Source organism: Zea mays, chromosome 4, assembly GCF_902167145.1.
Source record: "Zea mays cultivar B73 chromosome 4, Zm-B73-REFERENCE-NAM-5.0, whole genome shotgun sequence".
Classification (NCBI taxonomy): domain Eukaryota; kingdom Viridiplantae; phylum Streptophyta; class Magnoliopsida; order Poales; family Poaceae; genus Zea; species Zea mays.
Window position 1 is genome coordinate 158,741,369 of NC_050099.1, and position 71,598 is coordinate 158,812,966.

General features: G+C 48.5%; 2 protein-coding genes across 3 annotated transcripts; one reads left to right on the forward strand and one right to left on the reverse strand.

The window, feature by feature from the left end:
- Window positions 1–36,425: 36,425 nt before the first annotated feature.
- LOC541968 (GP protein) lies at window positions 36,426–40,345 on the forward strand. The gene is given in 6 exon segments (NM_001111621.2): window positions 36,426–36,695; window positions 36,972–37,048; window positions 39,182–39,243; window positions 39,388–39,506; window positions 39,842–40,009; window positions 40,100–40,345. Coding segments are annotated over 6 exon segments (507 nt in total). The 5' UTR covers window positions 36,426–36,647; the 3' UTR covers window positions 40,133–40,345.
- Window positions 40,346–45,412: 5,067 nt separating this feature from the next.
- LOC103653879 (histone H3.v1) lies at window positions 45,413–50,059 on the reverse strand. Of its 2 annotated transcripts, none has more exons than XM_008680687.3 (10): window positions 49,575–50,059; window positions 49,070–49,141; window positions 48,475–48,839; window positions 48,264–48,372; window positions 48,120–48,194; window positions 47,908–48,034; window positions 47,425–47,825; window positions 47,248–47,318; window positions 46,082–46,168; window positions 45,413–45,824 (listed from the first exon to the last, which is right to left on the reverse strand). In XM_008680687.3, exons 2-10 carry the CDS (start codon window positions 49,097–49,099, stop codon window positions 45,710–45,712), a joined length of 1,380 nt encoding a protein of 459 aa, XP_008678909.1. In that variant the 5' UTR covers window positions 49,100–49,141; window positions 49,575–50,059; the 3' UTR covers window positions 45,413–45,709. The 2 variants fall into 2 exon arrangements, with proteins under 2 accessions (XP_008678909.1, XP_008678910.1); XM_008680688.3 differs by having other exon boundaries at window positions 45,415–45,824; window positions 46,082–46,147; window positions 49,575–50,056.
- Between the last annotated feature and the right edge of the window lie 21,539 nt (window positions 50,060–71,598).

Consider the following 71,598-nt stretch of genomic DNA (forward strand, 5'->3'; position numbering starts at 1 on the left):
CATGTATCAGACGTACCCAGAGTCATCCCTCGCTCTGCGTGTTCTAAGACGGCTGTCGAACCCTTCGGGGGGCCAGCCTTCGAACCCCTGATCAGTAGTGGGCGCGGAGCCCGAGTGGCCTGAGGCGGCTGTCGAACTCTTCCGAGGGGCCAGCCTTCGAACCTCTGACCAGTGTAACACCCTGAATTTGGGGGTAGAATTTTTTCTTCTTTTCTCACACCAAATTCAGGCGTTACTCTTTCCTTTTCCCTTTTCTTCTCGCTAAGCCTTGATCTTTTCCAAAAGTTATAGCAAGAATTAGCTCGACATCTTGTGTAAGCAAAACCTAGAACTATTTTTGGTTGTTGCATCATGCCGGATTATGCACTCTTTTGTTTGTGGTTGAGTGAATTGAAGAGTTAGGCATATAAGAAAATATGGAAATTAGAAAAAGAAAAGCCTTTTCTTTTTCTCCCCCCCCCTTTCTCCCATTTGGCTCAGCCGCCCCCCTCCCCTCCCGCCGTGGGCCGCCCAGCCGGCCCAGCCGCGCCCCCTCCCCCCTTTCGGCCCAGCCGGCCCTCTCCCCCCCCTTTTTTCTTTTTCCAAAATTCCCTCCCCGCGGGCCCCGCCCGTCATTCTCTCTCTCTCTCTCCCTAACCCTAGCGCCGCCGCCGCCCTCCCCTGCCCTAGCGCCGCCGCCGCCGCTCCCTCCCCCCCCCCCCCCGTGGTGAGGCCCCCCCTCCTCCCCTCTCCTTTCCCCCCCTCTCTCCCTCCTTCTTCCTCGCCCGCCCGGCTTGGCCGTCCCCGACGAGCCCCGCCTCCATGTCCGGCGAGCCCGCCCCGCCGCGCCGACCTCCCCCGCCTCGCCCCCGGCGAGCCCGCGCCCGCTCCCGCCTCCGTCCCGACCCCGCGTTCGGCCGCCCCGCCCCACCCCCCGCTCGGCGCCCCGGCGAGCCGCCCTGCCGCGCCGACCTCCGCCGCGCCCGGCCCCGGCTCGGCCGCCCCGCGCCGCCCCTTCCCCACCCCGTTCCGTCCGCCCGGCGCCCCGGCGAGCCCGCCCCCGCCCGCGCCCCGGCTGTCCTGGCTCGGCCGCCCCCGGCCCGCCCCCGCCGCCCCGCCCCCGGCGAGCCCACGCTCGCCCTCCTCCGGCGAGGCCGCCCCCGCGCCGTCTCGCTCCAGCGAGCCCGCCCCGCCCCTTCCCCACGCTCGGCCAACCCGCCCCGGCTCGGCTGCCCGCCCCGTGCCCCGGCTCGGCCGCCCCCGTCGTGCCCCGGCTCGGCCGCCCGCCCCCGCGCCCGGCCGTGTCCTCGCCCGGCCGCGTCCTCGCTCGCCTTTGCTCGCTTGCCCCGGCGTGCTTGCCCACTCGCCCCGCCGTGCCTTGCTCGCGTCGTGACGGCCCCGGCATGGCCTCGAGTTCGGCCCAGCGTGCCTATGGCGCGTGGCCTTGAGCTCGGCTAGCGCGCGGCCCCGACGTGCGCACGGCTAGTTCGTGGCGTGTGTGTGCGGCCTCGCACGCGTGCTCGCGTAGTGCGCGTGCCTTGGCGCGATCCGTCGTGCCCCCGTCTGCTCCCCCCCCCCCCCGTGTCCTATGCTCGCTAATCACGTGTTTTTATTAATAAGATAGGAGTCTCAATTTGGAAATTGGTTACGTTAGTTAATTTGTATAGCTAATCGTCTATCTCATTCAATGTTAATCTACTAAAAGTGGTCACGTTTACACTAGTGCATGTACCTAATTCTTTTGTTATAACGTTTAGTTATTCATTTACCCGTAGTGCGTCTCGGGCATAAGCTTTAACTCTCGCGAGACCTTTCCCCATTTCTTTCTAACCAAGGTAAATTCATTATCGTATGTGATATTCTATGCATATTTACTTTATTTGTTCCCTTGTATGGTGTACTGTTTGTTTCCTAATTTGAATGGATGGATGTATGTATGTTTGCAATCGCATAGAGAACGATCCGGTTGAAGAGCCCGAGGAGCCCGCAGGAGAAGCCCCTGAGCAGTAGTCGGTTGGTGGAGGCAAGTGTCCTTTGACCTATCTCTGTCCTATTCATTCTTTAATTCACCTCCCGCATTACACATTTATACCTAAGGATTGACTAGCTTTGTTATCCATGTCCTTGTTTACCTACTCGGGTTGGATTATTATTGTTTAGCTTTATGCTATTGCTCAACTCTAATCAATGAACATGATGAGATTATCCATGATACGCTGTTTTCCCTTCTCTTATTATGATGTTGTACTTGTGGCCTTTAAGGGGGCTCGAGCGGTTTCTCGAGTGCCTCTCCGTAAGGACCTGTTCTATGGATGACCGCCCGGGAAAACAGTGCAACCATGAGGGTGGAATGGGATGCCCTTAGCTGAATAATTAGAGGATCCGGGGTGTAGTTCGCTTCGCCGTCGTGCCATCAATGGGGCTCGGTGTATGCGGCTCGCTCTGCCAAGGTTGATTTGTCCCTTGGGGAGGAGTGCGGTACATTTAGGAAACCTAACGGGCGGCTACAGCCCTGGGGAATCTTTGTAAAGGCTACGTAGTGAGACCCTGCCTATTCACCTTGGTAGTGTTTAAGGGTTTGATTGGCCCGAGGCAAGAGGGAATCACGGCTTATGGGTAAAGTGCACAACCTCTGCAGAGTGTTTGAAAACTGATATATCAGCCGTGCTCGCGGTTATGAGCGGCCAAGGGAGCTCCAGTGATTAGTGATACTTGATCAGAGACACTTTGGTTTACCGGTGGCAATGAGATTGATGGTTCTGGTTATGACTATGGTACTGGTAAGTGGTATTCTTTCCGTTTGGAAAGAGTACATCGGGCTAATAACTTGGGTTAATGCTAAACCTGGCTTTCTATTAGTAAAATAATAATCTAACCAACTAAAAGCAACTACTTAACTTATCCCACATAAAGCTAGTCCACTACAGCCAAACAGGATACTTGCTGAGTATGTTGATGTGTACTCACCCTTGCTCTACACACCAAACCCCCCCCCATCCCCAGGTTGTCAGCATTGCAACCACTGCTCAGGCGAAGATGAAGCTGTGGAAGGAGACTTCCAGGAGTTCCAAGACTACAACGAGTTCTAGGCGTGGGTTAGCGGCAACCCCCAGTCGGCTACCTGTGAAGGCCGCGTTTATCTACGTTTCTTTTCCGCACTTTGATTTATTGTAAAGACTATGTGGATGTCTCAGACTTATGATGTAATCGACATAGGTGGTATCAAAGCCATGCTGACTGTAGGACCGCTAACCTAGAATAGAATGGTCGTTCTAAGGACTATAGACCTCTGTCCCTGCCTTGACTTTGATATCCCTTCAAAAGTTGGTCATACCGACCAAACCTATGTTCTACTATATATTATACCTTGCTAAAAATTGTGTTTTATTCTAATCCTTCATTTATTTAGGGTTCATTACTTGCTGGTCATATTGATTCTGTTCTCACTCTTTTGCTTGCGGTGTCTTTTGTAGATGGCTCGACTTAGACACACTGCACGAAAGTCCGTCATCCCCTTCTTACCCTCCTGCCTTGTTGAGCGTCCGCTTCGCCGTCCCGTGGCCGGACAGTCCAGCCACTTGGAGAGACTGCACCACCGCCTGCATGAGGAGCAAGAACGTCGACGACAGGAGCAGCATGGTTCTTCCTTCTCGCTCTAGCAGGAGATAGAGTCCGTGAGGAGCTGCTCCCCTGTGCTTCCCTTGGAGGCGCCCCCTGCACCACCACTGGGCGCCCCAGCCTCTGGAGTAGCTGCTGGAGGAGACCCAGATGACGGAGGTGGCGACGACAGCTCGAGCCACGACACCGACCTCTCTGCTGACCAGGAGCCGGAAGGATGGGTTGCTCGACCCATCACTCGCGACGCTGCTCGCGGGTGTCACTTCCATGATGCGCTCGTGTAAAGCCCAAAATTTGCATCAGAAGAAAATAAATAATAAATAGTAGAAGAAGAAAAAAACATGAATACATAACAAGGAGAAGAATAAAAAAATAATAATAACACTGTAAACGATATAAGTTATATTCACATTAGTATGAATTTAGACACTTGGGAATTTGAAGCTTGGTTTGAAAACTAGGATTTGAAAATAGAAAACATAAAAAAAGGAAAAGCCTTTATCTGGGCCAAATCCACTGTGTCGGCCCACTCCCCGTGTTCCACCGCGCATGCTAGCTCGGCAGCGCTGCCGTGTGGGTCACCCGCGTCAACTGCTCACCTCTGGCGCACGCATTAGGCTACTGTCTAGTGGGTCCATACTATCAGCACCCTTCGTCTCCAACGCAACAAACCACAATACCTCAACGTAGCCAACTCCTAGGAACTCGGGGTTTGTTAGGATTTCACCTTTGCCGTTGGGGATTGGATCTCTCCCCATGGCTATATATGCCCGGCACCTCTCGTCCCATCAACTCCACTAGAGTCCTATCTACGTTAGCGTTGCCTACTAATTAGCGCGCAACGGAGTATCGTGCGGCTCTGTCAGACGATGTGATCACCTAGGTGAACGCCTCCGCCGTAGCAACCATGGACGAACGGATCTCGACGTGTCAGACCACCGGCGGCCATCTGGATCTCCGGTACGTTAACCCTCCCGTAAGTCTTATACCCACGTAACCCGCGCCTAGCTGCTACGGTAGTTGTGCCTGTTCGTCGTGGGCCTTTTTCACCGGGGTGCTCCTCGCCGTGGAAGGGCTACCGGCGCCTGTCAGCCATGAAGAGAGAGAAAGGGGGGATAGAAGGGCGCGAGAGGAAGAAGAATAGCTTGGGCCGTTGGATTGTATTCAACGGTCACGATTAGATCTCAGAGTAATTATGTTTGCGCCGTTGGATCTACATCTAACGGTTATAGAGGGATCAAGGGAATAGCCTTCACGTGTTTAATACTGTCCGTAAGATCTTGATCGGGCGACTCACGATAGGAATAGGATGGCGCTAAATCTAGACCGCAGGATCGGAATCGGATGGATCCGGCTTCATACCGATTCATAACCACGTTGCTCTAATCCTAGCCGCTGATGTTTGATCGTGTGGTCCATGGTGGATGATACCCCTTCACCGTTGTAAATTCACAAAAGAGACCCTGTAGTTTTAAGGAATCAACCCGCTGTCCATCCTGCTGTCAGCCTGTGTCTCGTGTTTCTTGCGCCATTGCCCCTGTGTTTCTGCTTAATTGGCGCCCAGTCCAGACAGTGAGAAAAACTTATAAAATAATTTAGAAAATGGATTTTTAATGTGAAAACAATTCCTAGAACTTGGGTAATTCATAGAAAATTCATAATAATTCCAAATAAATCCATTCCAATTTCTATAGTTTTGTAATATTATTGTTCATCATCTAGTACCACTGATTTGACATGAAAGCCACTTTAAAATTTATTGCCTAAGTAATCTTATATCAAATACATAAAACCTTAGGAAATTCGTATCTCCTTCGTTTTAATTCCGATTTGATCCGTTCAAGTTACGTTAGTCTCGTGTAAATATTTAATACACAGTAACAATACTTATTATATCATGTCTCATTCTTTTCTAATTAAATCTTTATTTAATTTATGTGGGTTGGTCTTGTTAATCTACTTATTATTATAATCTACTAGAAAATGATCTATGGTCAATTTATAACTTCGATTAAAGTTGAGATAATTATTTAAAGAATAACCTTTCATATGATTTATACTAACCAATTTATAATATAGTTTAGTATTTTAATCACATAAATCCTTTATAAAATCATAACTCCTTAACCGTAACTCCGATATTGGTAGTTCTCGATCCTACGATCTCGTAGCAACGCGTAGATCATTATTATACAGTTTATCCTTATGTTTGGTGTAATGTTAATTTTGCCTATACATGTTTGTCTGTATTGCTACGTTTAGCAGTGAGGAGACGTGTCATCTGAAGATCATCCTGGTACCTGGAATCTCAAGTCCCAGGCAAGTTGTGCCCTTGATCACTTCTTTTTACCCACTCATGTTCTAATTAATCATAATGATCTGCATAGGTTAATTTTGATGGGACCCAATAGGTTACCCTAGTTTGTCTATCTTTATACCTTGTTTACCACTGAACTTTTTGGGTAGTACTTGCTAGTGCTTTATGTCGTTTTGGGTATGAAGATACATTATTCATGATCACCCTTTTATTATCTATTTATTATTACTATTCATGATAAGATCATTATGTTAATTCAAACATGGAGCGACCACCCGGGAAAACAGTGCTACCACAAGGGTTTAATGGGACGCCCTTGGCTGATTAATTAGGAAAGCTAGTGGAAGACTACCTTACCCGAAAGGGGCAAGGGCAGTAGGGGAGTGGTCAGTGTAGGGAGGTCCTTGGTTGATTTTGCTGCGATGGCGGTCAGGCAAGAACCCTGCATTGGAGCTTCCTATAAACTGTAGCGGGTTTTCTGAAGCTAGTGGAACTTTGTAAAGGCCTCGTAGTGTTACCCTGCCTCACCTCCTCGGTAGAGGTGTATGGGAAGTCGCGATCCCTTGGCAGATGGGTAACATGACTTGTGGGTAAAGATGCGCAACCTCTGCAGAGTGTAAAACTGGTATACTAGCCGTGCTCACGGTCATGAGCAGCTCGGACCCTCACATGATTAATTTATGGAACTAAATTCAATTTGTCATATGCATTGCAACGCAGGTGATGTTGTTACTTTCGTTCTATTACTTAATTGGGTTTGGTATTTACTTATACTTAGTAATTGCTAATAAAATTTTGACCACCTTTAAAAGCAATGCTCAGCTTCAACCATCCTCTTTGGTAAGCCTTACACTTCACGTGAGCTCCCACCTTTGGCGAGTTCATGCACATTATTCCCCACAACTTGTTGAGCTATGAACGTATGTGAGCTCACTCTTGCTGTCTCACACCCCCACAGGTCAAGAACAGGTACCGCCGGATGAGGCGCATGGAGGATGCTGTGACGAGTTCGCGAGAGGTCTAGGTCGTCATCTCCCAGTCAACTTTGGGTTGCTGGACCGTTGTCTCCTTATAATGTAATTATTTATTTTATATAGAACTCCTGTTATATAGTAAAGGTGTGACATTCGATCATGTGCCATGATTCATCATATGTGTGAGACTTGGTCCCAGCACACCTGGTGATTATGTTTGCGCCCGGGTCTTGGTGCCCCGAAACCCGGGTGTGACAGAAGTGGTATCAGAGGAATGTTGACTGTAGGACGAAACCTAGATAGAACTGGACAACCATTATCTACTTACCTTACTCTGATTCTTTTCTAAACTTATCTTAATCTACTCTCATCTATTTCCGCTTTACTCTGATTACTCTTACCTTTTTCTTCTAAATACAAATGTGGATTTCACACTTTGAAATTCTGTGCCTAAAGTGACCTTTAGGAATAGGAGACCTAATCTTAGGAACAAAAGCAAAACTATTTTTGTAGATATTGGAATGCTTGAATGTTTGTTCTTATGATACTTGTCTGATTTGATTCTTTGATTGAGTGTGATGAGTTGTGGAGTAACGTCCACAATTACATCTGCATATACATATAGGAAAAATGCTTATAAAATAACTAGATAAACTAGATTATCCCTCATTAAAGTATCTAGCCTAACAATATCCATCTCATCTTCAAAGATTATATCCTACACTCATAGATCCATCTCATCTCAAAAGATTCTAACATACCCTAATAATATTTATTGTACCCTAATAGGTCTATCTAACCTAAACTAGTTTAATCTAGTCTTATTCAGTCTAATCTAGATCCTATCTAATCTTATATGATCTAATCTAGAGTGAGTTACTTAATGCTGGTATAAAGGATAAGGCCATATTCCAAATTCACTTAAGCCTAAATTGGTGACCTAGATCAACTCGGCCATACCCAACAACTTGACCTACATAACAGATCTATCTTGGCCTCTTGTCCCAAACCCGGATGGAGACACCAAAGAGCAAGAAGGAGGAGATCAACCTCGACATGGAAGAATAGGAGTTAAAGCAGATCTCGAGATGATTCAAGATTTACCACCTTGGATGGAGTCTTCCCTTACCAAGTTCTTACCATCAGCTAACCTCACTCTGACCATCTCTCCTCTTACCTAACTGTGTGTCTAAACATAGAAGATACCCATGCATTTCTAATTACTTGATAAATAGTATTAAAAAGAGAGGGAGAGACTCTTAATTTTTTTTATTAGAAACTACAATCTCAATTACAAACCAATCTTGGTATAATCCCTTTCTTACTAATCTCGACGACGAGATTATTTTTAAGGGGGTAGGAATTGTAAAGCCCAAAATTTGCATCAGAAGAAAATAAATAATAAATAGTAGAAGAAGAAAAAAACATGAATACATAACAAGGAGAAGAATAAAAAAATAATAATAACATTGTAAACGATATAAGTTATATTCACATTAGTATGAATTTAGACACTTGGGAATTTGAAGCTTGGTTTGAAAACTAGGATTTGAAAATAGAAAACATAAAAAAAAGGAAAAGCCTTTATCTGGGCCAAATCCACTGTGTCGGCCCACTCTCCGTGTTCCACCGCGCATGCTAGCTCGGCAGCGCTGCCGTGTGGGTCACCCGCGTCAACTGCTCACCTCTGGCGCATGCATTAGGCTACTGTCTAGTGGGTCCATACTATCAGCACCCTTCGTCTCCAACGCAACAAACCGCAATACCTCAACGTAGCCAACTCCTAGGAATCCGGGGTTTGTTAGGATTTCACCTTTGCCGTTGGGGATTGGATCTCTCCCCATGGCTATATATGCCCGGCACCTCTCGTCCCATCAACTCCACTAGAGTCCTATCTACGTTAGCGTTGCCTACTAATTAGCGCGCAACGGAGTATCGTGCGGCTCTGTCGGACGACGTGATCACCTAGGTGAACGCCTCCGCCGTAGCAACCATGGACGAACGGATCTCGACGTGTCAGACCACCGGCGGCCATCTGGATCTCCGATACGTTAACCCTCCCGTAAGTCTTATACCCACGTAACCCGCGCCTAGCTGCTACGGTAGTTGTGCCTGTTCGTCGTGGGCCTTTTTCACCGGGGTGCTCCTCGCCGTGGAAGGGCTACCGGCGCCGGTCAGCCTTGAAGAGAGAGAAAGGGGGGATAGAAGGGCGCGAGAGGAAGAAGAATAGCTTGGGCCGTTGGATTGTATTCAACGGTCACGATTAGATCTCAGAGTAATTATGTTTGCGCCGTTGGATCTACATCTAACGGTTATAGAGGGATCAAGGGAATAGCCTTCGCGTGTTTAATACTGTTCGTAAGATCTTGATCGGGTAGGGGTGAAAACGGGACGGATACAGACGGATATTAGGTCATCTCGTATCCTACCCTAATACAATTTTATCGGATACATGATCGAATACGGATAGTGAAAATCCGGGACGGATACAGGACGTGATCGGGTAATAACCATGGCGGATAAGAAACGGATATCGAATATTACCCGGATAGATAACGGATATTAGTCGGATAATCCACCCTGATGATATTAGTTGTCCAACCGTGAAACAAACGAATAAAATAAGGAATACATAATTATGTATATGATAGCTCAAATATAGAAAAAATACCAACAAAACTGACACCATACAATTCAAAGTTACTAATCACAAATTTATTATAGAACCAAAACACGATTTAAAAAAAACAACAATATATCCCCTTTTACGTATAATCCACAAGTATATAACAAATATTAAATAGTTCACACAATTTCATAATAGAACCAACAACACAATTTAAAAAATCAGCAATATATCCCTCTTTTAGACATTAATCACAAGTCCCTCTTTTAAGCATAGCCATGTGTGGTGGACTGGCTGCTGCGGCTCTCCTAGGGCTTCACGATCATGGTCTCATGGACAAATGCAGTGATGCACTCACGTATGGGCCCGTGGCCACGAGCCCACGTCCCCACAAGTTGACGAGATCAGTGGATCACAATTAGTAGATACACTCGGTCACTTTGGCCTCTAGGCCTTGCGGCAGCCAGGCACCCACGTCACGCCCAGACATGTTAATGGGCTGACTGGTGTTGGGCCTGTAACTGCGATAGCCCGGCACTGTAGTCGGGTACCCGCTAACCGGGTACCCGTATCCGACCCGGACTTCTCGGGTATTTTCCGGGTAGTAGTCATCCCGTATCCTACCCGTATCCGGCTAATGTCTAACCGGGTACTATCCGTATCCGACCCGTATACAAAAATACCCGTATCCGGTACCCGAAAAATCGGGTATTTCTAGTATCCGTATCCGGTACCCGCCGGGTAATCCTGTCATGTTTTCACCCCTATGATCGGGCGACTCACGATAGGAATAGGATGGCGCTAAATCTAGACCGCAGGATCGGAATCGGATGGATCCGGCTTCATACCGATTCATAACCACGTTGCTCTAATCCTAGCCGCTGATGTTTGATCGTGTGGTCCATGGTGGATGATACCCCTTCACCGTTGTAAATTCACAAAAGAGACCCTGTAGTTTTAAGGAATCAACCCGCTGTCCATCCTGCTGTCAGCCTGTGTCTCGTGTTTCTTGCGCCATTGCCCCTGTGTTTCTGCTTAATTGGCGCCCAGTCCAGACAGTGAGAAAAACTTATAAAATAATTTAGAAAATGGATTTTTAATGTGAAAACAATTCCTAGAACTTGGGTAATTCATAGAAAATTCATAATAATTCCAAATAAATCCATTCCAATTTTTATAGTTTTGTAATATTATTGTTCATCATCTAGTACCACTGATTTGACATGAAAGCCACTTTAAAATTTATTGCCTAAGTAATCTTATATCAAATACATAAAACCTTAGGAAATTCGTATCTCCTTCGTTTTAATTCCGATTTGATCCGTTCATGTTACGTTAGTCTCGTGTAAATATTTAATACACAGTAACAATACTTATTATATCATGTCTCATTCTTTTCTAATTAAATCTTTATTTAATTTATGTGGGTTGGTCTTGTTAATCTACTTATTATTATAATCTACTAGAAAATGATCTATGGTCAATTTATAACTTCGATTAAAGTTGAGATAATTATTTAAAGAATAACCTTTCATATGATTTATACTAACCAATTTATAATATAGTTTAGTATTTTAATCACATAAATCCTTTATAAAATCATAACTCCTTAACCGTAACTCCGATATTGGTAGTTCTCGATCCTACGATCTCGTAGCAACGCGTAGATCATTATTATACAGTTTATCCTTATGTTTGGTGTAATGTTAATTTTGCCTATACATGTCTGTCTGTATTGCTACGTTTAGCAGTGAGGAGACGTGTCATCTGAAGATCATCCTGGTACCTGGAATCTCAAGTCCCAGGCAAGTTGTGCCCTTGATCACTTCTTTTTACCCACTCATGTTCTAATTAATCATAATGATCTGCATAGGTTAATTTTGATGGGACCCAATAGGTTATCCTAGTTTGTCTATCTTTATACCTTGTTTACCACTGAACTTTTTGGGTAGTACTTGCTAGTGCTTTATGTCGTTTTGGGTATGAAGATACATTATTCATGATCACCCTTTTATTATCTATTTATTATTATTGTTCATGATAAGATCATTATGTTAATTCGAACATGGAGCGACCATCCGGGAAAACAGTGCTACCACAAGGGTTTAATGGGACGCCCTTGGCTGATTAATTAGGAAAGCTAGTGGAAGACTACCTTACCCGAAAGGGGCAAGGGCAGTAGGGGAGTGGTCAGTGTAGGGAGGTCCTTGGTTGATTTTGCTGCGATGGCGGTCAGGCAAGAACCCTGCATTGGAGCTTCCTATAAACTGTAGCGGGTTTTCTGAAGCTAGTGGAACTTTGTAAAGGCCTCGTAGTGTTACCCTGCCTCGCCTCCTCGGTAGAGGTGTATGGGAAGTCGCGATCCCTTGGCAGATGGGTAACATGACTTGTGGGTAAAGATGCGCAACCTCTGCAGAGTGTAAAACTGGTATACTAGCCATGCTCACGGTCATGAGCAGCTCGGACCCTCACATGATTAATTTATGGAACTAAATTCAATTTGTCATATGCATTGCATCGCAGGTGATGTTGTTACTTTTGTTCTATTACTTAATTGGGTTTGGTATTTACTTATACTTAGTAATTGCTAATAAAATTTTGACCACCTTTAAAAGCAATGCTCAGCTTCAACCATCCTCTTTGGTAAGCCTTACACTTCACGTGAGCTCCCACCTTTGGCGAGTTCATGCACATTATTCCCCACAACTTGTTGAGCTATGAACGTATGTGAGCTCACTCTTGCTGTCTCACACCCCCCACAGGTCAAGAACAGGTACCGCAGGATGAGGCGCATGGAGGATGCTGTGACGAGTTCGCGAGAGGTCTAGGTCGTCGTCTCCCAGTCAACTTTGGGTTGCTGGACCATTGTCTCCTTATAATGTAATTATTTATTTTGTATAGAACTCCTGTTATATAGTAAAGATGTGACATTCGATCATGTGCCATGATTCATCATATGTGTGAGACTTGGTCACAGCACACCTGGTGATTATGTTTGCGCCCGGGTCTTGGTGCCCCGAAACCGAGGTGTGACAGCTCAACACCCTGCTACGTCGGGCACTTAACCGACGTACTTGGTCCATCGAGTATCGCTGTGTGGTCTACCAGCACAGTCGCGGGGTCTACCCGGACCGCTGGGAGGCGACCTGCTTGGTGCGCCGTCCAGAGAACAGTCTCCAGGGTGCAGAGGCCTGCTCAGAGCACTGATCTATCTCTGAGCGGGACTCAGCTGAGGCAGCCATGCAAGATGCTGCACGGCGTGCGCTTTCGCACTACTGCTCGGTTCTCGGTGGGGTAGCTGACGGTCTCAACCTGAAATATTACCCCTGCCGTCCATCTGGCAGCACCGGAGGCGTGATTGTCTCACCTGTCGGTGAGGACAATCCTAGGTTGAGCAGCATAGTCAACCTAGCCGCCGTGCTAAACACGGAGCTGGACCATGCGCTAGACGAGCTGAGTAGGGCTCGTGCTGAGGTCGCCCTGCTGCGGGCTGAGCGTGCGGAACGTCGTCACCTAGATGACGGTTCCCCGCTCCCGTCGGGACTCAACACCCGTACCGCTCACCTCGGCGTGGACGCCAGCCTTATGGCAATCCCGACTGCAAGACCAAGATAAATCTAGAACCATAGATCGTTAGAGTTGGATCTTGTAATTAATACAAAATATATACGTAGAAGCTACAGTCTTAGCGTTAGTCTCGCTCTTAGTTAGTCTTAGTTAGACAGGGTAGTTTGCTATATCCTGTGCATTTATGTTTGTCATGATGAACTATGTTTGGTTTGGATCTTTGTAATGACTGTCACCAGAGTGTGGGTATCCCCTGCATTTTGGTTTAACTATTATGTTAAAGGAGTTGGTTATCCAGTTGGGAAACCTTTTATTCCACTTTCCTCTTTATCTGAGAAGTTGTGTGGTCTGTGTTGGAGATCAGCGAAGATGCTCATCTGTTCAGTGCTGTTGAAGGATTCTATACTCTTTTCTTATGCTGCAAGATTTGCCAGATCAGTTCTGATGTGTGGTTGCATTCTACAGATGTCAGAGAACAGGCGCAGAGGAGGAAGGCGTGCTCAGCAGGAGCGAGCCGCTCAGCAGGATGAGGTGCCCCAGCAACAGCACCTGCCGCCCCCACCCCTGATGTCGATCGAGCAGATGTTTCTGATGCAGACTCAGGCAATTCAAGCCATCGGTCAGACTCTGGCCGCCATTCAGCAGCAGCAACAACAGCAGCAGGCCCCACCTCAGCCTCAGATGCCTCAGATGCCTAGAGACAAGCATGCTGAATTCATGAGAGGTCATCCACCAACGTTTGCTCATTCTTCTGACCCCATGGATGCTGAAGACTGGCTGCGCACTGTGGAGCGGGAGTTGCATACCGCTCAGTGCGATGATAGGGAGAAAGTCCTGTATGGTCCCCGTCTATTGAGAGGAGCAGCTCAGTCATGGTGGGAGTCTTACCTCGCCACCCATGCCCACCCCGACACCATCACCTGGGAAGAGTTCAGAGGTAGCTTTCGTCAATACCATGTGCCTGCAGGTCTGATGACAGTGAAGAAGGAGGAGTTCCTGGCCCTCAAGCAAGGGTCATCGTCTGTCAGTGAGTACCGAGACAGGTTTCTGCAGTTGTCCCGCTATGCTCCTGAAGATGTCAACACCGATGTCAAGCGACAGTACCGTTTCCTGAGAGGCTTGGTTGACCCTCTTCAGTACCAACTGATGAATCACACCTTCCCGACATTCCAACACCTGATTGACAGAGCAATCATGACAGAGAGGAAGCGTAAGGAGATGGAGGATCGTAAGCGCAAGATCAGTGGACCCCAGCCTGGAAACAGCAATCGCCCTCGTTTCTCAGGCAATCAACCTCAGCAGTTCAGGCAGAACCAGCGTCCACCTCAGCATCAGCAGTTCCAAAGGCAGTATCCTCAGCACCAGTACCAGAACCGTCAGAGCAATCAGTCAGGAGGTCAGTTTCAGAGGCAGAATCAGCAGGCACCTCGTCTTCCTGCCCCAGCAAACCAGCAGAACAATCAGGCAGCACCAGCTCAGGTTGGAAACAGAGCATGTTTCCACTGTGGAGAGCAAGGCCACTAGGTGATGCAATGTCTGAAGAAGGCAGCCCAGCAGCAATCAGGCCCCAATGCCCCAGCAAAGCAGAACGTGCCTTATCCTGGAGCAGGCAACCGCTCTCAGCCGCGCTACAATCATGGAAGACTGAACCACTTGGAGGCTGAAGCAGTTCAGGAGACCCCCGGCATGATAGTAGGTATGTTCCCAGTCGACTCCCATATTGCAGAAGTGTTATTTGATACTGGAGCAACGCATTCTTTCATTACTGCATCATGGGTAGAAGCACATAATCTTCCAATTACTACCATGTCAACCCCCATTCAAATTGACTCAGCCGGTGGTAGAATTCGAGCCGATAGCATTTGTTTGAATGTATGTGTGGAAGTAAGGGTGATAGCGTTTCCCGCCAACCTTATAGTAATGGGTACTCAGGGAATAGATGTCATCCTAGGGATGAATTGGCTAGATAAGTATCAGGCAGTTATCAGTTGTGATAAGAGGACAATCAAGTTGGTGTCCCCACTAGGAGAGGAAGTGGTGACCGAGTTAGTCCCGCCTGAGCCGAAGAAAGGAAGTTGTTATCAGATGGCTGTCGATAGCAGTGAAGTAGACCCAATTGAGAGGATCAAGATTGTGTCCGAGTTCCTAGATGTGTTTCCAAAGGACTTACCGGGTATGCCACCAGAGCGGAAAGTTGAGTTTGCCATAGAACTTCTTCCTGGAACTGCCCCCATCTTTAAGAGAGCTTACAGAATATCCGGACCAGAGTTGGTTGAACTTAAGAAGCAGATTGATGAGCTGTCAGAGAAAGGTTACATCTGGCCAAGCACCTCGCCTTGGGCCGCCCCTGTCCTATTTGTGGAGAAGAAAGATGGCACCAAAAGGATGTGTATCGATTATCGAGCTTTGAATGAAGTCACGATCAAGAACAAGTACCCTTTGCCTAGGATAGAAGATCTGTTCGACCAGTTGAGAGGAGCTAGTGTGTTCTCCAAGATTGATTTGAGGTCAGGTTATCATCATCTCAGGATCCGACCTTCGGACATTCCGAAGACGGCATTCATTACCAAGTATGGTTTGTATGAGTTCACAGTGATGTCTTTTGGTTTGACCAATGCGCCAGCCTTTTTCATGAATCTGATGAATAGTGTATTCATGGACTATCTCGATAAGTTTGTGGTGGTATTCATTGATGACATTCTGATTTATTCTCAAAGCGAAGAAGAGCGTGCAGATCATTTGAGGATGGTATTGCAGAGATTGTGAGAGCACCAGTTGTACGCAAAGTTGAGCAAATGTGAATTCTGGATCAATGAAGTCCTGTTCTTGGGTCACATAATCAACAAAGAAGGATTGGCTGTGGATCCGAAGAAAGTGGCAGACATTCTGAACTGGAAAGCGCCAATAGATGCTCGAGGAATCAAGAGTTTCATTGGAATGGCCGGATATTATCGGCGATTCATTGAAGGGTTTTCGAAGATTGCGAAATCAATGACAACGTTGCTAGGCAACAAAGTTGAGTTCAAGTGGACCCAGAAATGTCAAGAGGCCTTTGAAGCGCTGAAAGAGAAGTTGACTACAGCGCCTGTCTTAGTCTTACCTGATGTGCATAAGCCCTTCTCGGTGTATTGTGATGCTTGCTACACAGGTTTGGGATGTGTGTTGATGCAAGAGGGAAGAGTGGTGGCTTACTCGTCCCGACAGCTGAAGGTTCATGAGAAGAATTACCCAATCCATGATCTAGAGTTGGCAGCCGTAGTTCACGCACTGAAGACATGGAGGCATTATCTGTATGGACAGAAATGTGATGTTTACACAGACCACAAGAGTCTGAAGTACATATTCACTCAGTCAGAGCTGAACATGAGGCAACGAAGATGGTTAGAGTTGATTAAAGACTATGAGTTGGAAATCCATTACCATCCAGGCAAAGCAAACGTAGTGGCAGATGCTTTGAGCAGGAAGAGTCAGATCAATCTGATGGTCGCTCGTCCGATGCCTTATGAGTTGGCCAAGGAGTTTGACAGGTTGAGCCTCGGATTTCTGAACAATTTGCGAGGAGTCACAGTTGAGTTGGAACCTACCCTGGAGCGGGAAATCAAAGAAGCACAGAAGGATGGTGAGAAGATCAGTGAGATCCGGCGACTGATTCTAGATGGCAGAGGCAAAGACTTTCGAGAAGATGCAGAAAGTGTGATATGGTTCAAAGACCGCTTGTGTGTTCCCAATGTCCAGTCTATTCAGGAATTGATCCTCAAGGAAGCCCATGAGACAGCCTATTCGATTCACCCTGGTAGTGAGAAGATGTATCAGGATCTGAAGAAGAAATTCTGGTGGTACGGAATGAAGAGGGAAATCGCAGAGCATGTGGCTATGTGTGATAGTTGTCGACGAATCAAGGCAGAGCACCAGAGACCAGCTGGATTGTTGCAACCATTGCAGATCCCTCAGTGGAAATGGGATGAAATCGGTATGGATTTCATAGTCGGATTGCCTCGCACTCGAGCCGGCTACGATTCCATTTGGGTAGTAGTGGACCGCTTGACCAAGTCAGCCCACTTCATACCCGTCAAGACCAACTACAGCAGTGCAGTATTGGCAGAGTTGTATATGTCTCGGATCGTTTGTCTTCATGGTGTGCCAAAGAAGATAGTGTCAGACAGAGGAACGTAGTTCACCTCTCATTTCTGGCAGCAGTTGCATGAAGCCTTGGGCACACATCTGAATTTCAGTTCAGCTTATCATCCGCAGATAGATGGTCAGACCAAAAGAACCAATCAAATCCTTGAAGACATGTTGAGAGCCTGTGCGTTGCAAGATCAGTCCGGATGGGACAAGCGATTGCCTTATGCAGAGTTCTCCTATAACAACAGTTACCAGGCCAGTTTGAAGATGTCACCATTTCAGGCGCTTTATGGAAGGAGTTGTAGAACTCCGTTGCAATGGGATCAGCCTGGAGAAAAGCAGGTGTTTGGGCCAGACATTTTGCTTGAAGCTGAAGAGAACATCAAGATGGTTCGAGAGAATCTGAAGATAGCGCAGTCAAGACAGCGAAGCTATGCAGACACAAGAAGAAGAGAGCTGAGTTTTGAGGTCGGAGACTTTGTCTATCTGAAAGTGTCACCGATCAGAGGAATCAGAAGGTTCGGAGTCAAAGGCAAGCTAGCACCCCGCTACATTGGTCCGTACCAAATTCTCTCAAGGCGTGGAGAAGTGGCCTATCAGCTCAGCCTGCCAGAGAATTTGTCTGTTGTGCATGATGTCTTTCATGTGTCTCAGTTAAAGAAGTGTTTGTGTGTGCCGGAAGAGCAGTTGCCAGTGGAAGGTCTTGAAGTCCAGGAGGACTTGACCTATGTTGAGAAGCCAGTGCAAATCCTTGAGGTTGCAGATAGAGTCACCCGAAGGAAGACCATCCGAATGTGCAAAGTCAGATGGAATCACCACTCGGAGGAAGAGGCAACCTGGGAGCGTGAAGATGATCTGATGGCTAAATACCCTGAGCTCTTTGCTAGCCAACCCTGAATCTCGAGGGCAAGATTCTTTTAAGGGGGATAGGTTTGTAACGCCCTGAATTTGGGGGTAGAATTTTTTCTTCTTTTCTCACACCAAATTCAGGCGTTACTCTTTCCTTTTCCCTTTTCTTCTCGCTAAGCCTTGATCTTTTCCAAAAGTTATAGCGAGAATTAGCTCGACATCTTGTGTAAGCAAAACCTAGAACTATTTTGGTTGTTGCATCATGCCGAATTATGCACTCTTTTGTTTGTGGTTGAGTGAATTGAAGAGTTAGGCATATAAGAAAATATGGAAATTAGAAAAAGAAAAGCCTTTTCTTTTTCTCTCCCCTCCTTTTGGCCCAGCCGCCCCCCTCCCCTCCTGCCGTGGGCCGCCTAGCCGGCCCAGCCGCGCCCCCTCCCCCCTTTGGGCCCAGCCGCCCCTCTCCCCCCCCCCTTTTTTCTTTTTCCAAAATTCCCTCCCTGCGGGCCCCGCTCGTCATTCTCTCTCTCCCTCTCCCTAACCCTAGCGCCACCGCCGCCCTCCCCTGCCCTAGCATCGCCGCCGCTCCCTCCCCCCCCCGCGCCCCCGCCCCCCCCCCCCCCCCCCCCCCCCCCCCGTGGTGAGGCCCCCCCCCCCCCTCTCTCCCTCCTTCTTCCTCGCCCGCCCGGCCGCCCGGCTCGGCCGTCCCCGACAAGCCCCGCCCCCATGTCCGGCGAGCCCGCCCCGCCTCGCCCCCGGCGAGCCCGCGCCCGCTCCTGCCTCGGTGAGCCGCCCCTGCCCCGACCCCGCGTTTGGCCGCCCCGCCCCGCCGCACCGACTTCCGCCGCGCCCGGCCCCCGGCTCGGCCGCCCCTTCCCCACCCCGTTCCGTCCGCCCGGCGCCCCGGCGAGCCCGCCCCCGCCCGCGCCCCGGCCGTCCCGGCTCGGCCGCCCTCGGCCCGCCCCGCCTCCCCCCGGCGAGCCCGCCCCCGTGCCGTCTCGCTCCGGCGAGCCCGCCCCGCCCCTTCCCCACGCTCGGCCGCCCCGCCCCTTCCCCACGCTCGGCCGCCCCGCCCCGGCTCGGCCGCCCGCCCCGTGCCCCGGCTCGGCCGCCCCCGTCGCGCCCCGGCTCGGCCGCCCGCCCCCGCGCCCGACCGTGTCCTCGCCCGGCCGCGTCCTCGCTCGCCCGTGCTCGCTTGCCCCGGCGTGCTTGCCCGCTCGCCCCGCCGTGCCTTGCTCGCGTCGTGACGGGCCCGGCGTGGCCTCGAGTTCGGCCCAGCGTGCCTATGGCGCGCGGCCTTGAGCTCGGCTAGCGCGCGGCCCCGACGTGCGCACGGCTAGTTCGTGGCATGTGCGTGCGGCCTCGCACGCGTGCTCGCGTAGTGCGCGTGCCTTGGCGCGACCCGTCGTGCCCCCATCTACCCCCAGACGCCCCGTCTACCCCCCCCCCCCCCCCCCCCCCCCCGTGTCCTATGCTCGCTAATCACGTGTTTTTATTAATAAGATAGGAGTCTCAATTTGGAAATTGGTTATGTTAGTTAATTTGTATAGCTAATCGTCTATCTCATTCAATGTTAATCTACTAAAAGTGGTCACGTTTACACTAGTGCATGTAGCTAATTCTTTTGTTAGAACCAATTGGAACTAGAGCACGTAACGTTTAGTTATTCATTTACCCGTAGTGCGTCTCGGGCATAAGCTTTAACTCTCGCGAGACCTTTCCCCATTTCTTTCTAACCAAGGTAAATTCATTATCGTATGTGATATTCTATGCATATTTACTTTATTTGTTCCCTTGTATGGTGTACTGTTTGTTTCCTAATTTGAATGGATGGATGTATGTATGCTTGCAATCGCATAGAGAACGATCCGGTTGAAGAGCCCGAGGAGCCCGCAGGAGAAGCCCCTGAGCAGCAGTCGGTTGGTGGAGGCAAGTGTCCTTTGACCTATCTCTGTCCTATTCATTCTTTAATTCACCTCCCGCATTACACATTTATACCTAAGGATTGACTAGCTTTGTTATCCATGTCCTTGTTTACCTATTCGGGTTGGATTATTATTGTTTAGCTTTATGCTATTGCTCAACTCTAATCAATGAACATGATGAGATTATCCATGATACGATGTTTTCCTTTCTCTTATTATGATGTTGTACTTGTGGCCTTTAAGGGGGCTCGAGCGGTTTCTCGAGTGCCTCTCCGTAAGGACCTGTTCTATGGATGACCGCCCGGGAAAACAGTGCAACCATGAGGGTGGAATGGGATGCCCTTAGCTGAATAATTAGAGGATCCAGGGTGTAGTTCGCTTCGCCGTCGTGCCGTCAATGGGGCTCGGTGTATGCGGCTCACTCTGCCAAGGTTGATTTGTCCCTTGGGGAGGAGTGCGGTACATTTAGGAAACCTAACGGGCGGCTACAGCCCCGGGGAATCTTTGTAAAGGCTACGTAGTGAGACCCTGCCTATTCACCTTGGTAGTGTTTAAGGGTTTGATCGGCCCGAGGCAAGAGGGAATCACGGCTTATGGGTAAAGTGCACAACCTCTGCAGAGTGTTTGAAAACTGATATATCAGCCATGCTCGCGGTTATGAGCGGCCAAGGGAGCTCCAGTGATTAGTGGTACTTGATCAGAGACACTTTGGTTTACCGGTGGCAATGAGATTGATGGTTCTGGTTATGACTATGGTACTTGTAAGTGGTATTCTTTCCGTTTGGAAAGAGTACATCGGGCTAATAACTTGGGTTAATGCTAAAACCTGGCTTTCTATTAGTAAAATAATAATCTGACCAACTAAAACCAACTGCTTAACTTATCCCCACATAAAGCTAGTCCACTACAGCCAAACAGGATACTTGCTGAGTATGTTGATGTGTACTCACCCTTGCTCTACACACCAAACCCCCCCCCATCCCCAGGTTGTCAGCATTGCAACCACTGCTCAGGCGAAGATGAAGCTGTGGAAGGAGACTTCCAGGAGTTCCAAGACTACGACGAGTTCTAGGCGTGGGTTAGCGGCAACCCCTAGTCGGCTGCCTGTGAAGGCCGCGTTTATCTACTTTTCTTTTCCGCACTTTGATTTATTGTAAAGACTATGTGGATGTCTCAGACTTATGATGTAATCGACTATTATTTCCCTTTTTAATACTATTTGAGCACTGGGTGATGATGTCCATGTTATGTAACTGCTGTGTACGTGAATTGCTGATCCTGGCACGTACATGGTTCGCATTCGGTTTGCCTTCTAAAACCGGGTGTGACATAGGGACCAGTAGTGGGCGCGGAGCCCGAGTGCTCTGAGGCGGCTGTCGAACCCTTTCGAGGGGCCAGCCTTCGAACCTCTGATCAGTAGGAGGGCTCGGAGCCCGAGTGCTGTGAGGCGGCTATTGAACCCTTCCGAGGGGCCAGCCTTCGAACCTCTGATCAGTAGGAGGGCTCGGGGCCCGCTTCGTTCGCGGAAAAGGATCCCTTTCGGAGTATCCCCTTTCCCGGTCCCTGTAGCAAGAGAGAGAAAGGGGAAGAGGAAAAGGATACGAAATTGAACGACGTGGCGCACCTTTTTTGGCACGGTCATCATGGCGGAGGTGAAGCGTCACCCGCTTCGCCTGCCAAAGGTGTCGCCTGCCCTGCCGCGGAGTTAATGCAACGGGACGAGTGGTTCGTGGGGCAGCCGTTGCGCGAGCCGTTCGAGGAACGGAACATGGGCGCGTCGTCTTCACGCCGTGGGAGAGGGCTCTCTCACTGTCCCAGGAGGGGACGTGAGCCTGCAGACGATTTGACTGCTGCTTCCGCCTGCCTGCCGCCACCATTACTGACGGCCCACTTTTGGCCATATCGACCTTTCTGCCAGTGGGCAGGTGGCTGCCGTCGTTGGTGCTGAGGTGGTGGCCACCGGAGAAGGCCTCGCCGCTGACGAGATCGTTGGCGCCATCTGCACTCCGGGCCTCCGGCTCTTTGGCTTTGATAGCTTGTCCTCGCCCCTCGAGTGGGGACGTGGGCAAGGACCTTGCCGCATCAGCGTCTGCCCTGAGGTCATCGCTGCTGCTGTTTGGCCGCTCGGAGCGGAGGTCGTTGTCGCTGCTGCAGTGGTTGGCGACGAGCCACCCGGAGCTTGTCGTCCCGCAGGCCCTCCGATGTGGGGGTTGTTCGTACCTGCGGGGGTGGAACCGGAGTTCTGTTTGTAATGGCACCTTGAGTGCCGGTGTCTGTTCATTGTGGCTGTCGGGGCCGAACATCTAGGTATTTTGGGTGTAATACCGTGTTTCTTCCTCATTTCAAGCACTAGGACTCGCCTGTCGGCTAGCTGGACCGCTTAACCAAGTGTGAGTTGCCCTGTGCGGAAGGTGACGAGTGAGGTTTCTGTATCTCGGAGGCGTAGGAGTCCCTCGGCTCGGTCGGCCTTGCCACCCAAGGCTTCTCTTGTTTAGTTAAAGGAAAACCTCGGCTGCTCTGCGATGAGCCGGAGCCGGAGGCAGCGGTGTGAGCGTGGACAAAGGCGGAGTCGGTTGGAGAAGAAAACTTTGTCGGCCCAGGAACAGGGGACTTTCCAGGCCGAGGAGGCGTAGCAGCGGCGGCTGGAACCTGGCCAGGTCGTCCACTGGTGGGACCAACCCTGGAGTCGGGCTGCCGAGGCCATGAGCTGGGCTGATGTCCTCGGGGGTCAGCTGGCTGAGGCTACGGAGCGGCTGATCAAGCCGTCTGCTTGGGCTGGGTTCCCGGAGGAGACCCTGGCGGCGATGGCCCTGGCGTGGTGCTGACATCTTCCTTCGAGGTGGAGATCCTCCGACCGTGTCGCCGTCCGAGGCCGGGCCGGATTCCGCCGAAGGTGGAGTCGACGCCGAGGGTGCTGCTGCCCCCCTATTGATGTCTGAACCTGTAGGATCAGTTTGTCTGTAGTATGCGTATGTTTTTTGCGGCCACCGAGGCCCAAACATATCATCGTCGTGTTATAATGCTGTGTTTCTTTTCCTCTTGTTTCGAGTATCAGGACTTGTTTGTCGGTAGCAGAATCGCTTATCCGAGCGAGAGTTGCTTATCACGGGAGGTGATGAGTGAGGTATCCGTATCCCAGAGGCGTGGGAGTCCCTCGGCTCGGTCGGCCTCGCCGCTTACGTGTACTCTTACCTGTCCGCAGGATTCTGTTATCGATATAGTCGAGAAGGCACGAAAAATCGTTTCGGCAGAAAAGTTTTCGAGCGTTAAGACTTGTTCGATCAGCGGAATTGCTTATCCGAGCGTGAGTTACTTATCGCAGAAGGTGATGAGTGAGGTATCCGTATCCCGGGGGCGTAGGAGTCCCTCGGCTCGGTCGGCCTTGCCGCTTACGTGTACTCCGTCGTTTTCAGGATCCCACTATCGAAGTAGTCGAAAAGCGCAAAAGACGTTCTGACAGAAAGACTTTTTCCGAGGAAAAATTTTGACGCAGAGGGGGTTCCCCCCTTCTAGCCCCCGAGGGAGAGTCGGGCTTTGCCGAGGCAAGGCTGACCCTTCCTTGATGGTTAGACTTTATTTGCGTATGTAAAGAGAACGAGGCCTATGAACGACTTGAAAACATCTTAAGGGTAAAAGCGACGTAGCTGTCAGATGTTCCAAGTGTTGTTGTAGACCTCGCCTTGACTGTTGGCCAGCTTGTATGTTCCGGGCTTCAAAATCTTGGCGATGATGAACGGCCCTTCCCAGGGAGGCGTGAGCTTGTGGCGCCCTCGGGCGTCTTGTCGTAGCCGAAGCACCAAGTCCCCAACCTGGAGGTCTCGGGACCGAACCCCTCGGGCGTGGTAGCGTCGCAGAGACTGCTAATACCTTGCCGAGTGTAGTAAGGCCATGTCCCGAGCCTCTTCTAGCTGGTCCAGTGAGTCTTCTCGGCTAGTCTGGTTGCTTCGATCGTCGTACGCCCTTGTCCTCGGGGAACCATATTCTAAGTCTGTGGGCAAGATAGCCTCGGCCCCATAGAGTAGAAAGAACGGCGTGAAGCCCGTGGCTCGGCTTGGCGTCGTCCTCAAACTCCAGACCACCGAGGGGAGTTCCTTCATCCATCGCCTGCCGAACTTCTTGAGGTCATTGTAGATCCTCGGCTTGAGTCCCTACAGAATCATGCCGTTGGCACGCTCTACCTGCCCATTCGTCATGGGGTGAGCTACGGCGGCCCAGTCCACCCAGATGTGGTGGTCCTCGCAGAAGTCCAGGAACTTCCTGCCAGTGAACTGGGTGCCGTTGTCGGTGATGATGGAGTTTGGGACCCCAAAGCGATGGATGATGTTGGTGAAGAACGCCACCGCCTGTTTGGACCTGATGCTGTTTAGGGGTCGGACCTCAATCCACTTGGAGAATTTGTCGATAGCGACCAGTAGGTGCGTGAAGCCCCCGGGTGCCTTCTGCAAGGGACCGACGAGGTCCAGACCCCACACAGCAAACGACCAGGTGATGGGTATTGTTTGCAAGGCCTGAGCGGGCAGGTGCGTCTGCCTTGCGTAGAATTGACACCCTTGGCAGGTGCGTACAATCCTAGTGGCGTCGGCCATCGCGGTTGGCCAGTAGAAACCTTGTTGGAAGGCGTTTCCAATGAGGGCCCGAGGTGCTGCGTGATGACCGCAAGCCCCCGAGTGTATTTCTTGCAATAGCTCCTGACCTTCGGCGATGGATATGCATCACTGGAGGATGCCTGAGGGGCTGCGGTGGTAGAGCTCCTTTCCGTCACCCAGCAAGACGAACGACTTGGCGCGCCGCGCCAGTCGCCGAGCCTCGGCTCTGTCAAGGGGTAGCTCTCCTCAGTGGAGATATTGCAGGTACGGGGTCTGCCAGTTTCGATTAGGCGTGACCCCATTCTGCTCTTCCTCGACGCACAGTGCCTCACCCTCGGTGGCCGAGGGTACCTCGGGCTGGGCCGAGGCCTCCTCGAGCTCGGGCGTGTCGTCGGTCTTGACGGAGGGTTGATGTAGGTCTCGGGAGAAGACGTCCGGGGGAACTGTTGTCCGCCCTGAGGCTATTTTAGCTAGCTCGTCTGCAGTCTCGTTGTATCGTCGAGCGACGTGGTTGAGCTCGAGCCCGTAGAACTTGTCCTCCAGGCGCCGAACCTCGTCGCAGTAGGCTTCCATCTTTGGGTCGCGGCAATGGGAGTTCTTCATGACTTGGTCGATGACGAGCTGCGAGTCGTCACGAGCGTCGAGGCGCCGAACCCCTAACTCGATGGCGATGCGCAACACGTTAATGAGAGCCTCGTACTCGGCCACGTTGTTGAACGCCGGGAAATGGAGGCGCAGCACGTAGCGGAGGTGCTTCCCGAGGGGTGAGATGAAGAGCAGGCCCGCACCCGCTCCTGTTTTCATCAGCGACCCGTCGAAAAACATGGTCTAGAGTTCCGGTTGGATCGGAGCTGCTGGAAGCTGGGTGTCGACCCATTCAGCCACAAAGTCCGCCAAGACTTGGGACTTGATGGCCTTCCGAGGAGCGAACGAGATTGTCTCGCCCATTATCTCCACCGCCCACTTTGCAATCCTACCCGAGGCCTCTCGGCACTGGATGATCTCCCCCAGGGGGAAGGATGACAGCACAGTCACCGGATGAGACTCGAAGTAGTGTCGCAACTTTCGCCGCGTCAGAATTACCGCGTACAGTAGCTTCTGAATTTGCGGGTAGCGGATTTTGGTCTCGGACAGTACCTCACTGATGAAGTAGACCGGCCTCTGGACGGGCAATGCGTGCCCTTCTTCTCGTCTCTCGACTATGATCGCGACGCTGACCACCTGAGTGGTTGCGGCTACGTAGATCAAGAGGGCTTCTCCGGCAGCGGGGGGCACCAGGATGGGCGCGCTTGTAAGGAGCGCCTTTAGGTTCCCGAGGGCTTCCTCGGCCTCGGGGGTCCAAGTGAAGCGCTCGGTCTTCCTTAAGAGGCGGTACAGGGGTAGGCCTCTTTCGCCGAGGCGCGAGATGAAGCGGCTCAGAGCCGCAAGGCATCCCATGACCCTCTGTACTCCTTTCAAGTCCTTGATGGGCCCCATATTGGTGATGGCCGCGATTTTCTTCGGGTTGGCCTCGATGCCCCGCTCGGAGACGATGAACCCCAGGAGCATGCCTCGGGGGACTCCGAAGACACACTTCTCGGGATTGAGTTTTACGCCTCTCGCCTTGAGACACTTGAATGTCGTTTCAAGGTCAAAGAGGAGGTCGAAGGCTTTCTTCGTCTTGACTACGATGTCATCGACGTAAGCCTCGACCGTTCGACCAATGTGCTCTCTGAACATGTGGTTCATGCACCTTTGGTATGTCGCGCCTGCATTCCTCAAACCAAATGGCATAGTGATGTAGCAGTACATGCCAAAGGTGTGATGAAAGAAGTCGCGAGCTGGTCGGACTCTTTCATCCTGATTTGGTGATACCCTGAGTAGGCATCGAGGAACGACAGGGTTTCGCACCCAGCAGTGGAATCCACGATTTGATCGATCCGAGGCAGAGGGTAGGGAACTTTTGGACATGCTTTGTTTAGACCAGTGTAGTCTACACACATCTGTCATTTCCCACCTTTCTTTTTCACAAGCACAGGGTTGGTTAGCCATTCGGGATGGAATACCTCTTTGATGAACCCTGCAGCCATCAGCTTGTGGATCTCCTCGCCTATGGCTCTGCGCTTTTCTTTGTCGAATCAGTGCAGAGGCTGCTTCACGGGTTGGGCTCCAGCTCGGATATCCAGCGAGTGCTCGGTGACATCCCTCAGTATGCAGGCATGTCCGAGGGACTCCACGCAAAAACCTCGGCGTTTGCGCGGAGAAAGTCGACGAGCACTACTTCCTATTTGGGGTCGAGCTCGGAGCCGATCTAGACCTGCCTGGAGGCGTCATTGCTGGGGTCGAGAGGGATGGACTTAACCGCCTCAGCTGGCTCGAAGTTGCCAGCGTGGCGCTTCGCATCTAGCACTTCCTTGGAGAGGCTCTCCAGGTCGGCGATGAGGGCCTCGGATTCGGCGAGGGCCTCAGCGTACTCCACGCACTCCACGTCGCATTCGTACGCGTGTCGGTACGTGGATCCAATGGTGATGACCCCGTTGGGGCCCGACATCTTGAGCTTGAGGTAGGTGTAGTTGGGGACGGCCATGAACTTGGCGTAGCATGGTCTCCCCAGCACTGCGTGGTAGGTTCCTCGGAACCCGACCACCTCGAACGTGAGGGTTTCCTTTCGAAAGTTGGAGGGAGTCCCGAAGCACACGGGCAGATCGAGTTGCCCAAGGGGTTGGACGCGCTTCCCGGGGATGATCCCGTGAAAGGGCGCCGCACCAGCTCGGATCGTGGACAGATCGATCTGCAAGAGCCCAAGGGTCTCGGCGTAGATGATGTTGAGGCTGCTGCCTCTGTCCATGAGGACCTTGGTAAGCATGACGTTGCCGACGACGGGATCGACAACGAGCGGGTACTTCCCCGGGCTCGGCACGCGGTCGGGGTGGTCGCCTTGGTCGAAGGTGATGGGCTTGTTGGACCAATCTAGGTAGACTGGCGCCGCCACCTTCACCGAGCAGACCTCCCGGCGCTCTTGCTTGCGGTGCCGAGCCGAGGTATTCGCCACTTGCCCACCATAGATCATGAAGCAGTCGTGGACTTTGGGGAACTCCTCTGCCTTGTGGCCCTCCTTCTTGTCGTTGTTGTGGGCTCTGCCACCTTCCGCCGGGGGCCCGGCCTTGTGGAAGTAGCGCCGAAGCATGACGCACTCCTCAAGGGTGTGCTTGACGGGACCCTGATGGTAGGGGCACGACTCCTTGAGCATCTTGTCGAACAGGTTGGCGCCTCCGGGAGGCTTCCGAGGGTTCCTGTGCTCGGCGGCGGCGACAAGGTCTGCGTCGCGTTTCGCTTGCGACTTCTTCTTGCCCTTCTTCTTGGTGCCATGCTGAGCGGACGCCTCGGGGATGTCTTCCGGCTAGCGCCCCTGAGGCTGCTTGTCCTTCCGGAAGATGGCCTCGACCGCCTCCTGACCAGAGGCGAACTTGGTGGCGATGTCCATCAGCTCGCTCGCCCTGGTGGGAGTCTTGCGACCCAGCTTGCTCACCAGGTCGCGGCAAGTGGTGCCGGCGAGGAACGCGCCGATGACATCTGAGTCGGTGATGTTGGGTAGCTCAGTGCGCTGCTTCGAAAATCGCCGGATGTAGTCCCACAGGGATTCTCCCGGCTGCTGGCGGCAGCTTCGGAGATCCCAGGAGTTCCCAGGGCGCACGTATGTGCCCTAGAAGTTGTCGGCGAAGGCTTTGACCAGGTCGTCCCAGTTGGAGATCTGCGCAGGAGGCAGATGCTCCAGCCAGGCTCGGGCGACGTCGGAGAGGAACAGGGGGAGGTTGCGGATGATGAGGTTGTCATCGTCTGTTCCACCCAGCTAGCAGGCCAGCCGGTAGTCCGCGAGCCATATTTCCGGCCTTGTCTCCCCTGAGTACTTGGTGATGGTAGTCGGGGTTCGGAACCGGGTTGGGAACGGCGCCCGTCGTATGGCCCGGCTGAAAGCCTGCGGACCAGGTGGTTCGGGCGAAGGGCTCTGATCCTCCCCACTGTCGTAGCGTCCCCCACACCTGGGGTGGTAGCCTCGGCGCACCTTCTCGTCGAGGTGGGCTCGACGGTCGCGGCGGTGGTGCTCGTTGCCGAGGTGACCCGGGGCCGCAGGCGCTGTGTCCTGCGTGCGCCCGGTGTGGACCGAGGCTTCCTGCATGAATCGGGAAGTCGCAGCGCGATGCTCCAGGGGGTACCCTTGCCTTCGGGAGGCAGAGCTTTCGGCCCACCGGACCGCGGCATCCTCCAGGAGATTCTTGAGCTCTCCCTGGATACGTCGCCCCTCGGTGGTGGATGGTTCCGGCATCGCTCGGAGTAGTATTGCCGCTGCAGCCAGGTTCTGGCCGACCCCACTAGAAGTCGGGGGCAGCCTTGCCCTAGCATCATCGGCGATGCGGTGCTGGACGTCCTAGGCTAGATGAAGAGCTTCTCCGGCTGGTGCTCAGCCTGCCCACTCCTGCCCGATGTTCTGCCGGAGCTGCACAAGTTGTCCTGCTTCCTCGTCGAGCCTAGCCTGCATCTCACGGATTTGCTCGAGCTGTGCGTCCTGACCCCTCGCAGGGACTGGGACCACAGCTAGCTCCCGAAGGATGTCAACGCGAGGCGCAGGCCTAGGGGGGTCGCCGTCCTCCGGCATACCAAGGTGGTTGCCTTCGTCGAGACCCCCTAGATCGACGTGGAAACATTCGCGACTTGGGCCACAGTCCTCATCGTCAAGGTTGTGGCCATCATCAGAGTAATCGGAGAGGCAGTAGTCACATGCGACCATGAAGTCTTGCATGGCACTGGGGTTACCGAGCCCGGAGAAATCCCAACAAAAGTTGGGCTCATCATCTTCCTCGGAACCCGGGGGCCCGTAGGTCAAGACGGTCGTCAGTCGGTCCCAGGTTGACCACATATGGTACCCCGGAAGGTTAGGATATGCCTTTACGAAAGTGTCCACCGAAGCGGGGTCGCTTGGTGGGTCGAAGCTGAATCTAAAAGGCATAGGATGGAAAACGGACAGTACCTCTTGATCGACGGATGGTGACGAAGTCGTGTCGGGGACGGACTGCACCGTTATCTCAGGTACGAGGCTAACGCCCAGCAAGTCCTTCGCGAGCGTGCTGGCGTCATCCGTCCGCTTGGGGTTGGCGTGTTGCAGGGAAACGATGCTCGTCTTCGTCTCAAACGCGAGGTCAACGTCCGTCGTGTCCCCCGCTGGGGCGCCGGCGTCATCGACTCGCTCGACAGCCAACGAGGTGTCGCCTCCTGCTTGGCCATGGTTGCCCCGCCTCCTCCTCCGTCGGCGGGGAAGGTGACGGGACAGACCCGGATGCTGCTCTTCCGTCACGCGGGGAAGACATCGTCGATTCCGTCACCGTCGGGCGGGCTGACGACCGTCGTTTTTGTTGTCGCGCGGCGGAGGAAGGAGTACCATGTCGTAGCTGCCGTCGAGGGACATGAACTCGAGACTCTCGAAACGGAGCAACGTCCCAGGCTGGAGAGGTTGCTGGAGACTACCCATCTGGAGCTTGATGGGAAGCTGTTCGTCAACACGCAGCAGGCCCCTACCTGGCGCGCCAACTATCGGCGTTTCGACCCCGAGGGGTCCCTGGACCGATGAGTAAATTGTCGCTGCGTGTCCCAGCCCAGATGGGTCGGCGCGAGATGGAACACAAGGGGGAAACAAAAGAGGGAACCGCGGCTCGTGTTATCCTGCGCCCAGGGCGGATGCGCTTGTAGTAGGGGGTTACAAGCGTTCGCGAGGGAGAGAGAGAGTGAGAGCCTGTCCGTCAGCCCGTTCTCCCGCGCGGCCACCTTCTCGTACGAGGGCCCTGGACCTTCCTTTTATAGACGTAAGGAGAAGGCCCAGGTGTACAATGGGGAGTGTAGCAATGTGCTAACGTGTCTAGCAGAGAGGAGCCAGAGCCTTATGTACATGCCGACGTGGCTGTTGGAGAGGTGTTGGTGCCCTGTTTATGTGATGTCGTGGCCGTCGGAGGAGCGCTTGAGCCCTGTAGAAGCACAGCTGTCGGGGCTGTCGGGTCCTTGCTGACGTCTCCTTGCTTCCGTAAGGGGCTGAGAACCGCCGTCGTCATGGAGCACGCGGGGTGCCATCATTACTTGTTTACCGGGGCGAGCCAGATGGGACGCCGGTCTTGTCCCCCGTAGCCTGAGCTAGCTAGGGGTAGGGTAATGATGTATCCCCTTGTAACGTGGTTGGTCCGAGCCCAAGGTCGGGCGAGGCGGTGACTCCTCCGAGGTCGAGGCTGAGTCCGAGCCCTGGGGTCGGGCGAGGCAGAGACCGTCTTCCGGGGTTGAGGTTGAGTCCGAGCCCTGGGGTCGGGCGAGGCGGAGACCGTCTTCCGGGGTCGAGGTTGAGTCCGAGCCCTGGGGTCGGGCGAGGCAGAGACCGTCTTCCGGGGTCGAGGTTGAGTCCGAGCCCTGGGGTCGGGCGAGGCGGAGCTTCCTATGGCGCCTGAGGCTAGACTTGGCTACTGTCAGCCTCACCCTGGCGGGTGGCACAGCAGTCGGAGCAGGGCAGGCGGCGCTGTTTTCCTGTCAGGTCAGTCAGTGGAGGGGCAAAATGACTGCGGTCACTTTGGCCCTGTCGACTGAGGAATGTGCATCAGGATAAGGTGTCAAACGATCCTTGCATTGAATGCTCCTGCGATACGGTCGGTTGGCGAGGTGATCTGGCCAAGGTTGCTTCTCCACGAAGCCTGCCTGAGCTGGGCCTCGGGCGAGTCGAAGGTGCGCCCGTTGCTTGAGGAGACCCTCGGGCGAGACGTGAATCCACCTGGGTCTGTTGTTCTTGCCCGAGGCTGGGCTCGGGCGAGGCGAGATCGTGTCCCTTGAGTGGGCGGAGCTTTGACCTGTATTGCGCCCATCAGGCCTTTGCAGCTTTGTGCTGATGGTGGTTACCAGCCGAGTTTACGAGTCTTGGGGGTACCCCTAATTATGGTCCCCGACAGTACCCCTCCTACTATGCAACTTGACGTCATCAAGAGATTGGGAGCTGAGTTCTGTAAGATGACCCCTTCCAAGCTAAATCCGGAGGATTTGAACAGATCCAAGGCCACTGGTACTGCCATTCAGAGGCCGGTTGCTCCCTCCGACAGCAAAGATGATGAACCCGAATCCTCTGATGAACAGGTGGGGGACCCTCATTTCAATGATGACAATGATGATGAATCTAATACCTCGGCGGGGTTGTAAGGCTATGGCCTCCCCCTTTTGGGCCGAAAGGTGTTTTCTGTACACTGGTTGGCGATTATTTTGTTGGTTAACGGTTGGAGTTGGTGCGCACGTGGCGCTCTTTGCATTTGCTGAAACTAACTCTGGTGGAATCAAGGTTTATTTCCTGTTTGATATAATTAACTCTGATGGAGTCGATGACTCTTTGTTGCTTGAAATGGTTAATTTTGATGTCTGGAGCTTCTGTTATTGTTTATGTGGGCCCTCTTTGCAAATTTCTTGTTGGGCTCCTTTGAAGTCTTATTCCCCTCACGTCATGCTGATTTTGTGGCCCTTTGAAATCTCCTGTTTATGGGCTTATACTGGAGGAAGGATCTATTGGTGTATGTTATGCATACCGGAATTTCTTAATTTGAAGACTGATAGTTTACCATGACTTCCGGCCCTCAGAACTTACACCGCTCCTTGAAAATTTTGTCTCATAACATTAGAGGAATTAACTCAGAGACCAAATGGAATTCCTTACGCAATAACATCTCGGACTCTAAATGTGATATCATATGTATTCAAGAGACAAAAAAAAGAGTCCTTTGATGACTCCTACATTCGTCGCTTCTGCAGCAGATCCTTTGATAAGTTTGAATTCGGACCTTCTATTGGCGCTTCTGGGGGCTTCTTAACAATTTGGAAAGGTTCTCTTTTTGATGTGGAGATTATTGATCAAAACTCTTTCGGTCACACGATCCGCTTCCATACAAAGCTAACCAATCAAACCTGGTGGCTCACCAACATTTATGCTCCTTGTACTCCTCAAAGGAGAGAAGAATTTCTCTCTTGGTTTTCCAGCATTGAGATTGATGATAACAAATTATGGATCTTCCTTGGTGACTTTAATATGATCAGATCTCCTGATAACCGCAACAAGCCGGGTGGGGATCACCTCAGAATGATGAATTTTAATTTGGCAATCAGTCAGCTGGGGCTTCAGGAAATTCCCCTCAAAGGACAAGCCTACACTTGGTCAAATATGCAACGTCACCCGCTTCTCAAAAAACTAGATTGGTGCTTTGTTTCACATGCTTGGTCGGTCACCTTCCCAGCTACCTCTGCGCTCTCGCTTCCTAGAGGAACCTCGGATCATATCCCTTGGATGGTCAATGTCCAAATCAATGTTCCCAAACCACCCATCTTCAGATTTGAAAATTATTGGCTTCAGCTTGATGACTTCCACTCAATCTTTCAAGATTCTTGGAATCAGCCTATCTTTCAACCAGACCCTGCTAAAAGACTCATGGCCAAGTTTAAAGAGCACGCAAGCATATCCATGTCTGGTGTAAGTCTCTCCCCAATTTAACAAAATTGATTGATAAGGTCAAGTTGGTGGTGCAGCTGTTAGACTTCATTGAGGAGAGCAGAGACTTAACCATTCAGGAATGGAAGTTCAAAGAAATCCTTCTTCTTCATTTACAAGATCTTTTAGCTAAGCAACAGATTTATTGGAAACAAAGAGGTCAAATCAAATGGGCCACCCTTGGAGATGCCGGCACTAAATTCTTTCACGCCAATGCCACTGTCAAGCATAGACATAACCTTATTTCTTCTCTTAAAGATGACAATGGAAATATGGCTCTCTCTCATAATGAAAAAGAAGTTGTGCTTTTTAATGCCTTCAAGAACCGTTTGGGGATTTCTCAGCAAACTTCCATGATTTTCAACTTACCTGCTCTAATTCAGCCGATTGATAATTTATCAGAGCTTGAGCACCCTTTTTCTAGCCTTGAGATCGATCAAATCATTGCATGTCTTCCATCAAATAAATCGCCAGGTCCAGATGGCTTTAACACAGACTTTGTTAAAAAATGTTGGCCGGTGATTGCCCCTGATTTCTATGACCTATTCAACAAATTTTTTGAAGGATCTCTCTACATGCATAGCATCAACGGATCATATGTGACCCTCATTCCCAAAAATGGCTCTCCTGATTCAGTTGGTGATTATAGACCCATCTCCCTCCTTAACACGAGTGTCAAAGTTCTAACAAAAATCTTAGCCAATCGCTTGCAGCTGGTGATCACAAAGCTCGTCCATCAGAATCAATATGGTTTTATCAAGGATAGATCGATTCAGGATTGCTTAGCTTGGGCTTTTGAATATATTTCCCTTTGTCACAAATCTAGAAAAGAAATGGTCATTCTAAAGATTGATTTTGAGAAGGCATTTGATAAACTGGAGCATGCTGCTCTTTTGGAGATCTTGAGGCACAAGGGGTTCGGTGATAAATGGATCCACTGGATTTCTATGATTCTTGGCTCTGGATCTTCTGAAGTTCTTTTGAATGGAGTCCCTGGGAAAATATTTCACTGCTGACGCGGAGTCAGACAAGGCGACCCTCTGTCCCCACTTCTTTTTGTTCTTGCTGCTGATCTTTTGCAGTCTATTGTCAACAAGGCTTGTGAAGGTGGCATTCTTCGTCTTCCCTTACCAAACAATTGTGGTCTGGATTTCCCTATCATCCAATATGCTGATGATACTATTCTCATAATGGAAGCCTGCCCTAGATAGCTTTTCTTCTTAAAGGCAATGCTCAACTCTTTTGATGACTCCACTGGGCTTCATGTGAATTACCATAAGTCCAACATTTATCCCATCAATGTCACGGACCAGAAAATGGAGATCCTTGCAAATACTTTTCATTGCAAAATTGGATCATTGCCCTTTACTTACTTAGGGCTTCCCTTAGGTCTTCAAAGACCTAAATTGGGTGCTTTTCTACCCCTTATCCAGAAAATTGAAAAAAGACTGGCGTCAACCTCCATCTTCTTATCTCAGACTGGAAGGCTTCAAATGGTTAATGCAGTCTTCTTCTCTCTCCCAACATATTACATGTGCACTCTTAAGCTCCCCAAAACGGTGATCAGACATATTGACAGACTCAGATGGCATTGCCTTTGAAGAGGTGCTGATTTAAATGCCAAGAAACCCCCTCAAGTTGCTTGGAGTTCGGTTTGCAGGCCAAAACTACAGGGGGGTTGGGTGTAATCAATCTGACATTACAAAATCGAGCCCTTCTCATGAAAAATCTTCATAAAATTTTCAACAGAGCTGACATTCCCATGGGTTAATATTATTTGGACCAATCATTACAGTCACTCTCTGCCCTCGGATAGACCAGTTGGTTCTTTTTGGTGGCGAGATGTCCTTAAAACGCTCGAACCATTTAAGAGTATTGCTAGGGTGGAAATTGGAGATGGAAAAACAACACTACTCTGGCATGATAACTGGGATGGTATTCCCAAATCAACACAGTATCCAGAACTTTGGTCCTTCTCTGCTTGCAAAGACATCACTGTGCTACAAGCAAGATTGGTTGACTCCCAAGAATTGTTCCATGCACCTTGTCCATTGAAGCCTTTGTTCAACTTCAAGAGTGGAATGATTGCTTGGATAATCTCCCACATAATAATCAGAGAGACAAATGGAGCTGCTCTACTTCTTCTAGCTTATTTTCCTCACAAAAGATTTATTCTCATTTGATGGGTAACCAGTGGACACATCCCATTTTCTCTTGGTTGTGGAAATCCAAATGTCAACCCAAGCACAAGGTGTTCTTTTGGCTACTACTGAAAGACAGATTAAATACCAGAGCTTTTCTAAGGCAGCGGTCTATGTTTCTGGACTCTTACTCCTGTGACAACTGTATTCTTCAAGTTGAAGAGACGACCATTCATCTTTTTTTCAAATGCAATTTTGCTAAGGTCTCGTTTGTTTCCTTTCATTTTGAGGAATTGGAATCTTACTAATGGAATAGGCTAATTTTTTAGAATGTGACATTCCACCACTTTCAAAAGTTATCATATAAACCTATCTCAAATTCATGGGGTGAGAGATGGAAATTGATTCTATAGATTTACATGCTATGTTTCCGATGTACAACTTATAACACACTATTATACTTGCTTTGCTATAACATAAATGTAGTATATAACTATCTCTCTCATATAATTTAGAATAATATACAAATATATTACATATATAAATATATTACATATATAAATATATGAACTTAATTAGTTTTGTCTAAATTATAATTATTAAAATGGAATTCAATTCTAACGAAACAAACGGGGCCTAAGAGATGTTGGTCCTTGGTTGGAATCTCTCCTTCATGTTCTGTGGATTTATTCAACACCATTTCAAGAATCAGAAGACGTTGGCAAGTCCCTTGGAAACTTGAAGCTATAATCTTATTGACCTGGGGCATCTGGAAATGCAGAAATAATTGGGTGTTCAATGAGATTCCATCCACGATGGAAGGTTGTCGAGATATGTTCAAATCTAAGATAAACCTTCTTAGTCATCGAGTTAAGCCAGTAATAGAAGATAAAATTAGAACCTGGCTTCTTTATTCTGTTCTGTAACTCTAATTTTTTCTACTGTACTCACCCTCCTATATCTTCACCCTCACTCTTGTTTTACATAAGCAGTAAAATACCGTAGGCCTCCCTACACTAACTTTTACTTAAAAAAAATGTAAACCAGAGTCGTGGAAATGGACAGTTAAAAGGCACTCTGCTCTGCTGTGATAGTGTGATCCATTGTCGGTTGTCGCCTCTGACCGTACCACCTCTGTTACCTGCACCGCCGCTCCGTTAAATCGCGGCCCGATCGCCGATGCCTCCCCGCCCCGTCCCACTATTCTCTCGCCTGCGCTTCCGCCTCCCGAGTTGCGCCGCCGTCTCCATCTCCACCCCTCCATCCTCCGCGGCGCCCCTGCACTACGGCCATCGCACTCCCCTCGCTAGCCCTTTTCCTCTGTCCCCACCTTGCCCGCGCATCCTCCGTGCGGCCGTCGCGGTTTCTTCGCTGGATCTGCGCCCGATCACCGGCGGGTTCGCGCTATTCAGCATGGCTGCTGCCTCCTCCGCCACCTCCGTCCACGACTTCACCGTCAAGGTGCGCAAAACAGCCCAATCGCCTGTATAGAATACCAATACCCCCATTTCCTTCTGAAAGCGATAGTTCTAAGTTTGCATACATGTCCTCGTGGAGTTTAGCATTTGGACATGGGTCCTTCCTCCTTCCCTGATCCCGCTGCTTTTCAAGTTCTGTCGAGTTTCTTACTCCAGTTTCGTTGAAGATTACTTTGTTTCCGAAAGTCTTCGGATGTGCATGTGCTATATCATACTTAGTGAATTTCTTTTCCTTAAGGATTTTTTTTGTTGATTGCAGGATGCTAGCGGGAAAGATGTGGACCTTAGCACCTATAAGGGGAAGGTTCTGCTCATAGTCAATGTTGCATCTCAGTGGTACAAATTTACTGCTTTCTTAATACCATTTTCCGTTGTGTTGCAAAATCGATCTTGGCTTGAAAATTTGTGTGGAATTCATCATGTAAACCTCTTATTCATACCGCAATGATCCACGTTTATGGTGAAATTGTTCATAGGAGAGTGCTTTGGTGCTTATTAGCGCCAGTATGCTCATTTAGTTCTTCTAAGAGCATCTCCAAGAAGGACTCCTATCGTTAGGGCCTAAAAAACAAAATAGGGCCTGTGGTTTAAGTTAATTAGAGCCTTAACAATTTTTTTAACTCCAATAGTGACTCCTAAAACCACGTCAGTTAGTTACCCTGCGATTTGGCAGCACCATCTTGACATTTCCCATTTGTCCCCACGGTTCACGCGTATATTTGAAGCAGCATCGATTCCAATTCACAGTTCTACGCGATTTCTTGTAGCTTTGCATCAGCAGAATATGTGCCAGTCCACTATAATTCTTGTGCTGCTATTATTATCATATGCATAGGTCATTAAATTCATCAACTACACCTCCGTGCAAGCTGCAGTTTTCTTCAAATACCCATAATCGTTTCAATTACAGCCTACAACAAGAACAAGATTTAAGTAAGGATTAGTTTGGAAACTTCATTTTTCCAAGGGATTTTCATTTTCCCAAGGGAAAATGAACTAATTTTCCTTGGGAAAATAAAAATACCTTGGGAAAATGGGGTTCCCAAACTAGCCCTAAATTAGATAAGTTTCGCATGGCACAACAAAGCAGAGGCAATGAAAGTGATCACAGTGCTTTCCACCAAACAAAATAAGAACTGCTCAAATTATGTCTGTACAGGCAACGCCTGACTAGAAGACCCCGTCTACTGGATATGAAGAGTTTAAGTTACCTGAAACAATTTTATCTCAATGCATTGTGATATACTCATATTTAACAGAGCAAACAGAGCTTCATCAATCAGCAAGCAGCCGTTTCCATCCCTCAGTTTTAATCGTGAAATTTATTAAATCAAAATCGTGTAACCAGGCAATCAAACACGTATATCAAAATGATCCATAGAAAATATTAGGTCTGAATTAGGCCAGATTTTCTTCAAGTAAACATGATCAGTATTCCAGAAAAACACGAAAGTGGGCTACGACAACGTCCACAAATTCAGCACGCAATAGTTTAGCGTGACACAGGGCACTCGAGGCACTCATCAGATTCTACAGAGACAAAATTGAGCTTCAAGGGCTAGTATCTATACTGCACATCACTGAAGCAAATCAATATACAACACAGCACATCGGACATCCATGTGGCTAAGATTCCCGTCGATCCATTTCCATGGACAGCTGTGCCGCCGAGTGGAGAGTGGCCGGTCTGACGCTTCAATCGATGGGGATGGAGGAGGTCCGGCAATGGTGGGTGGGCGCTTCGTCCGTGGGGATGGAGGCAGGCCCTCCGATGATGAGCGAACACGCGGGGAAGTGTGTCGGCGCCCTATGTGGAACAATAAATTCATTGGTTTTGAGGGGATAGGACCCGTCCATAGAGGTAATACATTTGGGTCCTCAAGTCTAGACTCCTATATTAATTTGATACAAATTTTAAAATAGCTACTCTTTTGGAAGCCATTTTTTCCTCTTAGGTCCTATATTTGAAGATATGACCCAGGTTAAGACCTCTCTTGGAGATGCTCTAATGCAGTGTACTTTATAATTCGAACTTTATGTTTGTGGATAAGTGCGATGGAGCTAGCATGCACATTATATGCTTTGTTATGCAATGATATTAGCAAATTCAAATTCAAATTTTACTGTTAAATATATTGTGTTAAACGCTTATCCTGAGCGCCATAGTAGTTTTGTTTCTTGAGAATCAACATTTGAGTTATCCATGTGTGGGTGGAATTTGCCCGGTAAATAGACATCATGGTAGTGGCTGCAGTTGGACATCAAATTATTGGGACACCTGCCACCTGGACTATTTATGCAAATTTAAGTGTCATGTTATTCATTCCATTTCTATTTGTACGTTAAGGACTACATACATTCTTGGATAGTGTTTTTATCCCTGATTCTGTGGTGCACATGTACCATTGTATAAGACTCTGTTGACTACTTTTGAGTTAACATGGCCACTTCTCTTTTATTTTGTTGCAGTGGCTTAACCAATTCCAACTACACAGAGCTGAGCCAGTTGTATGAGAAGTACAAGGACCAGGGTAAATATCTAATCTCGTGCATCGTTATTGCTTAATTATGGAGTTTGTCTTTTGTGCATGCTCTGCTGCTCATATAGATTGGATCCTTCATGTCAAAACATAATTGTTGTGCTAAATGTTGTTGTCAATCTGATGCGTCTTTAGGTTTTGAGATCCTTGCATTCCCATGCAACCAGTTCGGTGGGCAGGAGCCTGGCACTAATGAGGAGATTGTCCAGTTTGCTTGTACTCGCTTCAAGGCTGAGTATCCAATTTTCGACAAGGTACATTTGCACACAGTACTTATTTCTTTTATCTTTGTATTTTCCCATCCAAAATGGTAAAAATGTATGCTTAACTTTCATGACCAACTACAGTACTTTGATCAATGAATCCAAGAATTTTCTTTTTTATATATGTTGTCTGTGTGAAATGTAATACTTGAACTAAATGTTCTGTTGCTAAGTCTATCTTATAATTGTTTTCAAAAACAAATGGAGGGGGTATTAGGGACCATTTTCATTGTTTAATTTATGCATCAGTTGAATTATCCATATGCCTGTGAATGTGATTCTGATTAGCATATACGTAGTTTGAAGTTTTTAACTTTCTTCGTTAGGTTGATGTCAATGGTGACAATACTGCACCCATTTACAAGTTCCTGAAGTCCAGCAAAGGTAGTCTCTTTGGCGATAACATAAAATGGAACTTCTCCAAATTCTTGGTTGACAAAGAGGGGCATGTTGTGGAGCGGTATGCACCAACAACTTCCCCACTGAGCATCGAGGTAAATTCCATTTTAAATTGACCTGGTCGGTGGTCTGGTCATTTGTTTCTTGTCTCATCTTACAGCATTAACTATGGCAAAATTTTGCAGAAGGACATCAAGAAACTACTAGGGAGTTCTTAAACCTTGTAATTGGATTCAGTAGCCCTACCAAACTGCTGCTTTGCATCGAGCACCTGATGCCTCAGTAGCGTTTTAATAAAGTTGTTTTTATAACCGAGATGTTTTGTATTTCTTCTGTATTCCCTGCTTTGTGGTAAATGGCATGTAATAAAAATGATGCAATCCACGATTTATCTTGAAAGGTTATGTATCCAGGTTGGTTGTTATGAGATATTTGAGAAATGAGTTTTGGCATGGGGGCATATCTTGCGTACCTGCCTACCGGAGCAAGGGCAAACATCACAAGAAATATTGCTAAAGAGCAAACGAAATTAATTTGGCGAAGGCCTATTATGTTGTAATCGTTTCATTTTTAATTGGAATAAGTCTACAAAGGCTCTGACCTTTAGAGAATGGTCTACTTTGAAAACTGGTTTTTTAAGCATCTCTAATAGTTATGCAAATTTAACACCCTAAATTATACATTTAGAAAGTTGCTAAAACAAACACTTTAGGGAGTGTAAAAATGTGTGTGCTCCAATAATTCTTTATTTATTAATTGCTAATTTTTAAAGTGGTTTGTTAACAAAAAATTTAAGTGGGTCTGCTTTCTATTTTAAATTGAACTGACGGTAGAAATCAATATCAAAATCCTTCCCTGACGTCTTGAGAGGTTGGAGTTGTTGATTGAAGATCATACGGTTGAGGAGACGACGTGAAGATAGTACACGAGGTGCTCTGGCGGTAGGTCTGGACAAAAATCCTAAAACTCGAATCTAGAATACTCGAACTCGAAATACTTGAATTTAGTTAGGAAATTTCGGGTGGCAACTTGTAAAACCAAAATTTATTTTGGGTACTTCCGTTACCATAACCGGGTACCTTGAAATACCCAAACTTTCATGTGACATGTATTTATGTCATTGTTAATTATCAATTTGTGTATGTATAATTATATGTGAGTGTATACGACTGTGAACTTGTGATTATAGATTGTCTATGTTTTTTAAGTGCATGTATATCATTATTTAAATTGTTTTTTACTAAATTATTAGGGCGCTTATGAAGCTAACACAACGGTTTAGGTAGTTCGGAAATACCTGAATTTGAACTTGAAATTTCGAGTGCCTGAATTTTCAGATATTATAAAACTCGTTGTAATTTCGGGTAGCGGTTCTTAGAACTCGAAATTTAAATTATCTGAATTACCTGACCTGAAATTTTCATCCACCCCTGTCTGACGGCACCTCATCACAGGAGGTTGTCTGTTAGTGACGGCGTCAAAACATCTAGGTGCTGGAGATGTATTTATAGTCAATAGGGTGGTGGGACGGCGTGAGTTGGAGTATGCTTTTCATGATGGACTTAGCATCAACATTGATTTAGGAAATCCCAACGAAATTGATAAATTTGGGACATGCTTTACATAATTGGTGAAGAAACAAATTATATTTAAGGCGTAACCAAACAAATAAGACGTAACCAAACAAATACTCCCAATGTCCTAATATATAAGGCGTAACCAACTATGGTTCAAAAGAATAAAAAATATATTTAATTCTCTCTATACTATTACATCGATGTACATATGGCTAGATAGAGCATGTCTTATATTATGGGAAAAGAACAAAAAGTGGTTATACCTTATAAACTAGGACAGAGGGAGTAACCTCTAGATAGTTTTTGTTGGAGGTTTTGATGACGTGACACTAATTTTGTTTTCTCAATCCTATCTTCTATTGGTGTCCAAAATTGATATAATTTTATACGAAAATCGTTAATTAAATATTATATTCGTCCTATTTCTTGAAATTTTAGGAGTAACAGATTGAATTACTAAAAATAAAAACTATATAAAAGAGCTTAATATTTTTGTGTTTCAATAAGTTCTTATCTTCTAAGGCTAAATTTTTTACTAGAACTAAATAATATTGTTACTAAACTAATAAACGTTTTGTTGATTTTATTAAGTAAGTTAAGTGGTCTTTCTTCTAATTACCAATATTTAAAATAGCTGGATATATCCGCCGCTATATCCGGATATAGCTGCTACAGAAGGGTGGGGATAAGATAATCACAATTTAGCGCTAAACGGACAGAACCGCTAATAGCGGATATTAGCCCGCTAAAACAGCTAAACACTACATCATTTAGCCCGCTAAAGGAGCTGCCGTGCGTTGTGGGCCAAATGAAATTTGGGCCCAAAACAAAATAACATATCGACGCATGCCTAGTTGCTCACTGAACCCTAGCCGCCGCCTGTGTCACAACTCCTGTCTTGCTCGTTGCTCCTCTCCTCGCCCTCTGTCCAGCAGCAGTAGCCGCCGAGGGACCGAGGACCATCCTCGACCGACCCGTTCCGCAACAGCACGCCGGTGTGGGGCGGTGACGTGTACGCGTGGTCGAGGACGCTGCTGCTCCTGTCGGTCGCGTTGGTGCGGCTGGCGCTGTTCGGCTCTCCATATTGCTCTCCATCGCGATCTCCACGGGTGGGCGGACACGCACGGGAGGCCGCAGGTGGGCAGCGGGCTTATGCCTGGTCTCATTTTGATTTGATCTCATTTGTTAGCTAATAGCCGCTGCCTGGACCTTAGCAACTTTGCAATTCCTTTTGAAGTACTTTTGCTGCTCAGTATGCTATATGTTTTGCTGCTCAGTACACTGAATGTTGTAACCAGTAGACTATAAAACTTAGCAAATGAATGTTGTTTTCCTTGCTATTATTTCTAGTTCTGAAGTCTGAACCGCCTATTGTATTTTTTTCTTTGGTTATTAGTTTATTACATTGGTAATGCTACTCGATTGTTCTATGTTCTGAAAACCGCTAAAACATTTAGCTGCGGCGATATCCAGATATATCCTTTTCTAGCTGTTAAAAAAGGCCGGAGATAAATGCCTTAGCCCGCTATTTTAAAAACTGCTAATTACTAACTAAATTAACTTTATATTTGTTTTTTAGAAACACCTAGCAAATAGTTATAAAATGATCTTCAATTTTTACACATACATTCTCTTACCTAAACTAACATCTATAAATATTTTCATAATTTTCTAAGAAATTTAAGTCTATACCTATATATAGTTCTTTGAAATATTTATGTAAATTATGGGTCTTCAAACTTGTAAAAAAACTTCTAAAAATATTTGTGTATGTTAGTTTATTTTGGACAAGGTTTGTGTAAAAATTAGATAGAATTTTATTACTGTTTTGTAAGTTTTTATAAAAAACAAATTTATAATTTATTTAGTTAGTAACTAGAATAAAGACCACTTAACCTCCTTAATAAAATCAACATAAATTATAGTAGTATAGTAATATTATTATTTATCTCTAGTAAAAGTTTTAGCCTTAGAAGATATGAACTTCATGAGACACAAAAAAATATTAAGCTTTTTTATGTAGTTTTTTTAGTAATTAATGTGTTATCTAAACCTTTAGGAAACTTAGGGAAAATATAAAGTCAACAAAAACTTTAGGAAAAATTTGGACACCAGTATAAGACAAAATTAAAAAGACAAAAGTGGTGTCACTTACATAGATGTCACGTCATCAAAATCACCAACAAAAACCTGCTTAGAGGGTTATTTGTTTGGTTTTGTAAAATTGAGAGGGTTATATATCAGTTTTGAAGGTAAAGAGTGAAGTAAACCAACATTTAAAAGTCGGTGGTTATGTAGACTTATTCTTTTTTGAATTGGGAATTTCTAAATTGCTATGGTTATAAAGTGGTATGCGTTCACTTCTCACACCTCTCAACATTTTTACTATGTATTTTCCAAATATCTTGCTACGACATAGGCACAAATTATCTGTTGGGCTAGTGGCTGCACCACGCTCCATTAGCCCTAGCCAACCACTAGTTGACAGACTGCAACAGCCACCGGTGGTCGACAGTCGAGTGTCGACACAACAGCACTGTCCCTCTATTGATGCTCTCCCAGCTCCAATGCAACATTACTCGTCTACATTCTCCAATCCAATTTTCCACTTATTATCTCACCATTATTTCCAAAAGCAAAGCATTCCAAGCAGATTCCACGATTAAATTAGGCCAACTTTTTAATTAAAAACTCAAATCCAATAAAACGAGAACGAGATACGGTAACCTGGTAGGAGTAGAGCTAAGGCTATATCCAGCAATGTCACTATTATTCCACCACACATGCGAAAAAAAGTTCATTGGTCACTCGAGACGTCTACATCTCCACCATAGCACAAATGTGGATGGAAAAAGGGTGTTGCCTCTAGCCGTACCTCAAATCCGAGGTACTCTCACCTCTCTCCATCGCATTCAACTAGAAATAGTGTGGAGTTTCCGCATTCACGTCCAGTTTGTGATTTAAATAAAAGGCCGCTTCTATCATAGCCGACTCTTATCTATCACCACATCTTCTCTTTGCGTTGAGCTCTCCTATTGTGGCCAATAGGGCATGGTGGACTGCACTGTCCGGTGATGCGGAGCTATAATCATTATCCAAGTTGTCGTCACCGTGCCCCACACACACCACTTGAGTTGTTGGCAAAGTGTGCGCTACATGTGCTCTAGCTTAAAGTCAATTTCGCCAAACTTATTATGGAAGCTCTTCTTTGCCGCTTCAAGGAGCATGTCATCTGTTCTTCTTGATCAGACCGTATACAAGCGGTTGTAATCTTTAAGTTGCTTGAGGATACGATGGCAAGAAGCTTCTATGGTGGAGTTGTAGCAGTAGCCATATGTGGAATCATAAATTTATAAACTCAAAAAATACTATTGTCGGTCTAAAAAATTATGTCAAATTTATAAAAAAAAATATATGTATTTATCTGTCTTTTGTCCTCCGTCTTTGGTCAATTCTTTCGCCATTGGAATTGAGTAGCACCAAGTAAGGGCTTGTTCGGTTAGCTCTCAATCCATGTGGATTGAGTGGGATTGGATGAGTTTGAATCCCAAACAAGTCAAACTTCTTCTCATTTTTTTCCAATCTCATCCAATCCATGTGTGTTGGGAATAACCGAACAAGCCCTAAGTGGATTGGTTCAGTGCTACATCGATGTGGCTGCTTGGGGTAGGATTTTTATTGCCAAGAGGAAGAGCAACCACATATGGTCGATATAGATATAAATGGGGAGGATATGGAAATAGAGGTTGCAACATCTTTTCGACGATGATGAATAGGAGAAAGATCATTAAAGAAGACCGCTCCAGACCGACAAGGTTCTCAGGACGTTATGGAGATTGCTCCTTGGGCAAATTAGTAAACGTTTTAAAGTTCAGACTTAAACTAGGATCAATATTAAAACAAAGAATGGAAGGCTAAAATATGAAAGAAGACAAATGGATCGGAGAGTGAGAGGTGTGAACAAACTCGAGCACCCTCTCTATTTGTATGATGGATCCATTTTTTTTTCTATTATAGACTCTTCATATATTTGTTCTGAGTAGTTGGCCAACTAGGTCTGGCCTAGTCCGTACATGTTGGCATCACGTAGCTACATATAGGTAGATTTTCTTCCACTGGGAATAAGTCAATAAACTACATGATAGACTACCATATCAATATAACTTAACCTTTGGCCACATCTTAGAATACATGATTTTAAGAACTGGCAGCTTCTAACTAACTCCTACTCTCCTTTTGTGCTGCTCTTTTTCTCTTGTTCGCGCGCTCGCGCCTCTCTTCCTCCTTGATCAACCGGAGCTGCTCCTCGTCCTCTCTCCTTGCAAGTGCCGCGCTGAACGACCAATGCATAAAATTTTTAATCAGTACAAATTCAGCAAATCAAAACTAATTAACTTGGTACAAAAGCGCACGTTCCGAAATGTTTGGTTCAAGGAATCATTTTACATCTTATTAAAAGAGGTGATCTATTGTGGGTTGGAACGAATTAATTTCGTGGGTGATTACGTCCGTTATATTTCTAAGATTTCACTTAAGCAACTCAAACAAAAAATAAAGGTTTTCATGTGTGAAATGGGGCTGAAAGTGTACCTTCTTCTTTCTTCCCTTTGTATGCTAGCAAAATCAGCTTCCATGTCACTCTCGTCTTCATCGTCGCTGCCAGCAAATTTGTGATAGCTGAGCACATAAAGTCGAACAGGGAAACAAAGTAAGTATGAAATTAACTTTTATAATCTTCAATTCGACCCCTAGATGTAGTGATGGACAATTTTTAGATTGAACCAGTAGTGCCGGATTTAGAACAGTATGCACGGGAATGTATATACTGTGGCATATAACATAGCATTCCCTCTATTAACTCTTAGTAGACATATTAGTACTTCGTAAAAAGTTAAACCTCATGAAATCAACATAAATTATGGCAGCAAATAATGATATATCGTGAGAATTTGTGGTCAAAGTATTCCATACCTTTTTTAAATCCTAATATGCCTATATATTATGAAACCTAGAGGCAGTATTATATAATCCGAACATTAAGATTGTGTTTGGTTGAGGAGTGCAAAAAAATGGAACGGCTCTATTTTTATTTTTTGAATGTTTGGTTCCCAACAAAAGATGAGCGGAGCGGCTCATGGAGTTTGCATATGAAAATTTACCATAAATAGTTGCAATGTTCCGGCTCTATAAAAACGACTGATTGCGAGCGCTCTCCCGGACGCAAGTCCTCTCCTCCCCTCTACACTAATATGGCTCTCCAACCAAACAATGAAACGACTCTGCTGTATTCTACTCTTCAACCAAACAAAAAATAGAGCGACTATATTCTACTTGTCAAACATAGAATAGAACGGTTTCACTCTAGTTTTTGAAAATAGAGTCGTTCTATTCTGTGTTCGATAAGTAAAATAAAGTCGATGCATTTTTTATTTGGTTGAAGAGTAGAGTAGAGCGAAGCTGCTCCATTCTTTGTTTGGTTGGAGAGTCATATGGGTGTATAGAAGAGGAGAGGGAGGAGAGCGCTCGCATCCGGTCGTTTTGATGGAGCGAGAGCATTCCAACTATTTATGATAAATTTTCATATGGAGACTTCAGTAGCCGCTCTGCTCCTATTTTGTTGGAAACCAAACATCCAGAAAATAGAAATTGAGTCGATCCATTCTTCTCTACTCCTCAACTAAACACACCTTAATTGAATACAAACAAGAGAACTAATACAAATACATTAATAATAAAAACAATAACCAGAATAATACCTATGCATTATTTGTCTGTCATCACTGGATTTCCTTCTTTTTACTGTATACTTTTCTACTCCACGAGAGGCCTGCAAATGCTCAACGTTGAAAAAACAAAAGCCCTTAAGAAACACAATGCTTTCTGTGCAATGGATACGGTACCACAAGCTGCCCTCATATAAAACGATTTGTTACCTTGAATTCTGAGGAATGGATGAGCTGTTTTTGTGCTGATTTCAATCTCGCGTTTTGCGCAGCCGATCTGTTCTGACCAATGAGCTGACCTTGTAGACGTCGACCTTGCAACGGTGGCTGACGTCCATTGCCTTGCGGCCTCTGATGACTCTGCGATTGCTGCCGCAGTTTCTGGCCAGGAATCGATGCCTGCAGCCTCTTGTTATGGAGTGACGGCTGCAGCTCTTGGCTTTTCGAGGATGATAGCAAACCTGGAGATTTCTTCTTCAAGTTATTAGGCAGGCTGTTTCTACCAGAAGCTATAGTGCCTTTTCTTTCTGCATGAGCCTTCTTTCCGAGAGATAATGTGGCAGGTTGAGCTGTGCCTTTCCTGGCATTCACCGGCCCACCATCTTGAGCCTCTACATGAAGTATACAGTATTTTGTTCATCACATTTACTGCAAAGAGGGGGGAAATGTTCAACAAAAAACTAGTGTCCGTACCAGATTTGAGAGCAAGAGAGGCCCTACTACTAGGATGACCTTCAGTAGGGGGGTGAGTATCAGCATCATCTGAGAACAGACACGAGTAATCTCGATTCTTTCGGAGTGTGTCGGCCTTTCTTTTCTCCTGCAAACGCAAAGAAATCTTAAATCAATTTGTTCAGAGAGCACCATACAGTAAATAGCATGATCAGGTGTTCATTTCTTGTCACCTCGCTAACAAACTTTTGTTTCTGCACATTCTGAACCGCACCTGGTCGCATCTTCGAAGCCAAGGAAACATCTCTCTGCAATAAACATGACCATACCGTTCAATGTTACAAAAACCAAAACGCATAAAAAGCGTTAATGCATACTTTGGACGACGGTATATTCTGTAGATCTTTCATCATCGATGATGAACACCCTTCTTCGATGACTCGGCGAGCAAGCACTGGCTTTGATGGCCCAAAGAAGGTGCCGTATCTACAAAAGTTTTGCTATTAATAACAAATGATCGAACCGAAAGTACAACCAAATAAGACTATACATATGAACACACATCAGTTAAGGGCATAGAAATCTTACCCGTCATTGACGGTTGGCATCGTCTGGTTCTTGGATGGTGACGATAAATCAGGTTTGTGAGCGCTGGGGACCATTGCCGCGTTCTTCCTTCTGATTTCCTCCTTTAACTGCTCCCTCAGGCTGAGGATCTCTTGCTGCCCAACTGGTGCCTCCTCTTCTTCCTCAACCTCTACCTCCTCTTCGATTTCCTCTTCCATCTCATCCTCCTGCTGCTGCTGTTCCATCTCATCCTCCTGCTGTTGCTCATCCTCCATCTCCTGCTGGTGCTGCTTGTGCTTCAACGACTCATCGTCGTCGTCGCTATACACAATGAAGTCACCTAGGTCGTCCTCGTCTTGGTCATAATATTCGTCCACCAACTGCTCCTGGTAACATCCATTTTGGAAATCGATAGCATTGATTAGAGAAAATGCGATCTGCTAAAAATTAATTGAGGTGTAATGGCGGCATCTGCTCGTATGTACTATAATAATCTTTGCCGATAATAATCTTTGCGATGAACTGAACTTACGATAAGATCGTGAATTTTTTTTTTCTTGAAATGAGTCGTGCTACAAATAATTTGCCCAGAGGTGATATATATCTTTTAACTTACATTGGTTCCGTTGTCAGACTTGCTCGACATCTGTTCACAGTCCAACTGAGCCTAATAACTTCAGGAGAATGCCTAAAATAAAGTAGAGAACATGAATTTGAGAACAAGCATGTTGTAATTAGGAGGGACAATGATCATATTTACACTATAAAATTTAAGAATCGAATCGAATTAGGATCGGATCATATTTCTATCCATTTTTGAATAAAAAATAATTTAGATATTTAACAACTTATAAAGAAATATTTAGATCATGATCCATTACCTCAGTTGTAATAGAGATCAACAAAATCGATCAATGATTCAATGGCGAATAGTCCGAGAAGAACAGATCAAATCAATCTTTTTTTTGTTCGACAATTTTAGTTTGCACAGAAAAACATATGAAGAGAAAAGGATTGATTATTCGAAAACGAAACTATCTCGGCGGAAATCTCTAGCCCTAATAATAAACGCGCAGGGCAACCTTTCACGGTGGGAGCGAGAGCATGGATAGACGACTAACCTCACGATCTTTCACGAGATCGTGATGCCGAATGCCGTACGTGCAGCGATCCTGTTACAAAGTCGACGAGATGCAGAGCCGGCCGATCCGCAAGGGTCGTCGTCGACTCGCGACGAGACGAATCGGAGGCAGCCCGCCCTGACTTGGTCCGTTGTTCGTCGATCTGGGGAAAACGAAGGGTGCGCGCCTGGGCGGATGCGCGAGCCCTCCTGGTATATATAGGAGGCAGCGTCTTCCACGCGCGCGTGGGCGGGCATCCTCTCGCGCGGCCCCTCTCATCTCCGTTTCTCCCCTGCCCGCGGCCGGAGCTATAAGCGGATCGATCCGCCTGGTCGATCCCCCTGTCCGCCCCCGGCCCGTTGCGCGGGGGCTGCTGGAGACGCGCGTGCGGGGATCATACCACAAACAAAGCCCTCGCGTCGCGATCACGAGCAGCGACGCCCGCGGAAGGCACGGCACGGGCGCGGCGCAAACTGCGCCCAGCTTGCCCTCGGGCGCGTTGCGTCTTTGTAGCTTCCACACCCACGCAGACGCAGCGGGCCACGCCACATGACGATGCGCGTGGACGGGCCGGCGCGTCTTGAGCCCGGAGTCCGAGGCGGTCGGGGAATCATGGGTAGCCTAGAGCCGCAGCCGCCATGGTTTGGGGACGTCGATCGGAGATTATATGGAATGAGGAAGTCGCGGATTGTGAATTTGTGATCATCAAATCAAAGCTGCTGGGTGGCGAGATCGCATGCATGGGTCTGTGTCTGTCTCCCGATCCAACTTATCCTGATGATCTTTATTATTAACTGGAAAAAATAATAATGGATTCGATGCCGTTAGCGTAAAACCCGGCGGCGTGTGGGGGCATCGTTGGGAATTCGTTTCGGAAAGTTTCAAACTGTCTTTATTTAGGAAAAGGAGTAATATATATGCACAGGAAACTCACGACCATACGTAGGCATAGCCCATGCCGTGCATGCTGGCACTCGTTGCGTGCTCCGGCTGAAGCGCGAAACCTCAAGAACTCATTCAGAGAAGGGTCGTTCAAACTAATAAATCCAGAGATATTTGAAAACGTTGTACGCTTTAGGGATCATTCTTAAGCCCTGTTTGGTAGGGCTCTGGCTCCTCTAAAAATGACTCTGGCTCTAGCTTCTCGATAAGAGCAGCTCTTCCTAAAAAGTCAGTGTATTTTTATAAATCGTTTGGTAAAACGGCTCTTCTTGTATTTTTTTAGGGCCCCTTTGGTAGGGCTTATTTTTCAGCTTCGGCTCTGACTCATGCAAAAGTTGTGCCAAACACCTCTTTTTCAAATGGCTTCACCAGTGAAGTGCTTTTCCAAAATGAACTAGAGAGCATGAGCCAAAAAAAAGTGGCTCACCCGGCTTCAGCTCACGTCATTTTTGCACAATAGCCCTCCCACCAGTCCAAATTATTTTTTTTGGTCCTGCCTTCAATCCCTAGCCACGTACATGAGAGATAAACTATACAAGGGTCTTTCTGAAAAACAACCTATAAGCCGTTTTGCCAAATGATTTTTCAGAATGGCTTTGGCTCATCTAAAGAAGTGGTTTCACCCCGTGAGCCAGAGCCAAAACCGTTTTTGGAGAAGCCAGAGCCCTGCCAAAGGGGCCCTTATTTGGTGTATCTTAAGAAACAGCGACGAACAGAGTAGGAGAGAGGACGTGCGAATGATGCTGTGTGGAGCTGCTTTTCTAGGCTCCGGCTCCGGCTCCGGCCATATAAACCAGCTCCTGCTCTCCAGGCGGAGCCATTTTTCAACGGCCGTTTGGGAGGGCTCCGGCAAGGAGCCAAAGCCAGAGTTGTCCAGGAGCTCTCCCAAACGGGCACTTAGTGTTAAGTTGTGTTAGCCCTGTTTGGATACCTGTGTTTAAAATAATTAGGTTTATATACTACCTCAGTTCACAAATATGACACCGTTGACTTTTAAAAAAACTACCCGATACGTTGAGAGTGTCATAAGCTAATAGGGGTCAAAGATTATAAAAGTGAAATAACAGATTTTATATTGAATTAGGGCGTTTTATATGCCATCGATCTTCAGGTAACTCATTCACTGGATGAGAGAAAGTTCACGCTCCCTATCCCTAGTAGAAATTGATTACAAAACTGCCGCAGGCAAGATAAATATAAGTACAGGAGAGGAAATAGGAATGAATTAAAGAAAGTAGGACAGGTAAGCACTAGAGTAGAGGATGCATCCATAGAAAGCGGCAAGTTAGAATGTTGATATTTATTTCCACACCATAAACAAAGTAACATAATGTGTGAAATAAACTTACAGGGGCGATCTTCCTATGCGATAGATTAGTTGGGCATATACGAAAATATGCAAACCAGGTTTCTTTCCTTTGTCTAGATTTTTTGTGTTCGAGCAATTTGGATTTCCAGCTGGGACTTCAACCGCAGTCTTGCCATTCTTTTTAATCACTGGTTCAATATTTAGATATCCCTGGATGTTCAACTTCAAGGCTAGGGTGGAGATGCTCCATTAGTGAAAGACCGATCTTCCCATACCAATCATCTTCCTCGCCCACTCAATGAATCCATCCTCGATTGAACTAGGGCTTCGCTTCGCTATTGCCTCTCCTGCCTTGTGTAGTGCCCTCTGGGGACTGCTCTAGTTCCCCAGATCTTAGCCAAATCAGTCAAGTTCAATGCTAAGGATTGAGGGTGACCAGTGGTCTTATGTGCATTCGGAAGAACCAACCTATACTAACATATAAGACCGAAGGGACAGACTCCTTTCTGAATGGTCTATGGGGCAGAAGCTATAATCCTCACTTTTTCCTAGCGTCTAGACACCACCTATTAGTAGTAAATCAAGAAAGCATTTAACCATCGTCTGCGTGCATCAATTATTGCTGCTTTCCGAAGATAGACTGAATGCTGAATGAAGAGAAGACTTATCTCCCGCCGTTGCTCGAGCCCGAGCTGCCGCTGTAGTGCAATGGGTCTTTCAAGGATCGAATTGGGCGTGATCTGGCCTTCATCCTCGAGGATATCCTGGACCTTCACATGAACACATTCAACGGGTCGATACCAGCTGCTTTTGGTAACCAGTCTCGGCTCTAGCACCTTGATGCAAGCCAGAATAACCTCACGGGATAAATATTCCCGGGAATAACTGCGTTGGTGAACCAGTTGACACTTGATCTCTCATCAAACAGTTTGTTAGAGGGATAGGAGCAGAACCGGAGACATGGGACTGGATTCGATTAGTATTGCGCTCGTAAAAGGAATAGGAAGGAATAAACCTCAGATGAAAAGGAATATCTCTACTCTAGCGCTCACTACGTTCTCTAGCGTTATTATTGGCGAAAGAAGGTGAGCCTCTAGGTGCGGAGCCTGTATATACGTAATTAGATCGATCTATGAACAAAGGAAAGAGTCAGTCCGGAAAATCTCATATTGGCGTACCTGATAACAACGCTCATATACGTCAATTCAAGGAAAGGATGCTGCTCTGGCTCGTAGGAACGAATGCTTAGGATAGGAATCGCGCTAGGGGATGATTCGGTTGGGATAACTGATCATGGGGATAGCCTTGCCATACCAATCATTACCCGGTATGGAGGGGGAAAGCATCCAATTGTATATTCCTTACTCCTGGATTCGATTAGGCTGGTTTAAAAGAGAAACCCACCCTAAAGCCGAAACCTTTTAACGGGATAAAGGTACCCTTTAACGGATGCCGAGGAATGGATATCGATGGATGAACTACAGTTAGTTACGAGGATAGTAGGATAAAGGCTAGGGGTAGTAGGCTAGGCGAACAGACGCATTGGGATTGGAATGAACTGCACCATCATTTTGGCATGATTCAGATCTCTTACCTGAGGAAGAACTAACTTCTATCCGTATTGGAGCATCAATTCACTGACTTCTATGCGAGGCGAGGAATACTTTCTTCGGGGAAGTGAGGAACGAAAGCATAGAAAATCGATAAACAGAAATGAGTAGTTGACACGGGAGACTAATTGCTTCAGCCTAGTCCAGAGTTTTCTACAAGCCGAGTAAAGTGTTCCTTTTGCCAATAACAACCATTGCTAAAAGCAGGTGCCTTTCCCCAAGGATACCGTCAACCGATTAAACCTTTGCTAATGGTGGAATTGCCAAACCTTTGCCCATGCCGAAAAAGAAGCCAAGTCCGATTCAATAATTACCTTTCTTTTGTCTCTATCTTTGGACTGAATCAGAAGAAAAGCAAGGCTAAAGGAAAGGAAGCAGGCCAGGTTGGAGAAACTGGTTCTGGTCCGGAGCTCGGGGATAGCTCCTCCCCTATGATCTCTGTTCTCTAGTGCTTTGCCTCCCAAGGGTCAGATACTTCTTGGGCTTGAGCAACAGGAGAGGACTCGTTTTCCTTCTTAGCAACAGGCCGTGGTTTTCCAAGAAAGGGTCTGGATCGCATCCGTTGGGAAAGGTCGAACTACCGGTATTAAGCACTGCCTTCTCTACCGGAGAATCACCCGCGGAAGAGATATCAGCTCCGGTATAGTTGTACCTTACTAGAGAGACACGCCACTCCAGCACTCTCACTCTTTAGAAGAAGAGACAAGAAGAGCATTGTACCAATTCGAGAAATCAAGCTCATTCGAATACTGGAGGGATGTACTACACTACAGGCAAACAGATCTCATGTAATGAACGCGTACGAAGCACTATAAGTTAAGTGAAGTTTCATTCATAGCTTTCTCTGGTTTCTTGGTGGATATGTCTCCAGGTCTAAGGGAAGGCAAGGCTTCTTTCTATCTTTGCTTGGGAATACCATTCCTGCTTCTCCATTTCTCATAAGAGCATTCCTGGCCTGCTTCCTTGATCATAGCTTTGGAAAGGAAAGTCAATCAAAGTCAAGGGAAAGTAAAGTACCTTAGCAGGATAAATGACATTTGATTTGCTATTGCCAAAATCTCTGCTGCTCAGTTTCTTCCTTGTAGAAGGAAGTATGAGTATTCCAAAGAGGGATTAGAGATTCCAGTTTCTTGGTAAGGCATCTTCAAGTCATCTTTGCTTTGTGTATGCATGCATGGGCATAAAGAGAGCCTGAATTACGCATATAGCAACAGAAAAGTAGAAAAATGGGAAGTCGGAATAGCATCTGATCGGAAAAGACTAAATTAGTAGGACGTAAAGCTCGGCTCGTACAGTATAAAACGGATAGGAAGTGAAGACAAAGAGCCTGGCTTTATGCTCAGCCCCCACTAGCATCCCACCCAAGACTAATGAACGGGAGGAGGCCTATGTTACCCATATATCGATGTCCTTTTTTTCTTACTAATGTATGCATGTTTCTCTTACTTTTACTCCTTTCCAACATAAAGTAACTCATCTCACTTTCTTGAATTGAATGTTAACCTATGTTATTAATGTGCATGTACTCGCGTTGATAGTCCTTACTACTAATATTAATATAAGGTCTTCCCCCAGTTCTGAAGTTCTGGTACTAAATTAAATGCCCTAACACTATTTCTCAAACCAGAGTGAACTACTCCATCCACGTGTTCAATCAAAGGAACTGAGACATTGCTTGATAGAAGAAAAAGACTTTTGAGTTAGCGAAAAGAAAATCCTCCCCAACGGATCAAACAATACTACCGTACCCGCCGACGCCGAAGTAATATCGATCGAACCTATTCCACTCGCACTGACACTATCACACAAAAAATAAATGATTTATATAACAGATTTTATATTGAATTACCCGATACGTTGAGGGCTACTTGGATGCATTAAATGGTGGGTGGTTGGGGTTATTTATAGCCCCAACCACCAAAATAGCCGTTGGTGAAGGCTTCTATCGCGTGGCGCACCGGACAGTCTGTTGCCACCGGACACTTTCCGGTGCGCCAGCCACGTCACCCGACCGTTAGGGTTCGACCGTTGGAGCTTCTGACTTCTGGGCCACCGGACAGTCTGGTGGTGCACCAGACAGTCACTGTTCACTGTCCGGTGTGCCTTCTGACGCCTGCTCTGACTTCTGCGCACGTAGTGAACACTGTTCACTTTTCCTGTACCGTTGCAGACGACCGTTGGCGCTTGGAGCCGTTGCTCCGCTTGGTGCACCGGACAGTCCGGTGCTACACCGGACAGTCCGGTGAATTATAGCGGAGCGGCTCCCAGAATTCCCGAAGGTGGCGAGTTTGGAGTTGGGTTCCCTGGTACACCGGACACTGTCCGGTGGTGCACCGGACAGTCTGGTGCGCCAGACCAGGGCTGCCTTTGGTTTAACTTTGCTCCTTTGTTTTGAACCCTTTCTTGGACTTTTTATTGGTTTGTGTTGAACCTTTGGCACCTGTAGAACTCATAGTCTAGAGCAAACTAGTTAGTCCAATTAATTTGTGTTGGGCAATTCAACCACCAAAATTCATATAGGAAAGGTGTAAGCCTATTTCCCTTTCAATCTCCCCCTTTTTGGTGATTGATGCCAACACAAACCAAATCAAATATAAAAGTGCAGAATTGAACTAGTTTGCATAAGGTAAGTGCAAAGGTTGCTTTGGAATGAAACCAATAATTATTTCTACTAGATATGCATGGATGACTTTCTTCTTATTTAAAATTTTGGACCACACATGCACCACTTGTTTTGTTTTGCAAATGTTTTGGAAATTCTTTTCATAGTCTTTTGCAAATAGTCAACGGAATATGAATAAGATTTTGAGAAGCATTTTCAGGATATGAAATTTTCTCCCCCTGTTTTAAATGCTTTTCCTTTGACTAAACAAAACTCCCCCTCAATGAAATTCTCCTCTTAGTGTTCAAGAGGGGTTTAGATATTAATTTTGAAGAGGGTATACCAATTTGAAATTATATCAAAAAAATAAGATACCAATTGAAAAAAATCTTCTCTTAACACAAATTTGAAAGACTACATTTTAGAAATTGGTGGTGGTGCGGTCCTTTTGCTTTGAGCTAATACTTTCTCCCCCTTTGGCATGAATCGCCAAAAACGAATACTTGTGATTGAAATATAAGCCCTTCTCCCTCTTTGGCAAATAATATATGAGTGAAGATTATACCAAATTGGAGAGCGGTGTGGAGCGGCGGCGAAGGATGAATAATTGGATGGAGTGGAGTGGAAGCCTTTTGTCTTCGCCGAGGACTGCATTTCCCTTTCAATCTATGACTTAGCATAATATTCACTTGAAAACACATTAGTCATAGCACATGAAAGAGATATGATCAAAGGTATATAAATGAGCTATGTGAGCAAAATATCAATCAAAATTCCTAGAATCAAGAATATTTAGCTCATGCCTGAGTTTGGTAAAGGTTTTCTCATCTAATGGCTTGGTAAAGATATCGGCTAATTGTTCTTTAGTGTTTGTCGGGTACCATAATTAGGGGTACCCCCAATACTCCTAAATGCGACCGAAAAACGTCTTTAGAGCAAACCATACACGGCTGATAAAGCGCAGTTCAAGTCAAGGCCACATCTACCGAGGGACGCGACCTCATCCGAGCCCAGCCTCGGTCTCGGGCGGGAACATTAGTCCCGGACGGATTCACGCCTCGCCCGAGGGTCCCCTCAGTCAGCAGACGCACCCTCGGCTCGCCCGAAGCCCAGCTTGGGCAGATTTTGTCGTGCAGCGACCTTGGCCAAATCGCCTTACCAGCCGACCGTATCGCATGCGCATTTAATGCGGGGATCGCCTGACACCTTATCCTGACACACGTGCCTCAGTCGGCAAGGTCGAAGTGACCGCAGTCACTTCGCCCCTTTACTGACCGATCTGACAGGAAAACAGTGTTGTTCGCCCCGCTCTGGCAACTGTGCCAACCACCAGGATAAAACTGAGTCGCGATCTCCCACGAGTTTGGCCTCGGGCGCAACAGGGAGCTCTGCCTCGCCCGACCTCAGGCCTCAGCCTCAGCCTCGGCCTCGGAAGAAGAGCTCTGCCTCGCCCGAGCCCAACCTCGGCCTCAGGAGAAGTCTCCGCCTCGCCCGACCTGGGCCTCGGACCGACTACGCTACAGGGGATACATCATTACCCTACTCCTAGCTAGCTGCCTCAGGCTACGAAGGAACAAGACCAGTGTCCCATCTAAGGTCACTCTGGTAACAGGTAATGATGGTTCCCCGCGTGCGCCTATGACGTCGGTTGCTCTCAAACCCCCTACGGGAGCAAGACAACGTCAGCAGGATCCACGCCGCGCCGACAGCTGTGCTTCTACAGGGCTCAAGGAACTTCTCCGACGGCCACGTTAGCTCGTGTACAGGGCTCAAGGCGCTTCTTCGCCAGCCACGATAGCACATAGCTACACCCCCTTGTACAGCTGGGCATCTCCTTATATCTATAAAAGGGGATGTCCAGGGCCTTCCTAGGGCACGTTGGGAACACACGTTGCACGTCGTAAACACACGTTGGACGTCGTGGACAGACGTTGTAACACTGACAACGTGGGACGTCGGGGGCAAACGGGGAGACAGGCAGGGACTCTCTCTCTCCCACTCGCTCTCGCCCTCGCTCCCTCACGACGCTTGTAACCCCTACTACAAGCACCCCGGTGCGAGATAACATAAGCCTCATTTCCCTCATGTGTTTCATCTTGCATCAACCCATCTGGGCAGGGACACGCAGCAACAAATTTACTAGTCGGTTGACGGTCCCCGCGGGTCCGAAACGCCGACAGTTGGCGCACCAGGTAGGGGCTCGCTGCGTGTTAACGAACACTTTCCATTGAGTTCCAGATGGGTAGCCTCCAGTAGCCTCTTCAGTCGGGGATGGTGCTCCGCTTCGGGAGTCTCGAGTTCATGTCCCTTAACGGTAGGTACGACATGGTACTCCTCCCGGCGCAGCACGACGGCGACAACGGTCATCAGCTCGCCCGGCAGCGGCGAGCACGACGACGGCTTCCCACTGTGGCAGAAGAGGAACACTCGGGTTTGCCCCGCCACCCTCCTCGCCGGAGGAGGAGGAGACGGGGCAACCATGGCCATGCAGGAGGCGGCATCTCGTTGGCTGTCGAGCCAGAGCGAGTCGACGACACCGGCACCCCTGTGGGGACTATGTCGGGTGTTGACCTCGCACCTGAGACAACGACGGGTGTCGCTTCCCCGCAACGCGCCAACCCCAAGCGGACTGATGACGCCAGCACCCTCGCAAAGGACTTGCAGGGCGTTAGCCTCGTACCTGAGATAACGGTGCAGTCCATCCCCGACGCGACTTCGCCACCATCCATCGACCAAGAAGTACCGTCCATTTTTCACCCTGTCCCTTTTAGATTCAGCCTCGATCCACCAAGCGACCCCGCTTCGGTGAGCGCTTTCGCCAGGGCATACCCTGACCTTCCAGGGTGTCATATGTGGTCATCTTGGGACTAACTGACGGCCGTCTCAACCTCCGGACTTGTGGGTTCCGAGGAAGACGACGACTCCGACTTCGGTTGGGATTTCTTCGGACTAAGTGATCCCAGTGCCATGCGAGACTTCATGTTCGCATGTGACTACTGCCTCTCCGGCTGCTCTGACGATGGCCATAGCCTCGGCGACGAGGGTTGCGACCCAAGCCGCGAGTATTTCCACATCGATCAGGGGGACCATGGCAAGGACAACCACCTCGGCATGCCGCAAGATGACAACGCCCTCGTGCCTGCGTCTCGCGTTGACATCCCACGGGAGCTAGCTGTGGTCCCAGTCCCTGCGGGGGGTCAGGACACACAGCTCGAGCAATTCCGCGAGATGCAGGCCAAGCTCAATGAAGAAGCAGGGCGGCTTGTGCAGCTCCGACAAAACATCAAGCAGGAGTGGGCAGGCCGAGCACTTGCTGGAGGAGCGCCTCATCAGGCCCGAGACGTCCAGCGCCGTATCGTTGACGATGCCAGGGCAGGGCTGCCCCCGGCCTTCAGCGGGGTCGGTCAGAATCTAGTTGCAGCAGCGATGCTACTTCGAGCAATGCCGGAGCCATCCACCACCGAGGGGCGGCGTATCCAGGGTGAACTCAAGGGTCTCCTGGAAAACGCAGCGGTCCGACGAGCCGAGAGCTCTGCCTCCCGAAGGCAAGGGTGCCCCTCGGAGCATCACGCAACATCCTCCTGACTCATGCAGGAGGCCTCGGTCCGCACCGGGTGCACGTGGGACGGGACGCATGCAGCCCCAGATCGCCTCGGCGACGAGCACCACCGCCACAACCGTCGAGACTGCCTCAAAGAGAAGGTGCACCGAGGCTACCACCCCAGACGCGAAGGACGCTACGACAGTGAGGAGGACCAGAGCCCCTCGCCCGAACCGCCAGGTTCGAGGGTCTTCAGCCGGGCCATACGACAGGCGTCGTTCCCAGCCCGGTTCCAAGCCCCGACTACCATCACCAAGTACTCAGGGGAGACAAGGCCGGAGTTGTGGCTTGCGGATTATCGACTGACATGCTAGTTGGGAGGGACAAATGACGACAACCTCATCATCCGCAACCTCCCCCTTTTCCTCTCCGACGCTGCCCGAGCATGGCTGGAGCATCTGCCTCCTGCGCAGATCTCCAACTAGGACGACCTGGTCAAGGCCTTCGCAGGAAACTTCCAAGGTACGTACGTGCGCCCTGGGAACTCATGGGATCTCCGAAGCTGCCGCCAGCAGTCCGGGGAATCCCTGCGAGAGTACATCCGGCGGTTTTCAAAGCAGCGCACTGAGCTGCCCAACATCACCGACTCGGACGTCATTGGGGCATTCCTCGCCGGTACCACATGCTGGGACCTGGTAAGCAAACTGGGGCGCAAGACTCCCACCAAGGCGAGCAAATTGATGGACATCGCCACCAAGTTCGCCTCTGGTCAGGAGGCGATCGAAGCCATCTTCCGGAAGGACAAGCAGCCTCAAGGAAGACAGAAGGAAGACGCCCCCGAAGCGTCCGTCCAGCGTGGCTCGAAAAAGAAGGCCAAGAAGAAGGTGCAAGCAAAGCATGACGCCATTGACACGGATCTCGTCGCTGCTACCGAGCACAGGAATCCTCGGAAGCCCCACGGAGGAGTCAACACGTTTGACAAGATGCTCAAGGAGTCATGCCCCTATCACAGGGGTCCTGTCAAGCACACCCTTGAGGAGTGCGACATGCTCCGGCGTTACTTCATCAAGGCGGGACCCTCGGCAGAAGGTGGCAAGGACCTAGGCAACAATAAGAAGGGGGCGACAAGGATGAGGAGTTCCCGGAGATCCGCGACTGCTTCATGATCTACGGCGGACAGGTGGCGAATGCCTCAGCTCGGCACCACAAGCAGGAGCACCGGGAGGTCTGCTCAGTGAAGGTAGCGGCGTCGGTCTACCTAGACTGGTCCGACAAGCCCATCACCTTCGACCAAGGCGACCACCCCGACTATGTGCCGAGCCTAGGAAGGTACCCGCTCGTCGTCGACCCCATCATCGGCAACGCCAGGCTCACCAAGGTCCTCATGGACGGAGGCAGCAGCCTCAATATCATCTACGCCGAGACCCTAGGGATCTTGGGGATAGATCTGTCCACCATCCGGGCCGGTGCCGCACCCTTTCACGGGATCGTCCCTGGTAAGCGTGTCTTGCCCCTTGGGCAACTTGATTTGCCCGTCTACTTCGGAACTCCCTCCAACTTCCGTAGGGAAACCCTCACGTTCGAGGTGGTCGAGTTTCGAGGAACCTATCATGCGGTGCTGGGGAGATCGTGCTACGCCAAGTTCATGGCCGTCCTCAACTACACGTACCTCAAGCTCAAGATGTTGGGCCCCAACGGAATCATCACTGTCGGATCCACGTACCGCCACGCTTACGAGTGCGACGTGGAATGCGTGGAGTACGCTGAGGACATCGCCGAGTCCGAGGCCCTCATCGCCGACCTGGAATGCCTCTTAAAGGAGGCGCCTGACGCGAAGCGCCACGCCGGCAACTTCGAGCCAGCTGAGGCGGTTAAGACCGTCGCCCTCGACCCCAGCAATGACGCCTGCAAGCAAGTCAGGATCGGCTCCGAGCTCGACCCCAAATAGGAAGCAGTGCTCGTCGACTTTCTCCACGCAAATGCCGAATTTTTTGCGTGGAGTCCCTCGGACATGCCGGGCATACCGAGGGATGTCGCCGAGCACTCGCTGGATATCCGAGCTGGAGCCCGACCCGTGAAGCAGCACCCGCGCCGCTTTGATGAAGGGAAGAGCAGGGTCATAGGCGAGGAGGTCCACAAGCTGATGGTTGCAGGGTTCATCAAAGAGGTATTCCATCCCGAATGGTTAGCTAACCCTGTGCTTGTGAAGAAAAAAGGTGGGAAATGGAGGATGTGCATAGACTACACTGGTTTAAACAAAGCATGTCTGAAGGTTCCCTACCCTCTGCCTCGCATCGATCAAATTGTGGACTCCATTGCTGGGTGCGAAACCCTGTCATTCCTTGATGCCTATTCAGGTTATCACCAAATCAAGATGAAAGAATCTGACCAGCTCGCGACTTATTTCATCACACCCTTTGGCATGTATTGTTATATTACTATGCCATTTGGCTTGAGGAATGCAGGTGCAACCTACCAAAGGTGCATGAACCATGTCTTCGGAGAGCACATCGGCCGAACGGTCGAGGCTTACGTCGATGACATCGTTGTCAAGACAAGAAAAGCCTCTGACCTCCTCTCCGACCTCGAAGTAACTTTCGGGTGCCTGCGCGCAAAAGGCGTAAAGCTCAATCCCGAGAAGTGTGTCTTCGGAGTCCCCCGAGGCATGCTCCTGGGGTTCATCGTCTCCGAAAGAGGCATCGAGGCCAACCCGGAGAAAATCGCAGCCATCACCAACATGGGACCCATCAAGGATCTAAAAGGAGTACAAAGGGTCATGGGATGCCTTGCGGCTCTAAGCCGCTTCATCTCGCGCCTCGGCGAGAAAGGATTGCCCTTGTACCGCCTCTTAAGGAAGGCCGAGCGCTTCACTTGGACCCCCGAGACCGAGGAAGCCCTCAGGAACTTAAAGGCACTCCTTACTAACGCACCCATCTTGGTGCCCCCGCTGCGGGAGAAGCCCTCTTGATCTACATAGCCGCAACCACTCAGGTGGTCAGCGCCGTGATCGTAGTCGAGAGACGAGAGGAAGGGCATGCACTGTTCGTACAGAGGCTGGTCTACTTCATCAGTGAGGTGCTATCCGAGACTAAGATCCGCTACCCACAAATCCAGAAGCTACTGTACGCAGTAATTCTGACGCGGTGGAAGTTGCGACACTACTTCGAGTCTCATCCGGTGACTGTGGTGTCATCCTTCCCCCTGGGAGAGATCATCCAGTGCTGAGAGGCCTCGGGTAGGATAGCAAAATGGGCAGTGGAACTCATGGGCGAAACAATTTCATTTGCCCCTCGGAAGGCCGTAAAGTCCCAAGTCTTGGCGGACTTCCTGGCTGAATAGGTCGACACCCAATTGCCGACAGCTCCAATCCAGCCCGAACTTTGGACCATGTACTTCGATGGGTCGCTGATGAAAACAGGAGCAGGTGTTGGCCTGCTCTTCATCTCACCCCTCGGGAAACATGTGCGCTACATGCTGCGCCTCCATTTTCCGGCGTCAAACAACGTGGCCGAGTACGAGGCTTTGGTTAATGGGTTGCGCATCGCCGTCGAGCTAGGGGTTCGGTGCCTCGACGCTCGGGGCGACTCGTAGCTCGTCATTGACCAAGTCATGAAGAACTCCCGCTGCCGCGATAAAAAAATGGAGGCCTACTGCGACGAAGTTCGACGCTTGGAGGATAAGTTCCACGGGCTGGAACTCAACCATGTTGCTCGACGGTACAATGAGACCATGGATGAGCTGGCTAAAATAGCTTCGGGGCGAACGACGGTTCCCCCGGACGTCTTCTCCAGGGACATATATCAACCATCCGTGAAACTCGACGCCACGCCCGAACCCGACGAGACCTCGGCCTAGCCCGAGGTACCCTCGGCCGCCGAGGGTGAAGCCTTGCGCATCGAGGGAGAGCGGAATGGTTTTGCGCCAAACCAAAACTGGCAGACCCCGTACCTGCAATATCTCCTCCGAGGAGAGCTACCCCTCGACAAGGATGAAGCTCGGCGACTGGCTCGGCGCGCCAAGTCGTTCGTTTTACTGGGTGATGAAAAAGAGTTGTACCACCGTAGCCCCTCGGGCATTCTCCAACGGTGCATATTTGTCGCCCAAGGACAAGAGCTGTTACAAGAAATCCACTCGGGGGCTTGCGGTCACCATGCAACACCTCGGACCCTCGTCGGGAACACTTTCCGATAAGGTTTCTACTGGCCGACCGCAATAGCCGACGCCACTAGGATTGTACGCTCTTGCAGAGGGTGTCAATTCTATGCGAAACAGACACACCTGCCCGCTCAGACCCTGCAAACAATACCCATCACTTGGTCGTTTGCCGTATGGGGTCTGGACCTCGTCGGTCCCTTGCAGAAGGCACCCGGGGGCTTCAAGCACCTGCTGGTCGCCATCGACAAATTCTCCAAGTGGATCGAGGTCCGACCCTTAACCAGCATCAGGTCCGAGCAGGCGGTGGCGTTCTTCACAAATATTATCCATCGCTTTGGGGTCCCGAACTCAATCATCACCGACAATGGCACGCAGTTCACTGGGAAGAAGTTCCTGGACTCTGCGAAGACCACCACATCTGTGTGGACTGGGCCGCCGTAGCTCACCCAATGACAAACGGACAGGTGGAGCGTGCCAACGGTATGATTTTGCAGGGACTAAAGCCGAGGATCTACAACGACCTCAATAAGTTCGACAAGCGGTGGATAAAAGAGCTACCCTCGGTGGTTTGGAGTCTGAGGACGACGCCGAGCCGAGCTATGGGTTTCTCGCCGTTCTTTCTAGTCTATGGTGCTGAGGCCATCCTACCCACGGACTTAGAATATGGTTCCCCGAGGACAAAGGCTTACGGCGACCAAAGCAACCAGACCAACCGAGAAGATTTGTTGGACCAGCTGGAAGAAGCTCGGGACGTGGCCTTACTACACTCGGCACGGTATCAGCAGTCCCTGCGACGCTACCACGCTCGAAGGGTTCGGCCCCGAGGCTTCCAAGTGGGAGACTTGGTACTTCGGCTGCGATAAGACGCCCGAGGGCGCCACAAGCTTACACCTCCCTAGGAAGGGCCCTTCATCATCGCCAAGATTTTGAAGCCCGGGACATACAAGCTGGCCAACGATCAAGGCGAGGTCTACAACAACGCTTGGAACATCCAACAGCTACGTCGCTTTTACCCTTAAAATGTTTCAAGTCGTTAATGTACCTCGCTTTCTTTACATGCATAAATAAAGTCTAACCATCAAGGAAGGATCAGCCTTGCCTCGGCAAAGCCCGACCCTCCCTCGGGGGCTAGAAGGGGGGAACCGCCTCTGCGTCAAAATTTTCCTCGGAAAAGTCTTTTGCCAGAACGTCTTTCGTGCTTTTCGACTACGTCGATAACAGAATCCTAAAGACGAGCGAGGGAGACCTTGAACGGCAAGGCCGACCAAGCCGAGGGACTCCTATGCCTCCAGGATACGGATACCTCACTCGTCACCTTCCGCGAAAAGTAACTCACGCTCGGATAAGTGATTCTGCTACCGAACAAGTCATAACGCTCGAAAACTTTTCTGCCAGAACGACTTTCATGCCGTTTTGACTGCGTCGATAATAGAATCCTAAAAACGATGAGGGACCACGTAAGCGGCAAGGCCGACCGAGCCGAGGGACTCCTACGCCTCCGGGATACGGATACCTCACTCATCACCTTCCGCGAAAAGTAACTCACGCTCGGACAAGGGATTCTGCTACCGAACAAGTCCTAACACACGAAACGAGAAAATGCAGCTTTATAATCCAACGATTAAATTGTTTAGGCCTCAGCGGCTGCAAAAAATATACACATACTTCAAGCAAACTGTTCTTGCAGGCTCAGACATCGGTAGGGGAGGAGAAGCACGCTCGGCGTCATTTCTACCCTTGGCAGAATCTGGCCTAGCCCCAGGCGGCGACACGGGCGGAAGGACCTCCACCTCGAAGGAGGAAGCCAGCGCCGCACTTGGACCCTCGACAGCCGCGTCAAGCCTCTGGACCTCGGCTAAGGTAGCCTCCTCATCGTCGGGTAAGCAGTACCCCTCGCTAACCCGCTCCAGGTCCACGTCGTAGTGGGAAGCGAGCACGACGAAGGCCCGCCTAACGCCGTGGTGCACCACCCCGCGGAGTCTGTTGCGCACATGGCCGCCCAAGGCCCGCAGATGACTCTGGGGGGAGCTACCCGAGGGGACGTCGTTGAGGCCAAAGGCCTGGCAGAAAGCCGAGATGGCCTCGGACATGGCCACACGCTCGGCCTCCTTCTGCTCAGCCGCCTCGGCAAGCGCCTTACAGTTCTTGACGGCCTCGTCAAGAGCCGTCTCGAACCCTGCAGGTGGCAGGACAACATTCTTCAGACGCAAGGAGAAGAATGGAGACAAAAACAAAGTCATTGAGCAAGCAAAACATACCCTCGGCCCGGGCACGCTGCTATGAGGCCATGCCTCGGGCAGGCCGGGCAGACCCAACGACCACGGCCAGACCCTCCGCAAGGGTCCCGGCCCGAGCGGTCGCCTCGGGTCTAGAAAGAGGGAAGCCCCCTCTACGCCAAAACTTTCCTCGAAATAGTTTTTCGCCAAAACGACTTCCGTGCCTTTCGACTGCGCCGATAGCGGAATCCTAATGACGAGCAAGGGAGACCATGAGCGGCAAGGCCGACCGAGCCAAGGGACTCCTACGCCTTCGGGATATGGATACCTCACTCGTCACCTTCCGCGAAAGGTAGCTCACGCTCGGATAAGTGATTCTGCTACCGATGAGCAATTCCTAATGCTCGAAACAAGAGGAAAGAAACACGGCTTTATACCCAAATGTTCAGGTCTCAGCAGCCACAAAGAACAAACACACGTACATGAGATAACAATGGTACCTAGACTTAGACGTCGGCAGCGCCCTCGGCGGTTGTCCCGACCTACGGCAGATGTCTTAGTACTTAAAGCTATTACATCTCGCTCTCAAGAGGGTACCATTACAAACAGGACTCTAGGTCCATTCCCGCAGGAATGAACAACCTCCACACTGGAATGTGAAAGTCGCCTAGAGGGGGGTGAATAGGGCGAATCTAAAATTTAACAACTTAAGCACAACTACAAGCCGGGTTAGCGTTAGAAATATAAACGAGTCCAAGAGAGAGGGTGCAAAACAAATCGCAAGCGAAAAAAGAGTGTGACACATGGATTTGTTTTACCGAGGTTCGGTTCTCACAAACCTACTCCCCGTTGAGGTGGTCACAAAGACCGGGTCTCTTTCAACCCTTTCCCTCTCTAAACGGTCCCTCGGACCGAGTGAGCTTCTCTTCTCAATCAAACGGGAACAAACTTCCCCGCAAGGAACACCACACAATTGGTGTCTCTTTCCTTGGTTACAATTGAGTTGTTGAAAGGGAAATGTGCCCTTGGGCCATTTCTAAGTGCTTTGGTGATTGAGTGTCCAACACAAGTGCTTAAGTGATAAACTATGCCAAATTGTGGATAAGGTGCAAATCAATATAAAGGTATGATTCTAGACTTAGTACAATGGTTTTTGTGTACTAACATGTTTGTCTAAGTGCTAGAATCAAAGAAAATTCAATTGGAAAAGCTTGGCTCGGAGCAGCCAAGAGTCTGCTCAGTCTGGGTGCACCGGACTGTCCGGTGGTGCACCAGACAGTGTCCGGTGCGCCAGGCTGACATCTGCGAACTGGCTGCTCTCGGGACTTCAACGGCGGCGTACGGCTATAAATCACTGGACTGTCCGGTGGTGCACCGGACTGTCCGGTGAGCCAACAGTTGGTCGGGCCAACGGTCGGCCGCATAATCCGCGTGCAACGCGTGGCAAGAGCCAACGGTCAGAAGGGGCACCGGACTGTCCGGTGTGCACCGGACAGTGTCTGGTGCGCCAACGGCTCCAAAGCGCCAACGGTCGGCTTCGCCAAAGAAGGAAAGAAATCTGCACCGGACAGTGTCCGGTGGTGCACCGGACTGTCCGGTGCGCTAGGCGACAGAAGGCAAGAATTGCCTTCCAGGAATGCTCTCAACGGCTCCTAAATGCCTTGGGGCTATAAAAGGGGCCCCTAGGCGCATGGAGGAGAATACCAATCATTCCTTGAGCATTGTTGATCATTCATACTTCATTCGTGCACACTTGTTCGACATTCTTAGTGATTTGAGCTCTGTTCTAGTGAGAACCTTGTGATACTCTTTTGAGCTCAAGTCTTGGTCTTGTGTGTGCGTATTTGCTGTGGATTTGAGTGTGTTACTTCCCTCCCTTACTCTAGTGCTTCATTGTGATTCTTATTGTAAGGGCTAGAGACTCCAAGTTGTGAAGATTCCTTGCAAACGGGAAAGAGTAAAGTAAAGAAAAACACCATGGTATTCAAGTTGATCATTGGATCACTTGAGAGGAGTTGAGTGCAACTCTCGTCCGTTGGGACGCCACAACGTGGAGTAGGCAAGTTTTGTACTTGGTCGAACCACGGGATAAATCCTCGTGTCTCTTGTGCTTGTCCTTATTGTGTCTATTGTGATTCACAAGAGCTCTCCTCTGTACTTACTTGATTTCATTGTTCTAACTCTTAATCAAGTTTGTGGTGTTAAGTTTTAAGTTTTATAGGATCATCTATTCACCCCCCTCTAGGTGCTCTCAGTTGTTCGCAAGAAAGAATGAAAGAAGGAAGCAATCCAAGCGCAAGAGCTCAAAAGAACACAACAAATCTCTCTCACTAATCACTAAAGCCTTGTGTGGAATTGGGAGAGGATTTGATCTATTTGGTGTGTCTAGTATTGAATGCTATAGCTCTTGTAAGGTGTAGAAGTGTAGAAACTTGGATAACTTGAATGTGGGGGTGGTTGGGGTATTTATAGCCCCAACCACCAAACTTGACCGTTGGTGGAGGCTGCTGTCGACGGGCGCACCGGACACTGTCCGGTGCGCCAGCCACGTCACCAGGCCATTGGGTTCCGACCGTTGGAGCTCTGTCTTGTGGGCCCGCCTGGCTGTCCGGTGGTGCACCGGACAGGCCCTGTAGGCTGTTCGGTGTGCCACCCGCGCATGCTCTGCTCCTCTGCGCGCGCAGGCGCGCATTTAATGCGTTGCAGTCGACCGTTGCACGCGAAGTAGCCGTTGCTCCACTGTCACACCGGACAGTCTGGTGAATTATAGCGGAGCGGATTCCCGAAGCTGGCGAGTTCAGAGTCGCTCTCCCTTGGGGCACCGGACACTGTCCGGTGGTGCACCGGACAGTCCGGTGAATTATAGCGGAGCGCCTCTGAGAATTCCCGAAGGTGTGGAGTTCAGCTTGGAGTCCCCTGGTGCACCGGACAGTCCAGTGCGCCAGACCAGGGCACACTTCGGTTGTCCCTTGCTCTCTTTGTTTGAACCCTTTTCTTGGTCTTTTTATTGGCTTATTGTGAACCTTTGGCACCTGTAGAACTTATAGACTAGAGCAAACTAGTTAGTCCAATTATTTGTGTTGGGCAATTCAACCACCAAAATCAATTAGGAAATAGGTGTAAGCCTAATTCCCTTTCAATCTCCCCCTCTTTGGTGATTGATGCCAACACAAACCAAAGCAAGTATAGAAGTGCATAATTGAACTAGTTTGCATAATTGTAAGTGCAAAGGTTACTTAGAATTGAGCCAATATAAATTCTCATAGGATATGCATGGATTTTTTCTTTATTTTTAACATTTTGGACCACGCTTGCACCACATGTTTTGTTTTTGCAAATTCTTTTGTAAATTCTTTTCAAAGTTCTTTTGCAAATAGTCAAAGGTAAATGAATAAAAGTTTCAGAAGCATTTTCGAGATTTGAAATTTTCTCCCCTGTTTCAAATGCTTTTTCTTTGACTTAACAAAACTCCCCCTCAATAAATTCCTCCTCTTAGTATTCAAGAGGGTTTTAAGATATCAATTTTGAAGATGCTACTTTCTCCCCCTTTTGAACACAATAAGATACCAATTTGAAAAACTCTTATTTTAACATAAGGGTGGTGGTGCGGTCCTTTTGCTTTGGGCTAATACTTTCTCCCCCTTTGGCATGAATCGCCAAAAACGGATATTTTGAGTGAAATATAAGCCCTTGTAACTACTTTCTCCCCTTTGGAAGATAAAACATGAGTGAAGATTATACCAAAGACGGAGAGTTGCTCGGAGCGACGGCGAAGGATGAGTTATGGAGTGGAGTGGAAGCCTTTGTCTTCGCCGAAGACTCCAAATCCCTTTCAATACACCTATGACTTGTTTTGAAATATTCTTGAAAACACATTAGTCATGGCATATAAAAGAGACATGATCAAAGGTATATTCATGAGCTATGCATGCAAGACATCAAAAGAAATTCCTAGAATCAAGAATATTTAGCTCATGCCTAAGTTTGTTAAAAGTTTGTTCATCTAGTGGCTTGGTAAAGATATCGGCTAATTGTTCCTTAGTGTTAATATATGCAATCTCGATATCTCCCTTTTGTTGGTGATCCCTTAAGAAATGATACCGAATGGCTATGTGTTTAGTGCGGCTATGCTCAACGGGATTATCTGCCATGCGGATTGCACTCTCATTATCACATAGAAGAGGAACTTTGGTTAATTTGTAACCATAGTCCCTAAGGGTTTGCCTCATCCAAAGCAATTGCGCGCAACAATGGCCTGTGGCAATATACTCGGCTTCGGCGGTAGAAAGAGCTACGGAATTTTGCTTCTTTGAAGCCCAAGACACCAAGGATCTTCCCAAGAACTGGCTAGTCCCCGATGTGCTCTTTCTATTGATTTTACACCCCGCCCAATCGGCATCCGAATAACCAATTAAATCAAATGTGGATCCCCTAGGATACCAAAGCCCAAACTTAGGAGTATAAACTAAATATCTCAAGATTCGTTTTACGGCCGTATGGTGAGCTTCCTTAGGGTCGGCTTGGAATCTTGCACACATGCATACGGAAAGCATAATATCCGGTCGAGATGCACATAAATAGAGTAAAGAGCCTATCATCGACCGGTATACCTTTTGATCTACGGATTTACCTCCCGTGTCGAGGTCGAGATGCCCATTGGTTCCCATGGGTGTCTTGATGGGCTTGGCATCCTTCATCCCAAACTTGTTTAGAATGTCTTGAATATACTTCGTTTGGCTAATGAAGGTGCCCTCTTGGAGTTGCTTCACTTGAAATCCCAAAAAGTACTTCAACTCCCCCATCATAGACATCTCGAATTTCTTTGTCATGATCCTACTAAATTCTTCACATGTAGATTCGTTAGTAGACCCAAATATAATATTGTCAACATAAATTTGGCATACAAACAAATCATTGTCAAGAGTTTTAGTAAATAAAGTAGGTTCTGCCTTTCCAACTTTGAAGCCATTAGTGATAAGAAAATCTCTAAGGCATTCATACCATGCTCTTGGGGCTTGCTTGAGCCCATAAAGCGCCTTAGAAAGTTTATGCACATGGTTAGGGTACTCACTATCTTCAAAGCCAGGAGGTTGCTCAACATAAACCTCTTCTTTGATTGGTCCATTGAGGAAGGCACTCTTCACGTCCATTTGGTAAAGCTTAAAGCCATGGTAAGTAGCATAGGCAAGTAATATACGAATTGACTCAAGCCTAGCTACGGGTGCATAGCTTTCACCGAAATCCAAACCTTCGACTTGTGAATATCCCTTGGCCACAAGTCGGGCATTGTTCCTTGTCACCACACCATGCTTGTCTTGCTTGTTGCGGAAGACCCATTTGGTTCCTACAACATTTTGATTAGGACGTGGAACCAAATGCCATACCTCATTCCTAGTGAAGTTGTTGAGCTCCTCTTGCATCGCTACCACCCAATCCGAATCTTGTAGTGCTTCCTCTACCCTGTGTGGCTCAATAAAGGAAACAAAAGAGTAATGCTCACAAAAGTGTGCAACATGAGATCTAGTGGTTACCCCCTTATGAATGTCGCCGAGGATGGTGTCGACGGGGTGATCTCGTTGTATTGCTTGGTGGACTCTTGGGTGTGGCGGCATTGGTTCTTCATCCTCCTTGTCATGATCATTTGCATCT

Coding starts and splice junctions, on each gene's coding strand:
- LOC103653879 (XM_008680687.3), bottom strand. CDS start 49,099: ATGTCGAGCAAGTCTGACAACGGAACCAAT. Junction 48,035..48,119: donor AACAAAAGTTTGTTAGCGAG/GTGACAAGAAAT, acceptor TTGCGTTTGCAG/GAGAAAAGAAAGGCCGACAC. Junction 47,319..47,424: donor TCCATTCCTCAGAATTCAAG/GTAACAAATCGT, acceptor GAGCATTTGCAG/GCCTCTCGTGGAGTAGAAAA.